This window comes from Sciurus carolinensis, chromosome 2 (genome assembly GCF_902686445.1).
Source record: "Sciurus carolinensis chromosome 2, mSciCar1.2, whole genome shotgun sequence".
NCBI classification, from domain to species: domain Eukaryota; kingdom Metazoa; phylum Chordata; class Mammalia; order Rodentia; family Sciuridae; genus Sciurus; species Sciurus carolinensis.
This window is the reverse complement of record NC_062214.1, coordinates 92,343,672-92,412,586: the sequence shown is the minus strand read 5'-3', so window position 1 is coordinate 92,412,586 and position 68,915 is coordinate 92,343,672. Positions and strand designations below refer to the sequence as shown.

At 41.3% G+C, this 68,915-nt stretch overlaps 1 protein-coding gene and 1 non-coding gene across 2 annotated transcripts; both read right to left on the bottom strand.

Moving 5' to 3' along the window:
• Positions 1-35,096: 35,096 nt before the first annotated feature.
• On the bottom strand, positions 35,097-36,572 carry LOC124977882 (C2 calcium-dependent domain-containing protein 4A-like). Its single transcript, XM_047541793.1, has 2 exons — positions 36,494-36,572; positions 35,097-36,290 (listed from the first exon to the last, which is right to left on the bottom strand). Exon 2 carries the CDS (start codon positions 36,262-36,264, stop codon positions 35,179-35,181), a length of 1,086 nt encoding a protein of 361 aa, XP_047397749.1. The 5' UTR covers positions 36,265-36,290; positions 36,494-36,572; the 3' UTR covers positions 35,097-35,178.
• Positions 36,573-48,087: 11,515 nt separating this feature from the next.
• LOC124978508 (small nucleolar RNA SNORA68) lies at positions 48,088-48,215 on the bottom strand. Its single transcript, XR_007107489.1, has one exon. It is a non-coding gene; the product is annotated as a small nucleolar RNA SNORA68 (small nucleolar RNA).
• Positions 48,216-68,915: the final 20,700 nt, after the last annotated feature.

Genomic DNA, 68,915 nt, shown 5'->3' with positions numbered 1-68,915 from the left:
AAATTTCCTCAGAATAGCAAAAGTCCAGTCTATGTCTCATATCATGTAAGTGCTTCCCAGGCTCAGTGCTAAATTTCATTTTAATGGTTCCTAATGGAGCATAAGGTGATTCACACTAAGTATTTCACCCAACAGAGTGCCTGTCTCTTAGCATCAACAGCGACCTAGACAATCCAAATTCAAAAAAGAAAGTAAAGGCCGCATGGAAATTGGGTCAGCACCTCCGAATGGTGTTGATTCAGCAGCAAATCTAGGTCAGTGGCATTTTGTCACAGTCTACCACATTGGGGTAGAGCCTTCAATTAGACATGGAGCTCAGGACAAGGTCCATTTTCTTGGCCTCTAAATAAACATATTTCTTCTTATCCCTGCCCAAGAGAGTGGAAAAACACTTACGTGTTGGTCTACCACCTTTAGCCTTAACAGGTTGGGTGACCTATTTGGCCCCAGGTTTCATTAGCCACCAGTTGCCCAAAGGCATCTGAATGGTTGGTCCACAGCCACCATGAGTTTGCTTATAACCCAGGGTTTTCAGGATAGAAGCTCTTTATCTTACTCCTTTTCCAAACAGAGAACTATAACCAGAGTGTATTTAACCCCAGAAGAATGAGGGCAAGCAAATTTGACCTTAAGGCCATGACGTCAAACAGGGTCAAGCATTAGTATGGTTCTCACAGGTGGTCACACAGGTTTGGGCCTTGCATGGTTCACCAGTGTCAGACTGGACTCCCTGACATCAGCCCTCCAGACAGAGGAGGAGAGTCTGCAAGGCCAGGAAATATATTTGTCAATTGACAAAACCATCCATTCCTGAAAATGTGATAGTGACAAGCACTGCTTTGTGCCATTGGTTTTCTAGCAGGCATGGTACTGATGGGAAAGAGGGATGGAAATCAAGCCAGATATTTTCAGTCTTAACATCAATGCTTTCAAGAGCCCTTTCAAGTTTTAAATTCTGATTTGTTAGTCATTGTTATAGCTCTTGCTATAACATGCATGTTACATATGGCCAGGAATGTATACTGTGTTTATTTAATTCTGGCACTGGGGAACGTGTGTGACAGGGGTCATCTCATTCCATCCTCATAACAATGCTAAGGGGTCCATGCTGCCATTATCCAAGTCATTCAGGTTGAGGAAACAGGATCAAAGAAGCTAGATGGCTTGCAAGTTCATGAGGCTCGAACAGTGAAGTCCAGACTCATGCCTTGCTAATTTTTCTTCAGGTGCTGTCTTCATAATTTATCCCTGGGGACCCAATGTCTCCTTTCTCAACAAAAAACTAGGCTAACATCTGCACAAGAAAACATAAGCATGTTCAGGCGACAGGAAAGTGCTTGTATTTTACTGTGGTAGACAAGGATTTGCAACCTTAAGTAACAAAGGACAGTACAAATATTGACTGTTCCTGAATCACAGATATTACAAGCAAGCTGTTTGAAATGTACACATCCCTGGAAAAATTCAGATGCCTAACCATTTTGCAGTATTATTGATGAGTTAATGAAGTTAGGATATTTTGGGTAAAATGAAACATGAAATTAATAAGCTATAAACTTCGACTGGGGCCACGATGCTAATAGGTTACTCCTTTAGATAATGTGTAACTTCTTCCATCACACATATTGGAGCCCCTTTCCTGGTGCACTCCCTGAAGTCAGTTTTTCTCTGTAATTCTTCCATCTTTGCCCATGCGTTCTGTTCCTACTCCCTCAGACCAAGAAGACTCATCATGCATTATACCCTGCCAGGCAAAACAGCAAACCTAACCCGTGAGCAACTTTTCTAGGCTTTGATCAGAAGAGTCACTTTAGTTCACATAATTCAGCATAATGATTTACCAGAAATGGCCATGTATGAGCAGTTCCCCAAATTTTATTGACCAATAGGTGGAGCATGAGACCTGTCCACAGTTCTTTTCAATGAACCTGAATTACCTAATTATGAATTAGAAAAGGGCATGTCTGCCAATACCCCAAGTAGGCTGCATATAACTCAGAGAAAGGCGCTACTTTTTGTTGTATTTTGGTCATTAATTCTCTTGCATCTTTTCTTACTATTATTACCTCTCACTCCCTTTTTCTTTTTAGTACTGGAGATTGAACCCAGGAGCACTTAACCACTGAGCCACATCCCCAGCCTTTTTTTTTGTTTTTTTTTGTTTTTGTTTTTGTTTCTCTTTGTATTTTATTTAGAGACAGGTCTTGCTGAGTTGCTTAGAGTCTCACTAAGTTCTGAGGCTGGCTTTGAACTCTTGATCCTCCTGCCTCAGCGTCCTTTTCTTTACGCTAACCAGGCTTCAGACTGTATCCTTTTTCACTTGATTCCCTCCTGCTGGTGGGGGGGGTATGGATTTAAATTAATTTTAATTATTCCTTAGATACATGAATGGATTCTCCTTTTACAACATTACAGATCATGTTAAAATCTCCTAGGTAGATGAGAATATGGATCTTGGTGGGGTGGATGTTTGGAAATAGTAGCTTGAATTATAATTGAAGTTGTGGTCATTGATCAGACGGTGGTTGTACACTGTCTCCTCTATTTTAAACTTTTTAATAATAGCTTCCGCCCCCGCAGCATGAATTGCCTTGACTCATACTCATCTTCGGAAACAAAGTCAACAAGCAGAACCAAATAACCTCTCCTTTCCCCAAATCTTCTTCTACATGCCATCCCTCTGTTCTCTCCTCTCCTCATGTTCACCCCTGTGAAGTTTTTCTCTGTAATTCTCCCATTTCTGTAGCTGCATTACAATATGCCTGACTTTTGTGTACTGTTGGGTTAGACCTTAATGACAAAGAACATACACTTCATCTGAGAGCTTAGGAAAAAAAAGAAGAAGAAGAAGTAGCAGCAGCTTGCTTTATTGCTGCTTTCCACTACCCCTTGGCCCAGAGAGCAGAGGGGCGGGAAGGCAGAGGCAGTGCACAATTACCCATTAGTTGTCTTCTCAGCTACATAGACTGAAAGCGAGAAGATAAGAATAACAACTTCCAGTTAGGGACGTAGAGCATTTGCATCCGGAGTTCCCAGCACTGACAGCACTCCATTGAGTGCTTAGCACAGCTGGACAGCAGAACACTGCTAAGTTAAGCATGTCCTTTGTCAAGAGCTTATCTGGGTGTAACTGATTATTACCACAAGTGCCCTGCAAGCTCACTTCTCTACTTCAAGCAATCAGTCCATCAATCATCCTTATGGTTCACTCTTGCATCATCATGTACCATCGTAATAAAATTGTTTATACACTTAAGCCTAAGAACCTTCTCATTTATTCTGGTGCTCCTCCAAACAGAGTCGAATTATATGAGGTATTAAGCAAATAAATCCCAATAATGAAGGCCCCAAATTTTCACTGACTGTATCATTTTATGCTTGTATACGAACGAACCAGAGATAATTTCTCTTCATAAAAGAATAGTTGGTTGTCCTGATAAAATTTAGTAAATATTATCCATCCTTCCACCAGAGATTCAAAATATCTTTGTCATAAGCTTCATTTTCAGCTATGTTGAGCTCTGTTTTTATTTTTTATTTTTTTAGGTTTTTTTGATATTTAATTCTAGTCCAATGTCAACATGTACTGTCTTACCTTTTTCTTTACATTTTGATATTTGGTAGGGTAAATGACACTTTATTGTTGCTTTCTGGCAAATTTTGGAGGGAAGACTAGTCTACACAATTTGCCTTCCATGTGAATTTTAGAATTGACTTGTTTTTCTATTAGATGGTCTTTATGAATCAGCACAGGGGCATATAAAAGCAGTGAGGATGAGCTGGACTTTATAATATTCCAGTATTGAGATAACTGAATAGCCATATAGAAAACCATTGTCTCTGTTTTTCTCACTCTTTATCAAGATACTTTTAATGTGGATAAGAGATTAATGCGTAAAAAAAAAATCACACAAGTACTCTATCCATTATAAATGTGAAGAATTTTCCTATGACTTGACATCCAGACACAGTAAGGAAAAAAAAAAGATTAATAAAGTTGACTGCATATAAAATAATTTTAATTAAAAAAATTAAAAAGACAAAGTAGAGAAATGACAACTAGGAAAAATATGCTATAACATGGACTTAAAGAGGCTGCCTTTGCTAAAAGCAGTGACTCTTTACCTAGGCCTGCAGATCCCCAGGGAGTAACTAAAAGCAGAATGAAGCTTGGTATCTCAGCCTTCCTTCTGTATCTGTCTCCTTTATTACCTTAACCTTTATGACCCCAGTCAGTTTTGCATGTAGGCCTGTTGTTAATCATTTAAGGAGTGTTCATCTAAAAACTGAGTAATATAATGTTTATTAGCCCTAAATTTACCTAACCTATCTCATCCTCCTTCAAGACAGAGGCAAGATTTGCAGAGTCTTTCGACAACTTTGATGGCACCCTGTTTCAGACTCCTGGAATGATACCTACAAGTCTCCAGTCATAGTCCTACACCTTCCCAGAAGAGCAGAGCCTTGCAGGCACCCCACCCCATGATGAGACGGCACCCCTAAGCAGGACCAGTCATCTCATGAGAACTGAGTGACCCCCTTCACAGGTATGATAGGTAAACATCCTGGGCAAAAGTGGAACCCACTTCCCCAAGTGATAAAGATTTCTCAGAGCCATCTCACAGAACCAGAACTGAGATGATAATCAACCACACCACAGTATGACCAAGACTGCTTATCTCTACAGACTTCTCATCCACTGCTCCAACTCTTCCATTTAAATCAAAATCTCCCAACAGCACCCTAAAGACAGGACTGAGATGCTAGACCTCACCTGCCTTCCCGTAATGGCTATATCAATTCAAGTTTCTTTCCTGCTTTTCACCATTATCTTTTCTGTTTGCTATTTGGGGTGAGTGATTGGATCTGATTTGTTGGAACCCCTAAAGTCAGGCCTCTGGCCTAGGGCTCTGGCAACAATACAAGTAACTTTTATCATATGTAAAGAGTTGATACCCTTAATGTACAAAGAGCTTCTAAAAATAAAGACAGCCCTATGAACAAAGGGGAAAGGAATAAAGCATAGAAATAAGATAAAACTTAAGACTTTTCTCAAATGTTTACTTCCCAAATACTTGATGATAAGACAAAGCCAAGTTGATTACTCCCATTGGTAAGGGAGATCACCACCTGAACAGAGTTTTCAACCCACAGGGAAAAAAACATAGACCATCAAATTCTGAATAAATCTGCAAGAAGATTCAACTAAAAATTTCAACAGATTGTTAACAAATTGTGGGTTAGCGTGAGAGTGTGAACCTTTGGGGTCAGGTGGGGCATCCCCATTTCTTTCAGGCTTTTCTTCTAGGAACCCCATTAGGCTTTCATGTCTTGGAGTGGGAGAGCAAGGTAGAGGTTTACAGAGAGTTGGGAGGTTGTATTAAGGTGGTTTTTCCAATGCAAGGGTTGGGGAGGGCTTGATTTAAGGATCCTTCCTTGAGGAAGGATTATGATACAGAGTTTAGGATCATGATCTATTAGTGGAAACCAGAGATGAGGGTTTTGAGATGAGAGATTCAGAAACTTAGGGCATAAACTCTCTGGTGATGCTTTCTATTGAAGAGTTGATGGGTCTTACAGGAAGTTCCCATAGGGAGCAATCAAGTTGTTGGCCAGGGCAAGTCACTCAGAGTAGTAAAGTTGTGTTAATAAAGAAGGAAATAGTGAAGTCATGTTCATGTAGACAACTCTGTGCACAGGATAAGTAGTTTCAGTCCTCAGGGTTCAAGTCGTGTGCAGGGTAGATGGTTCAATTCTTAGAATTCTGAGACCACCAATTTCAGACTAGAGATACAGAGAGCTAGATAGTGTGTTCTTCTCCTAACAACTAGGAAAAATAAAACTACAAGTTAATGACTTTTCTTGACATAGCATAAAATTAAGATGCAGGACAAACAACTAGCTCCAGAACTAGAGAATGAAAAACCCACAGGAAAAAAAAACATAGACCATCAAATTCTGAATAAATCTGCAAGAAGATTCAACTAAAAATTTCAACAGATTGTTAACAAATTGTGGGTTAGCGTGAGAGTGTGAACCTTTGGGGTCAGGTGGGGCATCCCCATTTCTTTCAGGCTTTTCTTCTAGGAACCCCATTAGGCTTTCATGAGAGAGTTGGGGAAAATCCTGAGGAAGCCCTCCTAGGGTTGGTTGGGGGAGGGGCAAAAGCAGCTATTGCAGATGCTACACCTAAGACAGGTTTCCCTACTTCTGCAAAAGAAGAACAGTCCCAGTCTATGTTAACAGATCACCAAAACCTGTGCCTGAAGGACCTAGCAGAAAGCCACTGAAGCTGGGTGTGTTTGGGTGGTGGGGGTAGAGCAAGAGTACAGTGCAGGCTTGGCCTTAGGTTTGGAGGAAGGTTAGGAATCCAGGTGAAGGTCACACCTTGGAGACCCATCTTCACAGACTGAGGCTTATTCTGAACACCAGCAAAGACCCCCACTCTGCCTGTCACCACCACACCAACAAACACCAAGTAAAAAGAACAGAAGACTATGGTGGGAGAGTCACAGAAAACAGATTCTTACTAGGGAGTAGAGTGAAGGAAAGACTCAAAGACAAGCAAAGAGGGAGAAAGAAGGTATCATGGGAGGAATTTGAAGCCTGTGGTGCACAGAGATAAGCCCAGCCCAGTTCCCTGCTAAAGTAACACAACTCCCTGCACTGACAGCCAGGCAGAAGGAAGGGTAGGCACATCTCCCAGCAGAGAAGTTATTGACTTCAGTATCTAACGTTCTAGTCAACATCTCTGGGATTTCAACAAAAATTTATGAGGCAAACAAAAAGTCCAGAAAAGAATCTGAAAGCAAAAGACAATCATCAGCATCAACTCTGATGTGACATGGGTAATTTTAGGTTAACTATGATTAATATGTTAAAAGATCTGTAGGAGGCAGACAGCATGCAAGACCACAATCAATAACGTGAAGAGAGAGCCTACAGAATGGGAGAAAAATCTTTACCACATGCATATTGGATAGAGTACTAATCTCCAGGATATATAAAGAACTCAAAAAATTTAACACAAAAAAACACAAATAACCCAGTCAATAACTGGGCTAAGGAACTGAAGAGACACTTCACAGAAGATATAAAATTGATCAACAAATTCATGAAAAAAATGTTCAACATCTCTAGTAGTTAGAGAAATGCAAATCAAAACTACTCTAATATTTCATTTCACTCCAGTCAGAATGGCAATTATCAAAAATACAAGCAACAATAAGTGTTGGTGAGGATGTGAGAAAAAGGTACACTCATACATTGCTGGTGGGAATGCAAATTGGTACAACCACTCTGGAAAGCAGGATGGAGATTCCTTAAAGTTGGAATAGAACCACCATTTTACCCAGTTATCCCACTCCTCAGTCTATTTGCAACAGACTTAAAAATCAACCACTAGAAACAAGATGTGCATGGTCAGCTATAGTGACACAGCAGCTCAATTCACAATAGCTAAACTGTGGAACAATCTAGATGCTCTTCAACAGATGAATGGATAAAGAAACTGTGGTACATATACACAATGGAATATTATTCAGCCTTCAAGAAGAATGAAATTATGACATTTGCAGGTAAATGGATGGAGTTGGAGAATATCGTACTAAGCGAGATAAGCCAATCCCATAAAACCAAAGGCCAAATGTTTTCTCTGATATGTGAATGCTGATCCATAATGGAGGTGGGCAAGGGAAGAATGGAGGAACTTTAAATTGGGCAGAAGAATGTGAAGAGAGAAGCGGGGGGAGGGGAATGGGAAATGGTGGAATGAGATGGGCATTATCACCCTATATACTTGTATGATTACATGAATGGTGTGACTCTGCATCATTTACAACCAGAGAAATGAAAAGTTGTACTCCATTTGTGTACAATGAGTTGAAATGCATTCTGCTGTCATGTATAACTAATTAGAACAACAACAACAACACAAAAGACCACATAGGTAATTTCAGTAGAGATGGAAACTATAAGAAAGAATCATCTGGAAATGCTAGAAGTCACAAATACTATAATAGAATATTCATGATGGGTTCATAAGCAGACTCAACACAACGAAGAAAAGAATCCATGAGTTTGAAAACAGGTCAAAGAAATTATGCCAACTGAGACCCAAAAAGAAAAAGGGAACAAAAAGGGCCAAGAACTCTGGGACAACATAAAATGGTTTAATGTGCACATAATTAGAATTATAGAAGAAGAAATGGTGAAGGGGGCAGAAGAAATATTTGAAAAACAATAGTTGAAACTTTTCCATATTTAGTAATAGATACCAAAATACAGATTAAAAATGCTCAAGAAAAGCAAGTTTTAAAAAAAATGCACATATGCTTCACAGCTAGGGATGTCATATACAGATTGTTGAAAATCAAAGAAAAAGAGAAGAAACAACACATCTAGAGAAAATAGACACATGACAGAAAACAAAGATAAAAATTATAGCAGACTTCTAATCAGACTACAAAACTAAGAAGAAAACAGACTCATAGGCTAAAGGAAAAGGTAGCTGTTGACCCAGACACTTTACCCAGTGAAAATAACCTTCAGAGTAAAAGAAAAACAAACTTGTTCAAACAAAAGTCAGGGGAACTCACTTCAGCAGACCTATGCCACAAGAAATATTAAAGGAAGTTTCTCAAGGGGAAGGGATGTGACACAGAAACTCTAATTTATGAAAAGAAATGAAAAGCAACAGAAATTGTAGGTAAAATAAAACCTTTCCTTTTCTTACAAACTGCTCTAAACATTTGACAATTTGAAGCAATAATAACAATGATTTTGTGTCTACAGAATATGTAAAAGTGAAATGTATGATGCGGTGGCTTGAGGGGTGAGTATGTGTGGACATGTGGGCACCAGTTCCTTACTCCACAGGGGGCTAGAGAAGGGGGGAGAAAAGTGGGATCAAAGCAAAGAGAAAATGGAACAAACAGGAAACAGCCAGAAAGATGGTGGATTTTAACCCAACCACATCAAGAATCACTTCAGATATGAGAATAGTTTAAATATGCAAGGTAAGTACAGAGATTATCAGAATATGTCAGAAAGCAAGACCCAAATATATACTGATTACAAGAGGTCTGCTTTAAACATAAAGATAAAAGTTAAAAACCAAAGGGTTGGAAATATACCTATAAATGTGAGAGAAGAGAAAGATGGAATTACTATTAATTTCAAATAAAACATATTTCAGAATAAAGAATGTTATCAAACAAGATTATGAAGCAGTCGATTCTCCAAAAAGACATGACAAGCCTAAATGTTTATGTATTTAACAACAGTTTTAAAACATATGAGACAAAAACTGAAAGATTTAAGGGTATAAGTGCACAAATCTCTCTGTTATTAAAGAACAAGGAGGCAAAAAACAGGTGAAAACTGGGCTCAGTTGTGGCCTCCAATAAACCCAGTTGAGTTGCCAACGTTTCCTTGACATAATATAGAAGAAGGAATCCAAAGCCATAGGCCAAAAGTAGTGTAAGAACAAGTTTACTATGTAGGATCTCCCGGTGGTCCCTGGTTATACCTACTGCCGCTTGCTGTGCCTCCCAGGAGGGCCCAGAGGTGCTCTCCTTCACACCTCCTAAATGGAGGTGAGGAGAGTTCCACATCCATTTAAAGTTCTATGGTGACTGACATCATGCTCCGTTGACACACTTACTAATTTCAGTGGGGATGATGGGCTCCCAGCATGGTAGACAAGAAAGGAACAGAAATTAACCACTAGAAACAAGGTGTGCATGGTCAGCAAAATGGGTAGCAAGGCCCAAGTGGAAATCAGGGTGGGTTGACCTGTAGGGTATTTGGTGGTGGTCAGTTGATCATGGTTTCTTCCCCTCTCCTATGAAAAGATGAGAAACCTACAAAGCTTGTACTTGTTCTAAATAACTTTTTAAAAAGTCTAGATCTCGTGATTAGTTACAGACCTTGGAGAATAGGAAAAAGTCACGGTTCAACTTCCAGATCTCATTCCAGAGTCAGCTCTTTCTGTCAAGGTCCAGGTAGTGAATAGTTAAGACTTTGTGAACCCACAATCTGCACAGCTACTCAATTCTGCCACCGTGGCCTGAAGGCAGCAAGGACAGTGTGTGAAGATGAGCCTGACTGCCTTCCCGCAGAACTTCATGGTCAATGAGATTTGAATCTTATATAATTTTCACTTGTCATGAACAAGTGAAAAACACCCTTCTTAGTTTACAGGCCATATGAAAGGAAGCAGGTCAGATTTGGACTGTTGGCTGTGGTTTGCCAAAACCAGCTTCAGCTGTCTCAGTCCAGAAGCCCCTGTGATACTAACCATGGCTGGAATCAATCCTGGCTTTGCCAACTCCATTTGAACGCTGTATTCTCAACCGCCAGCCACTTTCAACTATGCCCTCTTTGGTGGCCTCTCCTCTTCCACGTACCCACTGGGGTGAACATAGCCACGCTTAGAGTTATAGTAACTCCTGCACCCCAAAAGCCTCTTTCCTTGCCTCCAACAATTTCCTTCCCTGTTCTTTTCCCTATCCATATAACCCTTTTCTGGCTTCCTACTCAATTATTATGCTACAGCTATGCTCCCCAATAACCTTAAATGAGCGAGGCTTGAAGAGGGTGCAGTTGTTTTAATCTCTTGTTATGAATGATTTGCCCCGATAACCTGCAGCACCATGACTGCAGCTTAGCCAAGAGGCAGCAGGAAACCCAGAAGCAGAAATAACCATTCTGCAAAGAGATGAGAAAAAGGCCATACCATGTAACAAATGTGATTACTTAAGGCTTGGTGGACTGCTTCTCTGCACTTTGGGGTTTGACCTTCCTATACAACAGCTACGCAATCTCAGAAAAATGAGTTGGGTTCCCACTAGATTTGTCTGGATTATTCTACATGAATTTTCTAGCATATTTGCACAATCAGGATTTCTACATCCTCAAAGCCAGACACATGTGCATAGATGAGCATTAACAATCAGATTGCTCACATCTTACAGTCAGGCTTCTGCAGTTGTAATTCTAAGGTCCCTTTAGAATCTCGTACATCTCTCTTTAACTTTTCAGTTTTCTATGCTTGCATGAGGCAAAAATATGTTCTTCCTCCTCCAACTGCTCTACATCTCTGGTCTTGGTCTTGTCCATGTGTTCACCTAAGTTTCTTGACCATTTGTTCTTTTTATTTCCATTGCTACATTCTTGTTTTTAGTTCTTCACCATCCTGTATGCTGTCATGTCAGCTCCACATGGAATCACAGAGAAGTCTTCATGGTATTTCTGGGTCACAAGTAAGAAATTCAACAAGTTTAAAAGAGAGAGGGTATGCCAGGTTGAGGCAAAGGTATGGAGGCAGAAAGAGGTACCTTCAAGGTCAGAGAATGGCAGAGAAGAAGGTCATATAGCAGAGAGGGGTGAATGTGAGGTTGGTAGAAGGTTAAGCTGGGGAGCTCATAAACAGCTCTGATGTGGGACCAGAGAGCAAGTCAGTAAGGGTTGTGCGGAGTCTGTGTCTAGCAATCCACCATCCTTGGGAAGCCCTTTCCCATTCACCTCATTAGCTAATGTAGCTAGTTTATCCCAAACAAGAGAGGAATAGACCTTCACCTTTACATGCTCAGGGCACCCCCACCCCCTCTGTTTTGTCTTAGCAGAAATCGAACAGAAGTGGCAACATCTTGGCAGCATCCCTGAGACCTCCCAGGTAGGCCGGACCTGGCTGAGGTGTTTGTTCCCTCTGCAGACTTGAACAGGAGACTTGGGGGATTTTCCTCTGACTGAAAACACTTCAGTTTTGCCTAGTGCCAGCATTTGTCAGGTCTCAAAGTCTGGAGCCATCCATAAACAAAATCTGGTCAGATAACTGCTGTGAACCTCTGCCCCGCTTAAACTAACAAAAACACTCTTATCACCCAGCCAAAAAAAGAAAAAAAAAATCCCCATCATCATCCAACTGCACCAACTTCCTATTTTTCCTGGCCTGATGCCCTTTCTTCTTCATTACCTCCTTTTGGTTTCCCAGCAGCCGCTGACATCCCCTGCAACTTGAGCAGCAGAGCCAGGCTGACTCTAGCCAGGTGTGTGCAGGACATAAAGCGTGGGAGGAGACTGGCAAGGGGGCATAGCAAGGCTCCCTGGCTCTCCAAGAGCCAGAGGCATTTACAAGGCTAGTCTGGGAAGCAAGGCTGTGGCCTTCTCTACATAAACACTTACAACCTTGCAGTCACTGCAAGCTGCACGTGTTCAACGCTTCAGAGTTCACAAAGAAAGCTGCTTCCTATATGTGCTCTCTTCATCTGCCAATAACTCTATGGGGCAGGATCTTATCTTTCCTTCAAAGATAAGGAAACTGAGACTGAGAGAATTTGAATGGTTTATCTAAAATCACCAGCACACCACTGGAACTCTGGAACTGGATTCAGTGCTTCTGCCTAATACAGTTTGGCTCTGTGCTTCACATCATTGAAAGTGGCTTTAAGGAGCCCTAGGAGATGGGTTTGAGCACATGCACATGCATGCGTGTGTACGTGCGCACGTGTGCACACACAGACACACACTCTATTGTAGTGCCACTTGAAGAACTGGTGTTGAGCCAGGCACAGTGACGCATGCCTGTAATCCCAGCTACTCTGGAGGCTGACACAGGAGGATCACAAATTGGAGATCCACCTGGGTAACATAGCAAGGCTCTGTCTCAAAAACGAGGCAAAGCGATACCCCCTGCTTCACTCTTTCTACTGAGGATTGCTTTAGCTATTCTGGGTTTTTTATTCTTCCAGATGAATCTCATAATTGCATTGAATCTGTATAGCACTTTTGGTAGTATGGTAAATTTATGATTACACAAATGGTATGCCTTTACGCCATGTACAGACAGAGAAACAACATGTATCCCATTTGTTTACAATAAAAAAAAAAAGAAAAAAAAAAAAAAAAAAAAAACGAGGCAAAGCACTTAATACACAGGGGTGGGTCTACCTAAAGATCACCGTGGAGTTTTCATGCTTTGCTATTGTTGCTGTTGTTGTTGAGTGTTCAGGCTCTATTGTGTGTCATCAAAAGATATAAAGATTGAATTAATTCCTAATTAAGTTCATAGAAGAATGTGATGTTTCCAAGTCTGTACAGAAGGCCACAATACTATAAAGTTACGTAGCAAGTAATTTAGGACAGTTATGATCCAATATGCCAGAACCAACAGTCCATAGAGTCAGCAGTTTATGATGACCATGTAATGCAGGAGTGACAGATGGCCACATGTTGGCCATCATGGTCAGAAGAAAGATGTCCAACTTGTTTCAGAGGTCTCAGTCCACAGACGACCAATTCCATTGCTCTAAGCTCAAGGTGAGGTAAGACATCACGGTAGAAGAGTGTGGAGGAGGAAAGCAGCTCAGGACATGGCAAACAGGAAGCAGAGAGCCCACCATTGATTTTTATGAGTGGACCCAATATCTGCTTAGCACAATGAATGGCAATATTTGCTTATAAGAGTCAGGACAGTGATTCTTCATAATCCCTTTAAATGGTCCTTTGTATTGGAACCTGTCCTATGCCTTCATTGAAGCTGTGACAACAATCATGAGTAGACAACAAAACAATTTTTAAAATATCAATCCAGAGCTAAGTGGAATAGAAATCATTCCCACATTACCAGGATACTAGGAAACTCATTCCTTTTTTCTTGGGCTCCATTTTTTTAATGTCTCTGCTAGTTACTTGGACAAATAGGTTTTGGAAACAACTGCAATAGGCATCTCAGGTGGGATCCCAGGACCTAGCGGGGCATAACCTCTGAGAACTTCCCACTGAGCATTCAAGGGACGCATCATCTGGTGAGCAGGTGTCCTATTCATCTGGCAGAGCTCAGGCAAATGCTGGCAATGGAGGAGGACCAAAGTGTGATAGAAATTTGACTTGCTTCACATCTCCCAATTTTCAACCCAGTTCTGCACCTGGCATATGAGCCAGGATATTACAACAGAATGATTTCAATCTCAGTTTTGGCTATGACTACAGAATTATAGATACCCATCACGCCCACATTCTACATGAAATACTAGACCAACTATTCAGGATTTGAGAATGGAAGATTCAGAGAAAAAAGCATGTAGGAAAGGAAAGAAGTTTACTCTTAAAGGAGTTCAAGGGAATTGGATTTTGGAAGGAATGGCTTGCAAATAAACAAACAAACAAATACATAAAATCCATGACAGGTAGTGAAAGGGAAAATCCCTCAATATTAGCAGTTAACTAGTTTACATTAGCATGTAATTGTGGAAGAGCAGTGATTTTCTTTCCTTATAATCATGTCCTCCAAAGTCATAACATATGGTCAGATATCAGCATTGCAAAAGTCAGGGTAAACTTTTTGTTAGAATCAGATAAGAATCAAATGACAACCCCCACACCAATGGTAGAGAAAGAGATTACAGAGGCTGGAAACCTAGATTTATTGGAAAAGCTCAAGGTTTCATTTTAAATAAATGAAAGTGAACACAGTGAGCTTACTATTTTTGGTTTATCTGCCAGTGCCACTTGGTTTAGTTTTGTCTTCCTCCCTGCTTGGGAGAAAATCATTATGCGGGTTGTTTACAAGGGCAGCAGAGTAAAGGGTCAGTTTTGTTTCCATCTGAGGTAGCCCGAAAACTTATTACCACTGGCAAATCAAAAAAGAGTTCAAGTTGGACAGTTAGAAAGAACTTAAACTGGAACATCTCTTCTGAAAACTGCCAGTGCACTGTAAATCCCAGACTCACCCCTTGGGAGGTATTGGCTGTGTGTGGAAGGGGAAGGTTCTTTCTCCTCAAACCCAATGAGGGTCATGAAGGGACTAAGGAGACTGGTGACTGCAGTATGAAAGCAATTTAGGATACAGAGCCAAGATTGAACTCTGAGTTCTGGTCTAAGCAGTTTTCATCAATTCTTCCTTGAGTGCTCCACATGAGTAACTATTAGCTGTTTGAATTGGAGAATATCATGCTAAGTGAAATATACCAATCCCAAAAAACCAAAGGCCAAATGTTTTCCCTGATAAGTGGATGATGATATATAATGAGGGTGGGGGTACGGGGTGAGAGAAGAATGGAGGAACTTTAGACTACATAGAGGGAAATGGGGGGCTATGAAAAATGGTGGAATGAGACAGACATCTTCACCCTATGTACATGTATGATTACAGGAATGATATGAATCTACATCATGCACAACCATAGAAACGAAATGATGTACCCCATTTGTGTACAAAGGATCAAAATGCTGTCTGTAAAAATAAATAAATAATTTTTTTTTTAAAAAGTAAGAAAGCTGAGGCCATGACTTTACAGAGATGACTCCTAGGACAGAACATGAAAATCAGTTTTCAACAGATTAAGAGACATGGTTGGAAGGTAAGAGTTCCTAGGAGTAAGAAAAATCTGCCAAAGTATTGCTAAAAAGAACACAAAAACTATAGTAGAATTTTCACATTTCCTAACTGGAGGAATATGGTCAATTCTTGCTGTAATCAATGAGCCTGTGTAACTTCTAAGGGACAATCAGCATCCCCTATGTATTTTTCTGAGTCTTGCTTTTTTTTCTTTTACTCTTGTCAATATATAACAATCATTCTATTTAAATTAAAAAGCTAAGGGAGACTTCTCTTTAAGATGAATATGTTTGTGGGACAAGGAGAAGACGATAGTGAAGAAAGCAAGAAAACCAAATTTGTGCATTAAAAACATTGGTTATGGAGACTTCAGCAATGTGGAAATGTATAATGTTGTATGAAGTGTACAGGTATAACTACAAAAAGTAGTTTAACAGATGTAGGGGAAGAAATAATAACCCCCATAGGTTGTCAATTGGAAGGAAGCCCAGTTACAAAAGACAGATTTTCAAAAAATAGAAATAAATAGAAGTTTATTTACATCCATACAGTCACATACCACTTAACACATTTCAGTTAATGATGGACATATATGCATTGGTCCCATAACATTCTGAGGGAGTTGGGAAACTTACTGCCTAGCAATGCTGTGGCCATTTAACATCATGGCTTAAAGTTGCTGGTGCAAACAAACCTACTGCTCTGTTAGTCTTATTAAAGTACAGTACATACAATTATCTGTAGTACATAATACTTGATAATGATAGCAAATGTTATTGGTTTACTTATTTACTATACTTTTAAAAAATTTTGTAGTTATAGACAGCATGCCTTTATTTTATTTATTTATTTTCATGTGGTGCTAAGGATTGAACCCAGTGCCTCACACATCCTAGGCAAACGCTCTGCCACCGAGCCACAGCCCCGGCCCCATACATATGTACTTCATCTTTATTGTTATTTTACTATACTACAGTTTTATCATTATTTTAGAGTGTACTCCTTCTATTTTTATTTTAAAGAAGAAAGTTCACTGTGAAATAGCCTCAGCCAGATCCTTCAGGAGGGACACACTGTCACTGTTACCACAGGAGGTGACAGCTCCACATTTGTCACTTCTCCTCGAGAACTTCCAGGGGGACAAGATGTGAAGGTGGAAGACAGCAATACGGATGATCCTGACCCCCTGTGGGCCTAGACTAATATGCATATTCATGTCTTTATTTTTTAACAAAAACAGTGAAAGAAAAATTTTAAATATGAAAAAGCAAATAGAATAAAGATATAAAGATAGGAAATATTTGTGTACAGCTGTACAATGTGTGTTTTAAGCTGAGTGTTTCAAAATGTCGAAAAAAATTAAAAAGGTTATAGTAATCCAGGTTAATTTATTAATAACAAAAAATATTTGAATGTGAATGGAGTGTAACCTAAGTGTGTCGTGTTCATAACATCTGCAACAGTGCACAGAAATGTTGTAGGCCTTCACTTCCCCTCTCCACTCCCTCACTGATTCACCTGGAGCAACTACTAGTTTGGGAAACTCCTTCCATGCTGAATACTCCATACAGGTGTACCATTTTTTATTGTGTGTTTCTTATTTTTACTGTATCTTTTCTGTTAAATATGAATACATAAATACCATTACATTACAATTGCCTACAGTGTTCCATACAGTAACCAGCTGTATAGGTCTGAAGCCTGGGATGGATGGACTATGCTGCACAGCTCAGGGTATAGTGGGCTATGGCATCCAGTGTACAAGGACACACTCTGATGTTCACACATCGGGTGAAATTGCCCGATGTCACAATTCCCAGAACATGTTCCCTTCACCAAGGGACAAGTTACTCTATTTGATGTGTAGGCAAAAGACACCCAGAGAATGAGTGAAAGTGATCCAGACAAAGGAAAAGAACTTTGAGTCTTTGTAGGCAACAACTTGGAAGAAGGCAAATTACTGGCTGAGAAAGACAAGTGTGTAAAGCACATCAATGGAAAGTCCTCTGGCGTCATCCCAGGGCTGTGAAGGGTCTACAGCCATCTTCAGTGGCTGACCTTTATTCCCCCGGTAGAAGGGCAGAAGGGCAGAGGCTATTTGCCTCTGTAAATTCATGGCCTGGTTTTAGGCAACTAGGGGGAGGACAGAGCTCTTCCACATCAGCTGCTGCTTCTTCATAGTCTTCAGCTCAGTAAGCTTTCTATTTTAGAGCAGTGTAATTTGGTCTCCCATGTAGACAAAGATGGAGAAAATAAGAAAAGCTTTTAATAATTATGGTCAGGTGTTAGTATTGTGGCTGTTTTGTCCTTTTGGTTTTCAAGCCTTTTTTTTTTTTTTTTTTTTTTTTTTTTGGTACCAGGAATTGAACCCAGCCCCATGTAACCACTGAGTCACATCCCCAACCCTTTTGCATTTTTTATTTTGAGACAGTCTCACTAAGCTGCTTAGGGCCTCGCTAAGTTGCTGAGACTGGCTTTGAACTCACAATCCTCCTGCCTCAGCCTCCTGAGCTGCTGGGATTACAGGTGTGCATCACCATGCCCAGCTAGTTTTCAAACTTTCTGAAATGTTAGCATAATCTTCTTATTGAAGTATGCTATTTCTAATAAAATGATACAGATATAGGTATATTGTTTACATGCGGAGACACAAATACTTCTGATCTCAAGTCTCTCTCTTCTGCTCGGCACCATTCTTGTAACGTTTTACTAGATTCCTGAAGCTTTCATCAGCTCACTCCACAGGGTCACCTATAATTTTTTTTTTTATTCAGTCTAACCCACTCTTTAGGAACTATTTTATTTTACTTATTAGACACATCCTTTCATCCTGTTTAGCGCTTTGACAACTTATGATCAAGCCACTGAATCACCTACTGAATCACAAATCCCTATTTGGAAACAGGGACCCCCTGCCAAAACTGTTGTGTGCAGCTATGTCATCAGGATTCTTTGAACACCGGTAGTTCAAAATTTCCCATAAAGATACTATTTGCAAAATACTAAAAGGAGGTGGAATTGTGATAAGATTGTCAAGGTAGCATAAAAAAATCAATAGCAACCAAGAGCAACAGAAACCCTATTTTCTCTGGGCAGATGGAAATATGGTTCCAGTAACCTGTTATCAAGACTTGGTAAGCCTTTTTTTTCTGTTAGAACATGTGTTCCTTAATAACCAGTCTTACATTAGTATTTATTCTTAGTGTCAATAGTAAGTGGAAATGTAAATATCTTACCAGGAGACTAGTTCTGCCTCACAGTCTATCAAACATTTCATTGATGTCTTTCGTTAGTTTTTAAAACTTGGCCTCAGAGGCCCCTAATATTATTTGGCACAAAAGTGAAAAACTAAAAAACATGTGAAACACATATAAAACATCACTGTTTTGTATATAATCTCAGTGCATAACAGCTCTTCCTATAGTTAGGGAATTAGTAATTATAATTCTTTCTTTTAAATGATTTTGTCCCTTGCCCTTCTTTAAAAATACCTTTAAATATATTACCTCATTCATTTCTCACAAGCACATTTAGAGTGTTGTTACTGTTTTGCTTTACAGATAAGGAGACTGAGGCTCAGGGAGGTAAGTGACTTTTTGTGAAGAGTCCAGGCCCCTTGAATCCTAGCTAGGACTCCTTGGAAGTTGCCACATGGGTATAGATAGATATTATTACTGTGATTATAGGGAGACTGCAAATAGTGAAAGGACTATACAGGTCTGACTCAGAGCTATTGTTTAGAGTCTCTGCTGGGACTTTCATATAGGCTCTTCCTCTTTCAAAGGACATAACTACTTCAAAAGTGAACCTCAATCCTCCCAGAGTTTTGGTATCTCTCTGGACCTAAAGCATTTGATTGAGCCAATTCCACCCTCCTTTCTGACCCTCACCCTGATTTTGGTCTGACTTACACCCAGTTTCTGATTTCTTTTGCCTCTAACATTTGGATGCCCATCAACTCCTCTGAAGCTTCTCTCCCTGTTCTGGAGCTCCTGACTCTGGCCTCTACAAAACTTCAGAGGGGAGGCCAGCACCAACTCCTTTGGTCTTCCTGGGTGCAAATGAAAGATCTCTACTTCTTTCCCATTATCTCTGAATCATGCCAAGCCAAAGTCTCAACCACCACTGGCCCCCTAACAGTAACCATGGAGAACCAAGAAAGAGAACAGAGTCATGTCCTGGTGGAACTCAGGAGTTGATAAGGTGGACTCAGGTGAAGGGGAGGTGTACTGAGTGTGGGGTTCCTGGGAACAGGGGAGAGGAATCAGTGAGCAAAACCTAAAATGAAAGGTAGGTGTGCATGACAGTAAATGGTGGTGACCGGAGAAGTAGTACAGAGCCTAGAGTATAGCCCTGCCTTTAGGTTCATCCTCTAGAGGAATCCAGACCCTTATAGTCTGTGGCAGGGAAGAGCAAAAGCATCTCTAAAGTGTTCCTCATGTCCCCTGACTTGGCCACAACCTTCATCCTAGACACTTCCTCTCCCCAGAGAGACCCCTAGGCCCTGCTTCCCAATCCCTGATTAGTCTCTTGTAATTTTCCATGCAGGAAACCAGGAAAGTTACTCCTTTTCATATAGCCAGCTACCTATAAAGTAATTTAAAAATCATTTTTATAAATTAAGAGAACTAAGACCCATCAATGCATGGCATACATTTACTGAGCATCAACCAAAAGATCAGAGTATGTGCTTGATGGAAAGAAGCATGCAACATGGTTCCTGCCCTCTGGTCTTGTTGGGGTGATGGGACACAGAGGCATGTGGAACTCTTATCACATTTTTACATTGCAACTGAAGTCAACAGATTCTGATACAGACTGTTGGACCCAACCTGCTTCCCAGTCAAGGCTGCAGGACCTACTCCAGCAGGGTTACCCTGGCACTCAGTTCTAAGGCTTCATCTTGTTTGGATGCAAAATAGCATTCCAGACCAGTCATGCATTGTGTGCTTCAAATCAAGTCTGCTTTGCAAATAGTTCAGCCTCAGATCTGATAACTGAAGCCCCAATCTTTACTGAGCATCTCATTCCTTTCTCATGTCTCATTTCTTGCATTTTGCCTATTCTACTCTGAGACCTGGAAGTTTCCTTCTTCCCCAGTCCCTTATTCAAACCACCCACTTATTCTCCTGAATTTCTCAGTGTCCCTCAACACTGATTACCAGTTGACATGATTTGCCTGCTACTGAACCATGCATTTTAAAGAGCTCTTGGAAAACTAAGAGCAACCAGAATAATAAGATTCAGCAGCCATTGAGACTCAAAGGTCTCCCAGTGTCACCTGCATGGACATTATAGACCTCCTTGAAGTTGTACCTGCAGCAGCTGCATGTTATTGCCCTCAAAGTCATAACACCCCATTAAAAACAGACCCAGACACTGGCTGATGTAACCCAATCCCAGGTTTTCCCTTCAGCCACCTGCTTCTCTATAAACTGCCAACTTAGACCAAGGTTCAACTTGGCTGTAACTCCAACAAGCAGCTGCATTTCCTCTAAATAATTGGTTATCAAATTAACTGTGACCTTGGCACCTATTAGATCAAATTGGTGCATAAGGATTTTAGAGAGCAGATGTTTTAAAATTTTGTTTTAAAATTTAAAAAATGCTATTTTTTGAAATCACATGATTTTAAATGCTTGATTTTGGATATCATAATGATTTTGGTCTGGTAGGCTCCATGGGCAAAGTGAGTATATATGTTTGGGGTCTAAGGTAACTCAGCCATCCCATATTTAAATATAAAGAATTTGGAATTAAAACTCAATCAGTTCAAGATTTTCCGTGCCTCTTTCCCAGAGGGATGAGCCATTGCCAAGGGTGATTGGCCTTGCTAAGCAATGGTTCAGTGGTCCTCATCTGATCCCCATTCTTATAAACTCTTCATAATGTTGATGGTTATGTCACGGCCTCTGCTGAGTGCCCTCCTCTGCTCCTTCCTGATTCTCATGCCAGGACTTGATGGGTGGCCAACTCAGACTCAGCCACTTCTCAGGGTGCCATAAGGAATTCTATGACGCTTTCTCATGCCTCCCAGAGTGCACCTCACCCAGCAGGCTTCCCCCAAGCCCACAAGCTGGCATTACTGCTTTCAATCATTATCATTAATGCCCTCCCATAAAGGGCCCAAGATGGGGCATTCATTTATTTATATTTAGTGTGATTACCAATGTAGTCCAAAATCCAGAAAGAAAAGAAAACTCTATTCATAATACCCAAGAAGTAGAATCAACCTGTGTCCATCAGTTAATGAATGGATAAAGAAGATATGGTACATATATACAACGGAATACTATTCAGCTGTAAAAATGAGAGAAATCCTGGAAGTAGAGATTGTTATGTTAAGTGAAATAAACCAGGCATAGAAAGTCAAGTACTGCGTGATCTTGCTCATGTGATATCTAAAAATGTTGATCTTATAGAATTGAGAATTGTGATCATCAGAGGCTAGGGAGAGGAAAGATGAGGACAGTTTGATGGATGGGTACTAAGTTATAATTAGATAGGATAAGGAGTTCTGGTGGGCTATTACACAGTAGACTCACTACAGATATAAATAATGCTTTGTACATTTTTAAAAATTAGAAGAAATTCTGAGTATTTTTACCACAAAGAAATGATGATGTTAGAGTAGATATGATTACACTGATTTAAGCATTGCACAATGTTTTGATACATATAGTATCAAAATATCACATGGTGCTCTAGCAACATGTACAATTTTTATGTTTTTGTGTATCAGTTAAAAATAAACACAGATTTTAAAAAGCAAGGATATGTGGATACCTAGATCTAGACACGTTTCCTTGATTTGTTTATCAGTTAACTGGAAATAATCTGTCTATACATTTATCAGGAAATGTTTATTCCGTGCATAATCTGTGCCAAATGCTATTCTAGGTGGGAATACAGTAATAAGCAAGAAAAGGCATGGAAATTTGAGTCTAATGCATCAAGGCAGGCAAGAAACAGGATTGCATTTCACAATGAAAACTGAGCTTATTTTTACTCTTATATTCAAACAACCCATGAAATATTACACTTTTCCCCAAACAGGACATACCTGAAAGCCACGTAAGTTTTGAGCAAGTTCTCACGGTTTAAGAGTTACAAATGGCAGGATTATGCTCTGTATTGCTTTCCAGGGCATTTAAAAGGATAGAATTACCTCTATTAAACAACTATAAGAAGTTGTCCATTACTGATAGCTTATTGTGTGCCAGCGCTATGCCAGTACCTTTGCATATATTATCTCTAATTCTTAGTGTTGCCCTAAGTAAGGCATTGTCATTAGTAGCCCCACTTTACAAATGAGAAAACTGAAGCTGATAAAACAAGTAAATTACTAAAGTCACACAGGTTTTAATTGGTTGAATCTAAATGAAACCCAGATGGTCTTACTCCCTACAAATAACAGGAAAGCCATAAAAACAAAGCAAAGTTAGGAATTATTGATGTAGGATGAAGTTCTTTAAACAAAACCTTCCCCCTTTACACTTAAAAGTATACATGTATAAGTTGAGGACTTAGGAAGAATTGGTTGGGAAGGAGAGGATGAAATAGACAAAATTAATTAAAGGTTAAGTTTGCAAACACTGATGATAAAGCATATCAGGAAGCATAATGGAGGAAGGTGTATAAATAGAATCCATTTTGCAAATGTTAGGTTCCCATATGAGCTCCTGGGAACAGGTTCTGGCAGGAATGGGGAGATTGGGAAGCAAGCCCAGAGCTACCATTCTGTGGGCATCCACCCAATTCCAGGCCTTATCCCCAAACTCCTCCCATTGCACCCTCTTCCCTGGCTCCAAATGAATGTGTCCCCAAACTGAATGTGCCCTCTCCAGCCTCCAGTAAACCAGCCTTCCTACAATATTACAACTTCTTTTCTTGCACCCTCAGCTTTTGTCTTGACCTCCAAGGCACATGCAGGTTTCCCAAGACCCCTGCATCAGTCCAGGTGTCCCACATGCCCACTGGTTTACTGTGATAAAAATCAAATTCTCCACCTGTACCATCTTATTTCATGGTGTCCTCAGAGTGTGCCAAAGGAAAGCACCCTGTGAACTGAGTTAAACTTCACCAGGGTAGGCCCCAAAGCAAGGAGGGAGCATGCAGATGGGAAGGCAACAGGACCCTCTGTGCCCAAGGGGCCCTTGAACATCAAATACAATCAGACTTCATCTTTGCATGGACTCTGTGGATATCTTTTGGTTTTTTTTTTCTGTACCTCTGAACATGCTTCTCCCATGAGATTATAAGTTCCTTGAACAATAGCCTCAACAACAACAACAAAAAAAACCTAGGAATAAAACTTACCAAGGAGGTGAACGACCTCTATAACGAGAACTATAGAACACTGAAGAAGGAAATTGCAAAAGACCTCAGAAGATGGAAAGACCTCTTTCATAGTCATGGATAGGCAAAATTTTTTAAATGGCCATACTATCAAAATGATTCAATGCAATTCTCATCAAAATATCAGTGACATTTTTCACAGAACTAGAAAAAACAGTCCTAAAATTCATTTGGAAGAATAAAAGACCCAGAATAGCCAAAGCAATTCTAAGGAAAAGCAACACTGAAGGCATCACAATTCCTGTCTCAAATTATACCAAGGAGCTGTAGTAACAGAAACTGCATGATGCCAGCATAAAAACAGACCCTTAGACCAATGGAACAGAACAGAAGACACAGAGACAAACCCACCCATCTGTAGTCATCTGATCCCTGACAAAGGTGCCAAAAATGTACACTGTAGAAAAGACATCCTTTTTTTAAAAGTTGTGCTGAGAAACTGGTTATCCATGTGTAGAAGAATGAGACTAGACCCTTATCTCTCATTCTGCACACAAATCAACTCAAAATAAATCAAAGACCTAGGGATTAGACTAGAAACTCTGCAACTCCTAGAAGAAAATGTAGGGTCAACACTTCAGCATACAGACACAGGCAACCACTTTCTCAATAGGACCCCTAGAGCTCAGGAAATAATGCCAAGAGGTAATAAATGGGATGGCATCAAATTAAAATCTTCTGCAAAAGAAACAATTAAAAATGTGAAGAATGAACTTACAGAATGGGAGAAAACCTTTGCTAGCTACTCCTCTGACAAAGGATTAATATTTAAAATATATAAAGAGCTCAAAAACTTTACACCAAAAAAAAAAAAATGAACAGCCCAATTAATAAATGGGCAAATGAATTAAACGGACACTTTTCAAAATAAGAAATACAAGTGGCCAACAAATATATGAAAAAATGTTCAACATTGTTATCAATTACAGAAATGCGAATCAAAACTACACTGAGATTTCATCTCACACCAGTCAGAATGGCAATCATCAAGAATATAAATAATAATAAATGCTGGAGAGGATGTGGAGGAAAAAACCCACTTTTACACTGTTGGTGGGATTGAAAATTAGTACAACTGCTATGGAAATCAGTATGGAGATTCCTCAAAAGACTAGGCATGAGACCACCCTATGACCTAGCTATACCACTCCTCAGTATTTATCCTAAAGAATTAAGATCAGCATACTAAGGTGACACATGCATACCCATGTTTACAGCCTCACAATTCTCAATAGCCAAAGTATAGAACCAGCCTAAGTGTCCATCAGTGGATGAATGGATAAAGAAAATGTGGTATATATACACAATGGAGTTTTATTCAGCCATAAACAAAAATAAAGTTCTATCATTTGCAGGAAAATGAATAAAACTAGAGGTCAGTATTTAAGAAAATAAGTCAAACTCAGAAGATGAAGGATCATATGTTTTCTCTTATATGTGAAAGCTAGAGAGGAAAACGAAAAAGAAAGGTGGAGAGCAGAGCTCATGAAAATCAAAGGGAGATTAGTAGAGGAAAGGGACCAGGGGGAGGGAGTAGGGAAGGAGTGGGGAAGTGCTGGGGAGTGATAGTGGCCAAAATATATTGTTATATTGTGTGCATGTATGAATATGTAACAACAAATCCCATCATACAACTATAATGCATCAATAAAATATGTGTGTGGAGGGGGAAGAGTTGAGACCCACACACACACAAAGTTGCTTGAAGGCAGCAGAGTCAGTCACAAGGCCTCTCTGAGGTCCAAAACATCCTTTCCTCCTTTGAAGAGGAGGAAGCTGGTTGCAATCCATTGTAAAAGGAAAGCTCAGCCCAAACAGCACAGCCAGGACTCTGAGGAGACCTCCCTCCTCTCCTCCGCCACGGTCTCCTCTTTTTCTCACCTAGTCCTTCCTCCTTCTGGATTTCTGTTCATTAGAACCAAAACTACATTGTGACCCTGACCACAAGGTGAATGGAAACACAAAGAACAGAACTGATTAAGCTGTTTGGGATTTCCTGTCACATGATCTACACTGAAGCAAGCCACATCAGATGTTCCATTCACAGCTCTTAAAGTTATCCTCTGCTTTTGTCTCAAGTGAGTTGTTTCACCAATAATTTTTATTTGTTCCCTTTCTAAGTATGCCTATATTTATTTTACCTTTTAAAAATAGTGCCTGGCACTATAATATCCATCTTTGGAAAAAATTTCTGGCTTGTGGGCATATATATTAGATTTCTGGTATAGTTCTAGCACTCATCCTCAGGTATACAGCATTGGAACTTACTTTCCAAGCTTTGTTCAGTATTTACAATTTCAGGCCAGGGTCTGGAAAACAAGTTGTGAGATGGATGATATGTGTTTTGAATATCCTCCCTCCTCTGCCATTCCACTATTCCACAACTCCACTCCTCCATCTGTCCCTTCCTGCAGCGGGTACCCCAGCCCTCATGTTGGGAGTCTTCTGCAGAGAGGTAGTAGTGTTAGGAACTTGATCCCTGAAGCCAAACTGCCTGGATTCAAATCCAAGCCCTACACCTCAGTAATTGCTGACCTTGGTCAGTGCTGGATCTTTCTGTTGCTCAACTTATTCATCTGCAAAGCGTGATAGCCATAGGTCACCATGAAGACGAAATGTCTTAATGGATGTAAAGCACTTAGGACAGTGCCCTGCACTCAGACTGCACTGATTAATAACCGCACTTTGCTGTTCTCATCCCTCTGTCAGTTATACTGTCTGATCTTCATCCTGAAGGTCCCCCTCGTTCACATCCCTGACCACCTTCAGGAACACTCCCTTGCCAGTGTCCCTGGCCCCCTTGCCACCTCACCTTTCTTTGCTGCCATGCAGCTCTGGGTAGGGGCTCACCCACCAGCTGCAACTTGACTTCCCCTGCCCTGTTTACTAGGGTACCTATATGCTATCCCCAAAAAGTGCCCACCACAGAAGGCTTAAAGTCCCAGGGGGATTTGACGAGACCTCAGTACAGGCTTCTTATCTGGCAGAGAGGAGTAAAATAAGGTGTAAGCCTGATGCACCAAAGCCATGGTTAGTTCTGCTCTGGAGTCTGAGAGATACCCATGTGTTGCCCTTTTTTTTCTTTCCCCAAGGTCCTCAACTCCAGAGGCAAAAGCTTTGGCCTTAACTGGATGGTTCCTTCTCCTTGATTCTTCTCTCTGTGCTCTGAGGAGGGGCACAGCCCAGGACACTCCTAAAAGGTATGTGGTCCTTATCTCTTGGCCATATCCTCATACTCAAGAATCTGCCCCTCCCCTGGCTCAGAGCTCCCCTTTAGCAGCAAGTCCTCTCTTCCAGCCCTGATCCTTCCTCCTCCTCCCCCAGCTCCCAGCTGCATGAGGTGCTAATGCCAGTGTCTTGGGGAACACAGAGGCCTCTCCTCACACTATTCTCCCAAATGCAAAAACACTCACTCTGGTAGTTGATACTTGGAGTCCCTGCTCAGTTGGGGGCTCTGGGGCAGGATATTGATAGGATAGGCAAATTAGTCTGAGCATCTCCACAATAGACTGGGATCAGGCAAAGCGACCCAGGTTTCCTGAACCTGAGGATGGAGGAAATTTGGGACAAGCTGCAGAGGTCAGAGCAGAATCCAGGCTTCTAGACTTCCAGTCAAGAACGAAGCCCCACACTGATTCTGAGCTCTTCGACTCTCCCTCAGCTCAGTGTTGATGGAACGGGAACAACTTGATCAGAAGTCCGATAGATGGTTTTAAGGCTGGGAATAGGTCAGCACTTCACATGTTAATTCTTTAATATTCACGAAAGCTCCACAGTAGATAATATTGCATCTCTATTTCAAAACAAGGAAATGGAGGTAGAGAAGGAAAAAAAAAAAAAGCGCAAAACTTCCAGTTTAGTAAGGCAAACTAGCAACGGCAACAGATGCTTGTTACATGAAGGGTAAGGGTTGCCACCTGGTAGAGCTGGGATTTTTCTGGGGAGGTTGCTGTTTGAGCTGGCACCTCCACGGTGCACAGGAGTTTGGAGGCAGGTGGACAGCAGGCTGGTGCTCCAGGAGGAAGCCATGCCTGAGAAGCAAGTGCAAGCACATTGGTTTTGCCAGAGCTGAAAGTTCCGGGGAGGCGGCTGTACATGCAGGTGGGGTCCAGACCAGGAATGGGTCCTGAGTGTCTTCCTGAGTATTATGAGGGTCACCGAAGGATCCACGATGACAGCGATGAGGCAGAGCTGTGGTAGGTGGGTTGTGGAGCTGAGGGAGCAGGGACTGGACTTGGCCAGATGGGAGGCAGGAAGATGGGCGGGGGATACCCAAGAAGACGAAGTAACTTAGGCCTTGAGCCCTGGTGGACAAGGGCACTGGTCTCCCTGCCAGGGAAGAGATAAAGTTCCACAGGGTGAAGGTCAAGATCATTGAAAATCTAGAGCGATTTGCCTTCAATTTTGCGTTCTCTAGCATGATGAATAATTCAAAACCCTGTGCCTAAGCATCAATCAGCATTTGTGTAGCATTGTTTTTAGTCCTTTGGAAAAATTTAACTAATGGCCATCACCCATGTACTGCCCCAACCCTCACCCTTGATGGCAAGGGCTCTTCCAGGTACTAAGTAAGTTGCCCTTCTCATCTCGAAAGTGAATACTTTAAACTGCTTTTCTCAAGAAATGCACTTTGGGTTTTGTTCAAGATTCCCCACAACATAGAGATGACTTTTTCTGTTCCAAGGTTACCTCAGCGCAGTCCTCAACTAGCTTCCAGATTTTCCAAGTTCATCAGCTTTCCATTCCCACAGCCTTGAGGCAAGAGGTTCTCCCCTCCCCTCATCCACACCCCTTTCCATCCCCATTCCTCCCTGGTCTCTGAAAATACCCAGTCTTCTCTGCTGGGGTAAGGGAAAGAGGTCTTAGAGAGGGCAGAGAAAAGAGCCAGGGGGCTCAAGTAGTGTAGTAATTCACTTGTATTATACCAGGAGGCTGTTCGCCTTTATGGTACAAGGGCGGAAGAGTATGCCCTGCAGATCCTGAGTCCTGAAGCAATTGAAGCAGATCAGAATGGGAAGCCTGCCTGCCTTTGCCCTTCCCTCCCTCTCCTCCACCTTCTTTTCCCCTTTCTTCATCCCTTCTTTCCTTCCTTCTCTCCTATCCTAACCCCCACCCCCAGCTTGGAGGAGCCAGAAACAGAAAATCTGGAGGCCTGAGGGGAGGGAACAGCCCCCATGACACCCCTAGGACTTGACGTGGACAAATGCAAATGGGTGACTGGAAGCAAACATCAAGGTGTGGTACATTATTGTCCCACTTTCCCAAGTGCCAGTTGTGCCCCACCAAATACAAAGGCTTTAGCCAAGGCACCATGACTTCACAGCTCCAGGTTGTCCTGGTGTCCTAACCCTCCTCCAGTCTGGAGAAATCTTAGATGATTGCCTCCACTTCCTGCCTGTCTACTCTCTGTATTACCTTTTTAAATTTTTATTAATTTTTTATTTTTACAGACTGCATTTTAATTCATTGTACACAAATGGGGCACAACTTTTCATTTCTATGGTTGTACACAATGTAGACTCACACCATTCATGCAATCATAAATATACATAAGGTAATGATGACTGTCTCATTCTACTGTCTTCCCTTCCCCCCACCTTTCCCCGTCATTTCTCTCTACACAATCCAATATTCTTCCCTTACCCCCTCCCCACCCCCATTATGTACCATTATCCACTTATCAGAGAGAACATTCAGTCTTTGATTTTTGGGGATAGGCTTATTTCACTTAGCATGATATTCTCCAACCCCATCCATTTACCTGCAAATGTCATAATTTTGTTCTTCTTTGGGGCTGAATAATATTCCATTTTATATATATACCAGTTTCTTTATCCATTCATCTATTGAAGGGCATCTAGGTTGATTCCACAATTTAGCTATTATGTATTGAGCTGATGTGGCTGTCACTGTACTACACTGATTTTAAGTCTTTGAGTATAAACTGAGGAGTGGGATAACTGGGTCAAATGGTGGGTCCATTCCAAGTTTTCTAAGGAATCTCCATACTGCTTTCCAGAGTGGCTGCACCAATTTACAACCCACCAGCAATGTATGAGTGTGCCTTTTTCCATACAATCACGCCAACACTTATTATTTCTTGTGTTCTTGATAATGGCCATTCTAATTGGATGATATGAAATCTTAGGGTGGTTTTGATTTGCATTTCTCTAGTTACTAGAGATGATGAACACGTTTTCATATATTTGTTGATTGCCCGTGTATCTTCTTCCATGAAGTGTCTGCCCAATTCCTTAGCCCATTTATTGATTGGGTTATTTGAATTTTTGGCATAAAGTTTTTTAAGTTCTTTATAAATTTTGTAGATTAGTGCTCTATCTGAAGTGTGTGTGTGGAAAAGATTTTCTCCCACTCCATAGGCTCTTTTCACATTATTGATTGCTTCCTTTTCTGAGAAAAGACTTTTTAGTTTGAATCCATCCCATTTATTGCTTCTTGCTTTCATACCTTTTTACATCAAATATATACATTCATGGATTTCCCGTTTCCTTTAGCACTTCTACAAATTCCTTGTATTGTGTGTATTTATGTTTTTAACAGTGTTTAATTTATGCTCATGTTGAGAAATTCATATAGCCCAGGTGTGTTTGGGGTTCAGTAAACAGATGATTGGTGACTCAGTGAATGGGTCCTCCCCAAGTGGGCAAAGAATACTGTAATGGAATGCAGGAGGATAAAGGTGGGGCAGCTGGGCTGCAGAGAAACCACAGTGAATCTTAGATATCAATATCAAAAGCTCTGGGTGATGAGTAGATGTGGAAAGATCTGGCTTAGATGAAGGCAAAGTATTAGGAAATTAATCTAATGATGGTTTAAGTTCATTTTTAAAAAATTATAGATATACAATGATAATGACAAAAGGAAATATGATAAAATATTAACAGTTGGAAAGTCTGGGTGAAGGGCATATGAGTGCTTGTAATGTTAGCAACTATTCTGTAAACCAGAATTATTTTAAAATAATAACCAAAAGAGGCAATTGTGGTGAAGAATGTGGTCTGAGCTGGTGAGAGAAGGGTGTGGAACCCTGGCCTAGCAACTAGGAGAGGAAGACAGAGTTTCAGAGCACTGTGCAGGTGGTTCTAACAAAGGAGGCACTATCTCCTGACAGAAGCAGGAGACACTGGTTCTTTTTAAAATCAAGAACTCTTTCATATCTGCAAAATAAATCCTATTCTTTTTGCCCAAATAAAATGTGGATTTGGGCTGGGGAGATAGCTCAGTCAGTAGAGTGCTTGCCTTGCAAGCACAAGGCCCTGGGTTCGATCCCCAGCACAGAAAAAAAAAAAAAAAAATGTGGATTTCCCCTGTTAGGATACATAGTAGTGTCTGGTCACATGAGGATATGGTATCAAGGCTTTGATATTCACAAATGATGAAAAACTCCTCAAGCTGATGGTTGGATTTTGAAAGCACGAATTCACCAAGCTGTTGTTCCACTCTGGAACATGGCAGATGGAGTCTGAAGTGCACAACTAGTGGAATGGAAAGATGTCATTTTTTGTGTTCATGTCATTTAGTGCAGTCATCCAGACATGTTCCCAGTAGACTGCCCTTTGTACAGACAAGATTATAATAACAGATGTGCATAAATTTAGCCATTCTGCAAAATCATGCTTATGTGCATGCAAATTATATTTGAAGGCAAAAAACTACCTATCCCTGTTACTAGGAATCTTGTTATGACTAAGGGTAATTATCTCCTTTAGCCCTTCCTATCTTCATGCTCAGTATTTAAAAAAGACAAAACTAAGGTTCAAGGAAATTAAGCATTACCCCAAGAGCCTATATTAGAAGCCAGGCATTTCTGATAGTCTACCTCATCCACTCTTGCTCATTTCCTAACAGGAAGAAGCATCTGCCTCAGCAGAAGTTGACCTCACACTGCGCTAAGTAATAGGCCCCCAAAGTCCTTCCTCAATCTTATGGGAGTGCTTTTAGAAGTAAGTCCTGGTCATGCTCCAGCCTGGACCTGATGAGAAATCTTGGAGTAGTCCTCATGGTGAAAGGCCAACCCTCTAGGATTCCAAGTGTGACCTGCCTCCAGATGGAACGATGCTGTGCATGGCAGAACATGGCACGTGAGTTCTGGACAACTGCCGCTCCCTATGTATGTTCTAGATCCTCTCGTGCTTTCTTTTGAAAGATTGCTTCTACACATCTTCTTGGACCTTTCTTTGGTGTATCATATTCCAAACATGCTTTGATTCTTTCATATTAAACCCAAACAAACCATATTCTCTCCCAGTTACAGCCCCTTTTCTCTCTTCCCCTTTTCAGAACTTTCTGTCTGTACTTTCTCTTCTTCCATTCACATTTTAGCTCATTCTTGTCTGCTTCCTGACATCCATACTCTAACAGAACTGTTATTGTCCAAGTCACTACTAACCTTCATCTGGCCAAGGTCAATGAGCATGTTCTCATTTCTCCTGATCTCCCTGTCAGACTTAAATTGTTTTAGCTTTCCTTTCTTCTTGGAACACTTTCTATCTTGACTTCCATGCTGCCACATCACTTGGTCTTTCCCCTACCTTGCTGGTTGATGCTTTTCTGTCTCCCACACATTATCCTCTCCCCCTCTATGAATTTCTAAATGTTGGACTGCCTGAAAGCTTGATCCCAGGCCTTCTACTCTTCTTGGTTTATTCCTTCTCTTTCTATCTTCATTCAGTTTGCGCATTATTTATTGAGTGACTAATAGAAAGCTGATACTGTTTTAGGCATTGGAGATTGAACAAGGATAAGTGGACAAAGTCTCGGGGAAGAGAAAATGAGCAAACAGCAACAACAGAGTAACTGTATAATATGATGTTGGGTAGTGACAGCACAATGACGGAAAGCAAAGACAGGTAGATGGATAATGAGGATGGTGCTGTTTTAAAAGTGGTCAGGGGAGGACTTTGTGAAGAAGTGACACTTACATCTGAGTACAGTGGAATGTGAGAGGAGTGAAGAACCTCACCAAGTGTGATTCCACTTCACTTGAGTGACAGAAAGAATAACAGTACCATTTGGTACCATTCATGAAAATAAGTAAGATGAGAGAAGATGCAGGAGGGGAACATCAAGCATTCTAGTTTGGATCTATAAATAAATATGACTTATTAGAGGGTTATATGGATGCATTAAGGGGTTATTTAGATATATTGAGTTCCTCTTGCAAATGATTCTTTTTCCAAGTCTCAGAAACCTTCCCTGATCACTCTGTTTCTGAGAGCATCTGCCGCTGCCATTTCTCCATCCAGCTAGACTCTGTCACATCCCTTAATAGTTTATTGTTTTCATAATAGTTACTACAATCTGTAAGAATAAACCTTGACTAATTTGGGGGCATCTACTTGTTTATGGCTGCATCCTCCAGGCCTAGAACAATGCATCTCACAGAGAAGTGACTGAAATCACTAGTTGTCAAGAGAACAAAGGATGGGTCCATTGTGGAAATCAGAACAACTTGGTTCTCGTCTGAGTTATGTGTACTAGCTGCATGACTTTGGACAAATTATCTCTGTGATGTTTTCTCAATTTTGAAAGTTCCTAGATGATTTTGAAGGGCTAATTTGTCTACCTTGAAATTATATTTAAAATCCAGGATTTTTATTTCATCTGTCCAAATTTGTCCCAGAATCTGATTTTGGTAACAACTATGCTAAAGGACTTTCTGATGTAGAATGAGTGCAAATCATTGCATGTGGGGAAATTTACCATAAGAATCCTGAAGTTCTCTGTATTGCCACTTCTGGCCCCTCTAAGTCCTCTTTGAGATCCTCCATCTGTTCTGCCAGTTCCACTCCAGAACCAGGGAGAAACAATTGGAAAGAAATAAGAGAAGGTATTTGTTTTGTGGGATATTTTTGAGTACCTATTTAGCACTACAATTCCAGCCTTTCCAACTAGATTTATTTCTCCTGCATTCAAGGGGCATTTAGTGACTAAAGCATCTCTTCACAGACTCTGTGAGGCAGAGATCACCCCCATGTCACTGAAGAAAATGAGGTTCAGGGAGATGACCTGATTTTCCCTGGTTCAGACCAGCAGTTAAGAGGCAGAAAAAAGACCAAACTGTATCTAGGTCCTAATCATTGTACCTTCCACTATGACCTGGATGGTAGTAGTCAAAAGGTAAACCCTCCTGGTTTTAACTAGTTTCCAATAGAGACCAATAGAGTAGAGGACAGGGACAGAGAGGGATGCAGGTAGGGAAGGCATGTAGAAGTACTGGGGATCAAAATCTACCAAATATGCTATGCCTGTGTATACCACAATGAATTCCATGTATATAAAATTATAGTACAATAATTAAAATAATAATAATAGGAGATCAGCATAGCAAGTGGCTCAGGGGATAGAAATGGGGAGGGAAAGGGAGGTACTGAAGAATTAGATTTATGGAATTATGTTAAGTGCATGTACAAATGTCATAATGAATCCCACAATTATGTATAATTATAATTCACCATTTTTTTTTTTAAAAAAGAAGCCCTGCCTTAGAAACTAGTATTGAAGAAACTAAGAATTTACATTTCAATGCATCTGGAAAATCCTATTGCAGAGCTAATTACTATGTAACTTAGATACATAGGTAGGTGGAAATATGCCACAAAAAAATAATTGGTTTGCAGAGGCAGAAAAGATTTCCCAGGGTGCCTTCCAAAGAAGGAAGAGAGATGCCAGGAGTATCCTCACATGACCATCAGTTGGAAGATCCTTCACTTCTTTGGTTTTCTTATTCCTTAGTAATTTTTTTTTTTTTTTTTTTTTTTTTTTTTTTTTTTTTACTGAGCTGAAGGGCACTTAACCACTGAGCTACATCCCCAGCCCTTTTTATTTTGTCTTAGTTGCTTAGAACCACTAAGCTGCTGAGGCAGGCTTTGAACTTGAGATCCTCCTACCTCCGCTTCCCAAATTGCTGGAATTAAAGGCAATTCACTTTCAAAAGAATCACGTTTTTTGTTTTTTGTTTTTTCTCAGCGAGGAATTTTCCTCCCAACAAGGTGTCCTTATAATAAAAGGGTATCTCACTCTGATGGATTTGCAGGTGTATCACCTAAAGCTGTATATGAAGCTATATATGAATCTCAGCGTTGGGCATGATTCTGAATAAACAATTGGTTTGTTTGAAACGGATAAACCGTTTAGCTTTCTCATAAAGCAGAAAGGAAGACAAACAAAGCAGATAGGTGTACTTCCTTTCTCTTTCTCATTCAGTCCTAAGTCATCCCTGTGTTACTCTGAATGTAAAAAATGATCTGGTAGGGATTCAGTACTGTAAATAGAGGAGAGAGTCACTTCTTTCCTTCTCTACCAACAACCAAGGAACTAAAACATCAAGGCAAGATCATAAATAGAAAAATATATAAATAGCATTTATTAAGTACAAAGTAGCTGTTAGTGTCCAAGAGCCAAGCGGCTGTCAGAGTCCTCAGCTGGCCAAAGGCGCCCAAGGGAGGGGCCCGGAGCCCTCAGAGGAGAAGGAGGGAGCCCAACAGCAGCTCGCCCTGGCCCAGCAAGCGACCCCGCTCCAGGCCGCGGCCCTTGTTCTCCGCCTTGACGCGCACAGTCAGGTGGCGCACCTGGTCTACCGTGAGCCCGTCGAAGCAGAAGTCCTGGTCGAAAGCGTCCTTGAGACTCCGCCGGAGCACTGAGCTGCGCTGCTTGCTCGTGGAGCCTGGCAGCTGCAGGACCAAACTGATGCGGCAGCCGAGGGCCAGGGCCAGGGTACCTCCGGCCAGGCCCTCGGCACGCAGCAGCCGGATGCGGAGGCGCCCGCTGCCGGGACAGTAGTCTGCGGCCAGGCGCAAGGCACAGCCAGGGCGGCCCAGTGCCACCATGCCCTCGGCTTCCACGAGTTTCGTCCGTGGGTCCAGGGATGAGGGCAGGCATGGGGGCGCCGGGGTTTGGGGCTGAGAGGCGGAGCCGCGCTCCTCGTCGTCGTCCTGGTTGGAGACTGAGCGGGCGCGAGCCAAGCCGCGACTCCTCCGAGCCCGCAGCGCGCGGCTCAGCAGCCCGTTAGGGGCTCGTAGAAGGCGGCGGCCGCAGGGCCTCGGGGAGAGCGCGTCCCGGGGCGGACAGGGACAGTCGGGTGCCGTGGCAGGAGCTGCGTCCGAGGTTCGCAGGGGCAGGCGGGGAACGTCTCGACCTCCGTTGCCACCATAGGTGTGCACCCGCGGTCTGGCGGCGGGAGGTTGCAGGAGCGCGGCGGCGCGGGGATCCCCGAGAAAGAGCGACTCCTTGCGGCGCGTGTGCGGGCTCTCGAGCAGCGTGCAGAAGCCGTAGGCGGTGAGCGTGCGGGGTAGGTGAGGCAGCGAGAGCGCCGCCTGTGAGCGTGGGTCCCAGTCGGTGAGGCCCGCGCCCTCATCGCCCGCGCGGGGCCACAAGTCTGGTTCTGCCGCGCACCGCCGAGGCAGAGCGGCGGCCGGGGGAGATTCTGGCGGGCACGGTAGGGACAGCCGCGGCGGGATGCAGAACTCGGGGATGCGGCCTGGCGTGAGCACGTTGGAGAAGGCGGGCTCTGGAGCTGAGGAGCGGAGTTTTCCGAGGAGCCGCATGCTCAAAGGCTGGAAGGAGCAAGATCCTGTGGGAGAGAGAAACCGCTGAGTTTGGGCGCCTGGAGCTGCTGGAACCACGCGGGACAGGCTGGATCCTTTTCCCGCAGCCTCGAAAAGTACCTACATGTTTACCTAGGACCCTGGGTCAGCCCGAATCTCTCGCACGCCCTCATACCCACCCTGCCTGTCAGTCACTGAAACTAAATACACGAACAAATAGAAATCAGACCTTTTCCTCTTCTTCAGGCTCTCGGGGTCTGATTACAGGCTCAGAGCCGGTGATTCCCCGGTCGCGGCTGGGGCGCCAGGTCCAACACTGCACCTGGGACAGTGGCGCTCCTCTCTTATACTGTAGCTGGAGTCCCGCCCAGTTGCCTGGAGCCCAACCCCTGAACACTGGACAGCCCGCCTTCCCAGTCACCCCTTCCTACGATGCCTGGAGACCTTCACTGGGTGCTTCCGTGACGCTGTCTCGGGAGTACTCACCTTCTGGTTAGCCCTGGGACCCACATTCGCGCGGAACCTGCAGCAAGTGGTATAGAGAGGGGGCGGGGGTCGGTTGGGGGAGCTGCAGGTGAAGAGAGGATGCTCTGTCGTTCTGCGGAAGAATTGGCTGCTGGAAATGTTTGCTGCATCTTGGGGAACGTGAAGAAAGATGAAGAAACAAGAAGTTTCTAGGCTAGGAGATAAATCCAGTCACCCACTCTGCGTCTGACCTATAAATCCTAGAGGCTTCTATTTTTCTGCCTCCTCGCCCTCGCCCCGTACAAATGAGTACCCATTTCCAAATGCAGATGCTCTTCGACTTAGAATAGGGTTACACCAGGATAAACTCATAAGAAACTGAGAATTTTATTAAGCTAAAATTGCATTAGCCTAGCCTCCTTACACATGTTCCGAATGCTTACTTACATCAGCCTCGGATTGGGCAAAATCATCTGAGGCAAAGCCTATTTTGTAGTAAGATGTGAAGTAGTTCATTGACTACTTATTGAACGTGGAAAACAATGGTCGTATGGGCATGCACTTGCAACATCATAAAGTCAAACATTAATGTCCAGAGTTTAAGTCGGAACTGTCCCTCACCCTTATCTAGCATCTGACTCCCTCTGCTGGACTGTGATCTCCTTAATAGCTTAGGGCCTGGCTCAGTGGATGGCTCAGTGAAGTAGAACATATATCTGTAAAAATTTCTCAATGACTTCAGGTGCTGCCTGTCATCTTCATTGTCACAAAAATTGGGGCTTCTGTCTCCTGCCCTAGAAACGACACTTGATATTTTCAAAGCAACTCTTTTTCCTTCTGCTCTGGCATAGACATATTCAGTTAGGAAAGCAATTTACAGAAAATCTAAGTTTCCTCTTTCTACCCTCTAACTTCATTTTCTGAGATGAGAAAACTCAGATCCCAGAGGCACTTGGGGAAATTTTGTGAGGGTTAAAGAAAGCTCCTGAATGTCAGAACCCATAATTAGCAATTTCCTATTTGACCTTGCATGTCATATTTTTTGCTATTTAAAATGCCCTTTCTCTGATTTTTCTTTCTATAGGAATTCCTGTTTATTACCCATAATTCAGTCCACACATCCTCCCCTTCAGGAACTTTTTCCTAACTCTCCTGCTGCAGTTCATCAGCCCTTCTTGATTCGCTCCATACGCATAATATGTACCACTATTGTTTCATTCCACATGCTGCTTTGGAATTTGGGGTTTATAGGTTTCTATCCCCTAATCAACTAAGTTACCCGTGAGCCAGGACTGGGTCAGTGCAACCAGAGTGGAGTGTAGGGAACCTGTTATGAGTGTATGTAAAATAAATAAAAATCCTAAGATATGGAATCTGGTCTGACTCCAATCCAGTTGCCCTATCCAAGGGTCAAGGCTGCCTCTTATTTCGCTCTTATCCAATTCCAGCACCAGGGATATGATCCCAGGCAAACAGTTAAGGGTCAGTAAATATTTGTTGAATTATATTGTGTTGATTTGATGCCAATCTATAATCCAGGTCTTATGATTGTCAGGTGCTTTCAGCCACATATCTTTGTAACTACATTATTTGAGTTCTTTCTTACAACAAATCAGTGAGGCAGACATTGTATCTCTTTTCCACATGAGAAACTGAGTCTCAGTTTAAGAGATTTGTCTGGGATCATTCAAGTGATGATTCATAGTCCACATATCCTAAGTCCTAATTTTTTTTTCTAATTTCTACCCTCTGTCCTGCCTGCCTTTTTCTTACCTTCCCCTCTATTCACTCTGTTCCATATAACCACTGAGTCTATGGTATGTTAAGCACTCCGTGACGTGTATAGCACTTGATATTCAGAATTTTTATTCTTAAACCACCCCAGTCTATCATTAAGTATTTGCTTTGGGATAAGCCCCAATATTTCTAAATCTTTCAAGTTAAGGATAGTGAATGCTTTCTCTGTGTTAATAATAAATATTTATTTCTTAATTGACCATTGTTCCCCTTTGGGGTATGCTTTTTTGAGGGGCAAGTACCAATTGATATTTAGCCACTGGGGCAGGGAGCAGCCGTCCTCCTAAAGCAAATGTTCAGGCAGAGGCATCTCTGAGGACTCTAATAGGAAGATTTCTCTTTGGCTTATCAGGACAATCTGCAGATTGGTGGATGAGGGGTCTTCTCTAAGGCACAGGATGTCTCTATGTCCCAGGGTATATCCAACTCATTTCAAACTAAAGCTCTGTGAAATTGACTTTTCCTCTCCTGGGAGCCGTTATGACAGAAACAGGCATGCCATCATGGGGAATGCCACTGAAAGCAGGACATGAGATGTGAGGCAATGTGATGCCAGCATGTCCGCATCTATAGAGCAACACAAGCAGGACTGAATAAACAATCTCTGTCAAAAGGGTTCCCCAGAAACAAGTTTCCCATGGATTGAGATCCTGTAGAAGAGAAAGTCTGGTAAAGGGAGATTAAATTACTTACCAGGAACTCACTCTAGTTGGTCATTCCTTTGTACTCATGACTGCAGATTGAATCAGGAGTTATCCTTCAACATTCTTAAATCACATTTGGACAAAGTGAAAAAGCACCCATCAGTGGAGACTCCCATCTCTCCAGTTGCTTTGTTTTGTGCCTAATCACTACCCAAAGTCTGCTATTATCTTGTATTCAAAGCTTTGAAATTATTTCAAAGAAACTATCTCAATCTTAATGTTTACTGGCTACTCTATGTATTGGGTAGAACCATGTTAAATGTTTAATATATTTTATCTAAACAACTCTATGCAGAAGATAGGGATAAGGAAAAATGAGACTTGTAAAGGAAAAAATAATTTGTCCAAAGTGTCCATATCTAGTAAGAGCAGAGTTGGGACTTAAACCTAGATCCATCTGGCTCTTTGTCATCTGGCACTTTCCTAGAGTGCTCCCATCAAAGCAATTAAAAAACATCAAAAAACATCTTTTGTCTAGGTGGCTAGGCAAAAGAGACCCACTGGATCTGAGGTCTTGAGTTGAAACTTTATTAATTAAATAAAAACCTAATATTGTGAAGCATGAAATTATCATAACAGGAAATCATGCGCTAGTTGTACATAGTAGTTCTGTGCCATTTGTAAACAGAATCCTTGTTCTCCCAAGAAGTGCATTCATCCTCTTTATTTATACTATACTTAGTTTCAAAAAAGGATTCAGGGTGACTTACATAACAAAGACCCAGGAAATTTATCAGCCACTAGAGCCTGACGTGATGAAAATGGAAGAAATGTGTTATTGACTGAATAAACAACCTTTTATGAGATCACCGATTGCTTATGTCAACACCTATGACCTGGAATGGGAAGGATAAGATAGGGAGACAGTTTAAGAGTCTCCCTGGGAAAGGTCTGGATGGTGAGAAGTCCCACAGAAGATTCACAGTCTACTAACCTCTGAAAGCCATGGGAGAACCTGTGTTTGCCCATGTGGGAATGGCCTTGTCCCTTTACAGTATAAAATACAATCTCAAAAATCATCAAGATGACAGAAAATCAGAAACATATTTCTGATGTAGCCTTCAAAGAAACTAGCAAAAACCAAAAACTATGTGACTCAATATCATAATTAGACACTGATGTGATTTCCTAAGGCCCAGTCTTGGAAAGGAATAAACAGCATCGAAGTGGTGTGTGAGGGAGGTGACTGATTTTTCTCATCTGTTATTTCCTTTTTGCAGCTATTGAAATTTTTATCAATTTACATTCTAGTTCATTGAAAGTTTGAGCAAGCCTACAAAAATATGTACACAGATAAAAATAAAAATAAGTAGACAAAGTCATTGGGATGGAAGAAAAATAAAAGTAGGGAAGATATGATAAAATTGGAAATGAGGTTAGAATGGGAGATGTGGGGTGAGGCTTTGTAACTGCCAGAGTACTGCAGGAGGAACACAGGGTCTGGCATCCAAGGCGTTGACTTTGAGTTCTAGTTCAGCAATTTGCTCTTTCTGTGTCTTTGATCAAGTCACTGAACCACTAATATACCTCGTTTTCATCTGTAAGATGGGGAAAATGTGCCTAAGATAAAATAATTTTGTGTGGAAGAACTTGGTAAGCCTTCACATGCTGTTGATCCTCTTCTGTTCCCTCATTTCCATGCTTCAGTATATGTCCCTCCACCCTTACCTGCCTTCAACACTCCTGCTCCTCCTCCTGGGACTGTGCTCAAAAGTCACTTCCTCTTGAAAGCCCTCTGTAACTGGCCAGGCTTGGTCCTGTACCACCCTTTTCCAGCCTTCCTTCAGAGTGAACACAGAGATATGCAGTAGATTTTGGAGTTCCTCAACCTTTGGTTCACAAGTCTGGATCTCCCAGTTTCTGTATGTGTAACCTTGGCCAACTTTGTTAGAGCCTCTGAGCTCCCATCCTATCTGTCAAACGAGAGTAATAGTCTGTGTTAGCTGCATTTTGTAAGAATCAGAGAACGGGTATAGAAAATACAAGTTATGGGCAAAGTGGTGTGTGTCTGTAACTCCAGCTCCTCAGGAGACCGAGGCAAGGGATCGCTTGAGTCCAGGAGTTCAAGACTAACCTGGACAACATAGCAAGATCCCCCCCCATCCCAAAAAATAAATAAAAAGGTACAAGGTACATAATAGGACTCACCATATTTTGGTAATCATACTAAAATAATTTGTTTGGGTTATGTTTTCCACATTAAACTTCCAAATTTCTTGCTAAAACACATCGTTTATATTTGAAAGGACAGTTTTTGGAAACAGCTTATGAAACACATTTGAAATGACCTCTTATGCATACTAGTTCTTCACATTGAAAAAGCTTCAAAGAATTGCACAGTATTTAATAGTATAATAACTAAATGTGTAACAAGTTAACAAATGAAGATTGAGGTGGATCAAATCAATATCCATTTTTTCCTGAAGACTATGAAGATTTTTCCTATTATTTGTTAATTTTTTCAGATAATATCTAGACCAATCCATGGTTACCTTTTAAAATTCTCCAACTCATTAGATGTTCTTCTTTGATGTCAGAGGTTTGTCTCTTTCATGTTGGTTCAGTGTACACAGAAGTCCTAATCACTTTACAAACATTGTATTTTTTAATCCTCATGACAATCATGGCAACCTAATACTTTATAGCTAAAGAAATTGGAACTTGGTGTTGTCGTTCAACATATACTTGGCTGAGCCTTTATTCAAACGCTGGTCTTGGCTGTCAGTATTATGTTCTTTTCCCCAAACAGTCCTTTCGGTTGGTTATGATCCAGAGTGTTTATAAAATATACTGGAACATTTGTTTCTCAGCCAGAGCAGCTTGTACTCAAATTGTCATCAGAGATGAGAAGTAACTTGAAGTTGTAGGCAAACATGCATGTATCACTGCCTTCTTTTATCCACCTTGAAAACTCTGCTTCAGACTTTGTCCACTTTCTCTAGGTGACATATTCCCTCTCCACAGGTTCAATTTAGGTGTCTAGTGGTTGCTTCTGGGAGCCACTGTCATCAGCCTCCCTGCTCCATCTCCCATCTCCTCTTCACTCCTCCCAGGAACTGAACCACTGACCTGATTTTCTCTGGACTCCCACAGTGTCACACTCTACTGCTGCTGAATTTTGCATACTCCGTGCCAGTTGCTTATTTGTTTTATTGGAATCCTTGGGGAGGGGAAATTCGATTTTCATCTCCATCAGAGAACCCTGTGCATACAGTAAGTGATCAAATGTCTTACTTTGCCCTGCTTTTCCATGCATAGGTTTATGTATCAAGTCTTTTAAATCAGCATTTGGGTAAACTGAGGCCAAAGACCATCAGTCATCCCCACTCAGATGAGTGCAATGAGCATAAAAACATTTAATAGTTTACCCATTTAAATATACTTTCCTTTGATAATACAAATTTTCCCTATTGCTGCTTAAAAGATACAACTATAAGTTTTGTAAGTAAACTAGTATAAGTTCTTAAACTTAGTGCAAATTTTTAAGTTGCTCAATCTATGTAAGTGAATAGATTTTTTTCCTATGTGATATCTCTTAACTATTATTCCCTTAATTCATTACAGGTGCTCTGGTCACTGTTGCTTAAATCTCAAGTCAAAGAAATTGTTAATATTTCAAACTTATGGACACATTTATCTTATAAAAGATTATGTTGCTTCTATCTTAATCCAAGTAATAGATGTAACTTTTATTCAATGCGATGAATATGTAAGCCTAAAGTAAAATTACTTATATATTTATCATGTTGCTGTTTAATCGTAAATTGTTTTGTTTGATCCCCAATCAACTTCTTGATCCTTGTTGGCCAATTATGTGTTTTAATATTTCATTCTAGGACTGAGAACAGCACCCAACTTATTAGTATTCTATCTTCCTACTCCTCAATGTTACCAAAATGTTGATATATGTGCTAAACCGATAGCAAGACTCTTTTTGAAGTCAGGCTTTTGTATTTTATGCATGCAGTTGTATGCAAGCAATATAAGAAATATTAAACTCATTCACCCACCAGCCATTTAAAAAGAGTATATCTTGTGCAGTTGCAGATACATATATTATGCTCCTCTCTCACATTCCCCTGCTTCATTTCACCCTTCCAGAGTTAACTACATTCTGAGTTTGGGACTTTTAATTCTCTTGCTTATATTTAAGTCCAAACTGTGTGTGTATTCCTACATAATACGTTATTTGGTCTTGTATGCTTTTATCCTTCACATAATTAATAGATTGCGTATCTTGTTTTGCAACTTCCTTTTTTAATAAGTCTAATGCTGGGAGCGGTGATTTGAATCACGGGCTCTGACTGTCCGTTGACAGGAGTGCTCCTGTGCTGGGAACTCCCATGTGCAAAAGTGAGAGTTGAGACTGCCCAGTTGCTATGGTGATGCCCTGCTCAAAGGAGGTTCTGTGCATGGTGGGGCACTATCATTCTTGACCCTGAGTTCAGACACCAGCTGCCAGGGGTAAAGACTTATGACTGTAAGCTGATAATTACAATTGGGCTGCCCAGAACTTCATCCTTCATCCTGAATACTTTGAAGAAACTTCCTCACAAAAAACCCTTTTGGTGTTAAAAGCTGTATAATAAACGTGCTGAGCTAGCTCTGTGGCATTACTCCCATCAGAAAGTAATGTCTCACCTGGTCTCTGTTTTCCATCTCTAGGAATCTGTCTTTTCTAAATCCCCATTAATTTTCTGAATTAACTGCCATTCAGCTCACAGCATCTATGTGTATGAGAGAGTCATTTATTTATGGGAGTGGGTGTAAACCTACTTTGTTCACTTTCATTCTTGTAGAAAATTTCATATATCACAAGAGTGAATAACACAGAATAGTAGTTGGCTACTACTAATGGGGGCTACTCCCCTTGGTGAAATACGCAGTTAAAATAAACACTTCAAAAATGTAAGAACTTAACTACAGAGGAAATGTTTTCAGTTAAGAAGATCTGGTTTTCTCTTAAGGAAAATCTTTAAGGTTGCAAATATTTCCATCCATATTTTAGGATCACCGTGATTCAAGATAATTAACATCAGGTAACATACACAGACTTTCAGAGAATGCTAACTAAATCTTATTTCATCTTAGCAATCAGTGGGGTGTTACTGTCAATTAACAATACAGTGAGACTAATTCCAAAGTGCTTGTCAGTAATAACTTTTTGTTAGATACAACTAATAAGGTGATTGCTGCCTGGAAACCAACCTCTAAATTACCTCCTTGTCTCCCAGGTTTCAGAAATTCCTCCTAGAGCACAGTGTTACTAAGAGAGTTCTCACATTGAGCTATAATCGGTTATTAACTACTTAGTACCATGCTTCTCAAACTATATTCTCTGGGACTATAAAATCATGTAAAATTTCCAGAAGTTTTATGGGAAAATGAATTGTGTGTGGTCCAACATACGGGTATACAGGTACTGGGTATGGGTGCCATACAGAGAGCAGTGGCAAAAACAAAACAAAACAAAACACAAGATTATGAAACTTGCTCCTTGAGGAGGGGAGCTATCTTCTCTGTGTTTCATAAAACTTCTCAGTGCATCACTTCCAAGTTACACCAAAGCTGTAAGTTTGAATTCCTTTGAAATTATATTCTCTGTCCCAGTCCATCCGTATGGTCTCACAACAGATAAGCATTACAACTTTGATTCACAGAAATTGTAACAGAGGTACTAAATGTTAAGCTATTCCCCAGATGCTTCCAGTTTTATCATTTTATGTCTTTTATTATACAAAATGGAAGTTTAATAATAACTGTGTTTCTGGGGAAATAATGCAAGCTCTCATGAGATGCCTCATTTTTATCATTTGCAATAACCGGGATGGGAATACATAAAACCAGAATCCTCACAAGTATTAAATGAATAAAAATATATATTTATAATATTGCCTGGGGTACAGAAAGTGTTCCATAAATAGGAGCAAATGTTATATGGCGGGAAAACACTGGACATAGTAACATATGTGACAGGGTTACTTGCACCTTTAACTGAGGTACTTTGGCAAAAGAGACATTGAAAATCTCCCTTTCTTTATAGAAGAGCAATCAAACATTTGTCTTGAGTCATGTTTTTCTTGCTCCTATTTGAAAGTTGACACTACTTGTTCAAATTGGTGGGAAAAACTAGCTTGAAGAACCCTTTTATTCTCTACTACCTTCAACTGGATGACAAGAACCCAACAAGTCACTAAGGATGAACTCAAATGAAAAAAGGTGGACTCTGATAGCTGGGACTTTTAGGTCTGACAGTAGTTAACACTGTTACTCTACTCACATTCAGCATTCCTGAGGTAAAAACCCTGAAAGGGAGAAGCATCCTGGTCCCATGAGGAGGATGTGTGTTAGGATCAGAACTACTGAGAATAACAGTGAAGTACGTTAACTAGATGGAACCACAGGGGAGTTACCTGTATTTGAAACCATGGGGCCTAGACAGGAGTCTCTTCAAAGCAACATCATGGACTGAAGACCAAATTATCTACATTCCAACCCTATCCTCTTTCCCAGAATAAAGGTCCAGGGCCCTGGTACAGTTGAAGTAGTCAAGTATGCTCCCCTGATTAGTACAGAACACTTCTATTCTTCATATGTGGGGGCTCCTAATCATATGACATTTTTGTACTCCAAGTAGTATGAAACTATCCTTATCTATTACATATAGAACAAAATATTATTAAATTTGTATTGTCTTTGGAAGATGTTTCACAAATATAAATGTATTTTGGGATCTTATATCATCAAAAGTACAGCTGCACTGTACTGTCACTTTGAAATGAATACATAATGAGATGGCAGACAGCTCAAAAAGTTCTAATGTAGCATTTACGCACTGCAGCACTAGGCATACACAATGGTGCCATTTGTTCCATAAGTGGTTATCCACAATTTCAAAGAAGCTTCCACATAACAATCCACCTATCCCACCCCATACTGGTTCACAGAAGCATCGCTGCTCTCCTGCATCAAAAGACATCAAATATCACATTGCTGGGCTCTTGTTCTCTGTGTCTCTAGTTGATGTCTGCTCATCTTCTACTTGAAAATCCTCCTGGAATGAGACCTGTGGGAAGCGGCAGATTTGTTAAATAAGTTAAGGCTATATTTATAGTACAGATGTTTTAAAATGATGTTGTAAAAGAGTATAAGCTTAGAAAAAAATTAAAAAGAAAGTATTATATTAAGAAACCCAATTTCTGAAAAAAAAATTATGAATGGGCAAACACCATTAGGGGTTTTCACTAAAATGAGACCAGTAAGTTAACCCTGGATTATTGAGTTGGAAATGATTCTAATATTTATTCGCTTACCTGAATTTTCTGGATTTACCAAAATAAAGATGCATTACTTCTATAGTGGAACTCCCTCACTCTTAAGAAGTAGATACTTCTGGTGAGAGAGAACTAAAGCTACTTTAAGTAGACAATAAATTTGAATAACCAACAGTCTAAGACATCAGAATAACCAACAGTCTAAGACATTTTAAATAGGTTAGTATATTTTAAGTTGCCACTTCAGAACCTGGGTCCAGTTTGGGGATGTGGCTTAATGGAACAGCATTTGACTAGCATGTACAAGGCCCTGGGTTTAATCTCCAGCAACACAAACACGCAAATAATAAATAAATAAATAAATACCCAACAGAACCTACACACTTGGGAAAGGACAAATCTAGGGAATGATTTTAGATGCTTAGGAGAGCACATGATTTCCTTAAAAGCCCAAGACAAATAACAGGACTTGAACCTGATAACACTGTGGTTTTCCCTGATGCCCTTATACTACTCTGGGATATTCTTACAGCCTTACAACCTACAACTAGGAGCTTGATAAGAAAACACTGCATTTATTTAGAGAGGGGGAAAACAAGAACCATGAGCCTCTGGAACAAGCAAATCTGGCCCGGCCCAGTTCAGTGAATAAGAACTAGTCACAGGAATGACTCAGTGGTATGAATCTCTATGGAACTGAACATTGGACAGTTCCCTGGAGATGTGCACATCAGGAGGAATGGATGCAAGGAGGTAGTTTACACTGAATGACATGTCATTTTAAGTTTGGTTATTTTTGTTTCCTGACCTTTAAAAGTACTTAGGGTCATAATTAATATGCAGTCAATGGATACCCCAGAGAGATTCATTTGGAAAAAAAATGGTAAAGTTGATCCAAATGAAGCTAACTTGGAGAAAGCGCTTTGGTTACCTCCAAATGTCAAATTCTATATTCAGGTCAGAGGAGGAAAGGTGGACACCTTCCTCTTTAGTTTCTTTACATTCATACTTCTTGTCTCATTCTCTAAAATATTCTGCCCTCCTCATTCACAAGATTTTGAGATCTTTGAGCCATTACTTAGGTGGAGATTGATAAAACATTATTTTGTGCCACAAATTAAAACTTAACAGTGCTTAAAAATTGCTGTACTTCTTATTCTTCTTCTAGCATTCCCAAGGAGTTCATTTGGACAGACCCAGTTCTCCGGGAGTGTTGGGTCTCTTGTGGTAGAGCTTGGCTTATGCTGGCAGCACAGGACTCTGGAGGGTAGCAGGAACTTGATATTGAATTGTAGAACTGCTTGACCTCTGGCCAGCAGCACTTACTGGTGTAGTCTTCTTCACCTTCCTGCTCTGGATAGAATGGGCCTGGTGCCATGCTGGGTACTCATGTCTCAGTCTGTGGAAAGGAAGAGGGGCAGTATGACTGCCTTTGCAGGGATGAGATCACTGGGGAAAGCGCCTATCAAGTTCCTACTCAATGTAGCTGACACATTCTCTCAGGCACAGCAGTTGCCTAGGCTCCCCAAATTGGGATGACTGGGACATTGGGTGGTCACAGTTCCTTGGCCCAGCATATTCTTGGGTGTAGAACACCCAGATTCACTTTGAAAGGCAGAGCTATAACCCCCAAAGGCTACAAGCTTCTCTTGTTGTTTGCACCTTTGTTTAAACTGATGCTATAAGAAAGCTGTAAATCTTGTAGCTCACTTAAAGAGGGTATCAAATGGGAGTTCTCACCTCTTTCAGTGTTTATGGAAGAAGACCAGTAGGTAAAGAGAAAAAGCTGAGAAAGAAGAACTCCATCTAATGAGAAACAGCAAGGTATAGACAGTCAAGAGCCAGATTCTGGCCCCATAACTGTATGAACTTATTATCTAAGTTAACCACATATAATTCCCTCAGCAGTCCTATGAGGACAGTATTACTAATGTCATTCTCATCCCCATTTTATAGGAAAGGAGACCAGTCCAGAGCATAAAATCTTTAGAATAATGCATGGAATATAGTTGTTGCTATATGCATATCAGTTAAATGAAATTAAAGAGGGGACTTAAAGACACAACAGCTAGCCATCAAGACTATACCATGTCTATTTCCAAAGAGCCAAATCTCAGCTGGTGCATCTTCCAAACCAAGAAGCCAAGTCTTCCATCTGAAAAATCAAGCAGAGTCACCACAATTAATTTCCAGACTAATAATTGAGATCTTCAGTTGCTTATTCACACCACATACCTTTAATGATCAATCACACTCTTTTAAAAAATTTCCAGGTTGGGGCCTAGTACTGCAGATGAGAAGATACCACATATTATTTTATTTAGCTTAATTTAAGCTGGTACATAGATAGTATATGAAACTGTAATATTCCTTTCAAAGTATTTTGTCACAATATTCTAGAACAGGGAGTCAGCAAACTTTTTTTGGAAAGGGCCGGGTAGCAAATATTTTAGAATTTGCCAGCCATAGCAAATTCTGCTGCTCCTGTTTTTTATAACCATTTTTTATAACCATAAAGTCAACTACAGTAACAAACCCGATTGGTAGTTTATGTGGCCAGACCAAAATTTTTGAATGTAAGCTAAGCATAGTTTTTTATCTTTTATTTTAAAATTATGTCCAAAAGTAAAACAAAGGACAAGTGACAGACACTGTATGTGACCTGCAAAATCCAAAATATTTGCTGTCAGAAATATTTACTACAGAAAAAGTTTTATGACTTCCATTCTGGAGAATTACAGAATAAGAATATTATTCTTAAAAAACTAACCTCTGTTACATTTTCTTTAGTCCACAGAAGTAGTTTTTTTTTTTTCAAACAATAACAATCATCTCCAAGGATGCAGAAAAAGTATTCATCATCTGACAAAATCCAACATACATTCCAGATTAAAAACTCAGCAAACTAATAAAAGGGACTGTAATTGTGACTCTGTGGTAGAGTGCTTGCCTGAAGCACTAGGTTCGATTCTCAGAACCACATATAAATAAATAAAATAAAGGTTCATTGACAAGTAAAAATAATATTTAAAAAAAACTAATAAAAGAACTTCCTTAACCTGATAAAGGACATCTTCAAAGAACCTATAGGTAGCATCATATTAAATTATTAAAAACAGAATTATTTTCTCTCAAGAAAGAAGAAAAATATGTTTACTGTATGTTAAGTTTTCCAATGCTGTGATAGATGTTCTAGCCAGTGCAATAAAGCAAGAAAAAGCATCCAGACTGGAAAGGAAATAAGACTATATTGATAAAAATCAGTTTTCTCTGTGTAGAAAACCTGATGGAGCCTTCAGAAAAGTGACTAATATTAATGAATATGGCAAGTTTGTAAAATACAAGACCAATACACAAGAATGTCTTTGCCAATAGTAACAAAGTCAGAAAGTGAACTTTAAAAAACAACTATCATTTACAATAGCATTAAACATATAAACTACTTAATATCCTAAAACAAAAGCTGTTTAGTATCTGACCAAAGAAGGGTAAGACCTGTAACTGAAAACTACAATACTACTAAGAGATATGAAGCAAAACCCCACTAACTGTAGAGCTACAGTTCTTAGATCACAGTTCAGAAGACTCAGTAGTGTGAAGACAGCAAATCTCCTGAAACTAAGCTGTAGATTTTAATCAGTCCAAACCAAAATCCCAGCAAGCATTTTTAGAGAAATTGAGAAGCTTATTATAAAATTCTTATGAAAATGTAAAGGAACCAGACTAGCCAAAATAAGTTTAAAAAAGAAATCAAAGATGAATAAATGCCACCTTATTTAACAGTTTATTTTAAGACTACAGTAATCGACGCTGCATGAAAGTGGAATAAAGATCAATAAAGAAACCACTGGAATACATTAGATAGTCCAGAGAAAGAACCACTCATATATGGACAAATGATCTTTGGCAAAGATGCAAGGGCAATTCAATAGAGAAACAATAGTTCTTCTCAACAATTGGTATTGGAAGAACTGGATATACATATTTTTTAAAAAACAAACTTTGAAGATTCAAACTAAATAGCTTTCTCTCAGCAAAGGAAACTATCAGCAATGCAAAGAGAGAGCCTACGGAGTAGGAGAAAATCTTTGCCACCCACACTTCAAATAGAGCACTAATTTCCAGAATATATAAAGAACTCAAAAAACTCTACACCAAGAATACAAATAACCCAATCAACAAATGGGCTAAGGATATGAACAGACGCTTCACAGAAGATGATCTTGGAACATATGATTTGGAACATATGAAAAAATGTTCACCATCTTTAGTAATAAGAGAAATGCAAATCAAAACTTCCCTAAGATTCCATCTCACCCCAATGGCGATTATCAAGAATACAAACAACAATAGGTGTTGGCGGGGATGTGGGGAAAAAGGTACACTCATACATTGCTGGTGGGGCTGCAAATTAGTGCAGTCACTCTGGAAAGCAGTGTGGAGATTCCTTAGAAAACTTGGAATGGAACCACCATTTGACCCAGCTATCCCACCCCTTGGCCTATACCCAAAGGACTTAAAATCAGCATACTACAGAGATACAGCCAGATCAATGTTCATAGCTGCTCAATTCACAATAGCCAGATTGTGGAACCAACCTAGATGTCCTTCAATTGATGAATGGATAAAGAAACTGTGGTATATGTATATACATATATACATATGTGGTATATATATATGTATATATACATACACAATGGAATATTACTCAGCCATAAAGAATAATTAAATTATGGCATTTGCAGGCAAATGGATGAAATTGGAGAATATCATGCTAGGTGAGATAAGCCAATCTCAAAAAACCAAAGGAAGAATGATCTCGCTGATAAGTGGATGATGATGATGCATAATGGGGGTTTGGGGGAGCAAGAATGGAGGAAGAAAGGACTGTATAGAGGGAAAAGAGGGGTGGGAGGGGTGGGGGGAAGGAAAAAATAACAGAATGAATCAAACATCATTACCCCATGTAAATGTATGATTACGCAAATGATATGCTGTTACTCCATGTACAAACAGAAACAACATGTATCCCATTTGTTTATAATAAAAATAAATTTAAAAAAATAAAATTAAATTAAAAAATAAACTTTGAGGCCTGGGGATATAGTTCAGTTGGTAGAGTGCTTTCCTTGCAAACACAAGGCCCTGGATTCAATCCCCAACAATACAAAAAAAAAAAAAAAAAAAAAAAAAAAAAACCAAAAAACTTTGAGCACCCTAAAATACCACATACAAATTTTGTGCCATTTACAAAAATTAACTCAAAATGGAATACAGAACTAACTGTAAAATGGAAAACTTAAAACTTCTAGAAGACCTTTGCAGTCTTGGAGTAGGCAAAGATTTTTTTAAAATACTATGCTAAAACCACAATCCATGAAAGAAGGTGCTGAGGAGTGACAGAGGATGCTGAGAAGGTGCTGAGATAGAAGGATTCCAAGTTCAAGGTCAACCTGGCAGCTTAGTGAGACCTGTTTCAAAATAAAAAACAATAAAAGGGCTGGGGATATAGTTTAGAGGTAGAACACCCTGGGGTTCAATCCCCAGTACCAAGAAAAAAAAAAAAAAAGAATTGATAAATTGGATCTTAAAAGATTTTTTTTAAAAAGTCTGTTGTTTAATAAATACTATTAAATAAGTTACACACTGGGAGAAAATATTTACATATGTTTGGTAACAGACTTTATATTCAGAATATTAAGAATTCTTGAAACCCCAAAAGAAGGGGAAGGAATAGATTTGATGGGATCCTTCACCAAAGAAAATGTATGAATGACAAATACACCCAAGATTTTCAACATCACTATTCATTAGAGAACTATGAACTTTAGTTAAAAATGTATCAATAATGGTTTTTTAAAAAAATAAGGGGTCAGGGAATGCAGAGCACTTTGCTTAGCATGTATGAAGCCCTAGGTCTGATCCCCAGCTCCCTAGCACTGAAAAAATAAAAGAACATAAAAGTTTCTTGGTGGGTGTGGAGATTTTAATACCCCTCCAAACAGCTTCTTTTCCAGGACTTACTTGAGCCTTGAGGCGTTTGTAGGGCCGTGTTTTCCTGATGTTGCCAAACTTCCTGATTAGTGGTAGTCTCAAAAGCATTTGCTCCTGTGAGAGTTGAAGCTGAGTACAGCAGGATGATGTGTCCACTCACTGAGAGACAAATTTGTTTTCGGGTGTGTCAGTCACAGGGTGGAACGTGAGCTTAAGTCTTTGGTCTTAAGAATTGGCCCCCAGCTCTCTTCCTGCACTGATTCAAGGTTCTTCTTCCCCGTAACAGGCCGGTGTATTCCCATCCTTATCCAGCTCCAAGCTCCTTGGAAGCTCTGCCCTCCTCCTCATGCCGATGCTCCCTCATTTGTGCCACAGGAGGGATCCTTAACAGACTTCACGATGTAAGATGACTTTCTCAAGGCTGTATAGCTGATAATTTTCTTTATGCCCATTTATGCTCTGAAGGCAACTGGATCTAATGACCATGTTCAAGATTTTCAGTCCCAATCTTAAATGTTTTGCATAGTTGTCAGGAACATTAATAGCCCTTTTCTAAAAAACATTGTAACTACAGTCATTGCTAAGAAGAACCTTCTGGAAGCGATCACCTTATTCTGAATCCAGTTTTTCGACTCTGAAGCACTGGTTCTAAAATGTTTGGGTGAAGAACCCCCTTTAGGAGGCAGATGAAAGCTATGAACCCTTTCCACACATAAATATTTACATAAAAATGTAAAACTTTGCTCCAGTGATTTGCCATGCAATATATGGTAATGAAAACCCTTCGTGCAATGATAGAATTGCTAGCCTATCTGCCACGCTGCCAAGGCATGTTTGCCACTGACCTTTAAGTCAGTTTTAAATAACTTATACAACATGACAGATTGCAGAGCATGTTTAATCCTCACAACAACCCCATGAGGTAGGCATTAATATCTCAATTTTACCCATGAGGAAACCAAAACCCAAAGAAATCTGGAGATTTGCCAAAGTTCACCTGGCTAATAGGCAGTGCCAGGACAAGAACACAGGCTCTTTGTTTTCTGTTCAAAACACCTTCAAATAGAACATTTTCTGTTTAGGAATCTGAGTCCTTGGTGGCTACACAGGGGAAACCCAATGTCAAGCCCTTTCAGCAAAGTGAGAGGCCTGGTGGATGCTGCAGGCTGAAGCCCAGCAGGCTATTTATGGGTACACTTTCCAAGAATCATTGCCAGCAGGAATACCAGAAGGTATGCCATTGGTATTGCTGGCTTTTGGGTCCAGAATCTAAACACCATTTAAAGGAAAACAGAACCAAACCTGATGTCCTCAGTGGCAGAACAGGTTTGTCTTTTGTGCTTTGTTTTCACCATCACTGAATTATTTAGTCCTTTCCCAAAGAACTACAGAAAGTGAGTTGGAAGGAGAGCCAAAAACACCTAAGGAAAAGGCAGAACATCTATCTACCACAGGGAAAATATGAGAGCTAGGAGACAAACCTCCAAATCTTACAAAGGACTGAGATCCTGGGAAATTTGTAAAAATGGTCGTAAACCACTCCAGCAGGGGAAGACAGGGCAAAAACCACTTTGCGAGCCATATGCCAGAGATTTTAGAATTTCCAGCAAGTTTCAGGCTGCATTCTTTATGACCCAGAATGCTTCCTTTGCAATCTGCTCCACGAAGCAAAGTTGGGGAAGCTTTGTGACTTTATGCCACTGTTTCTGAGGCGGTAGAGCTGGACTAGATTGGCAGAAATTAAATGCTGCCCAAGAATATCATAATTATATGAAAGTTTTCAATGACCTCTGGCAAATGAGAAAAATTATGGTTATGCCGTTGTGGTTTCTATCCATCTTGAAGCACTGTCCTTCAATCAGAGAACCACAAACACTGGACATCTTTCCAAATGTCTGATAAAATGAAAGTAGCAGAGTCAATGGCCTTTACCTACTTTGTTTTCATGGGCTAGAGTGTATCCAGGCCATTGCCTTAGTTCCAGTTTCTTTCAGTCTCTGGCCAGGCAACCCCAAGCCCCTCCCAGTTACCATCAAGAGCAAATATCTTTGACCAGTGTGGGAAAGGGTTCCCAGACCCAATCCTAAACACCAACCTTGCTCCCCCTAGACTGGAAACTCACAGCTGTTCTTCAGTGCCTGCTTCACAGTCCCAAACCTACATATATAACAAACCTTGACTCTCAGATGGCCCACATTCTGGGGGTTCTCTAGACCCTGCATGAAGTTTTTAAAAAACCTACACAATCACATCTCCCCTAAAAAGGCTCTCCACCAAGGGTCAAAACTAAGGAGTTTTTGTACTGTGTCATTTTCAAGCTCAGCAAAGACCCTTATAAACATGAATCTCTTCCACAGGAGCAGTATCTGTTCTGAGGCCCTCAGTCTTCCTGGACTTCGGTGACTCATAAATCAGATACCAGCATCTTTTTCTTCAGTTTCTTCTTTGTCATTTGGGGAGAAGAGTGTTTCTTCTTTTTTCTACACATTTTCAAAGATTCTCACAATTTCTTTTTTCTCCCTTTTCCAAACAGCCTGATGGCCAAGAGAGAGTGTGAGGTGTTGCTGCTGGACCACCCTCAGCAGCATAGAGGGCACTTCAGGAAAGGGGAAGAGGTGTCATTATCCCTCCCCACTGAGGACACAGAAGTCTCTAGTTCCTGATTCACTTCAGACTCCTGTCCAGTGTTTGTAACACCAATCAGCTACCTCCTGAAGAGAAATTACGAGAAGGGTCTGAATCCTTAGCCTACCCGAGTTAACTGAGCAATTGAAAAGGTGACCTCAGAACCTGTTCTGGGGAGCTCCAAAGGTCTCAGTCCTCTTTTTATCTATGCACAGAAAAGGCAGTCCTTGGAAACCCATTTCTCATCCTCATGCCCCAGAGTCAGCCATGACATCTCCCAACAATATATGCAGCCTTCCAGAGCAGGAAAGGAGTCTTGTTCATCTTTTACCCTCAGTACCTAGCTAGTACTTGTCATGTAGAAGACACTCAAGAGTTTGTAGGAAGAAAAAAAAGTACAGGAAGAATGAAGTAAATTTTGTCCTTCCCGTTTTTGTTTTTCTCGAAAGTTTCTGCCACTACCTTCTCTCTCTTTATCCCTTCCTCATTCATGTTCATTCGTCTTTACTTTTTTTGAAGCCTTATAATCTCTATCTAAATCATTTTATTGCCTCCCTACCCTACTTCTGTTGCTGTAGCCTAATTTGTGTGTCATTTTTTTTCTGTTTATAATCTCAACTGGATTTCTGCTTTGCTTACTCTCCTTTTTTATCCTTTTCTGCCTCATCTAATTTTTTTCTTTATGGCAAGAATCAGACAGACCTACGGTTATGTGAAAGGGGAAGCAATAGCTCAGAAGAGTATTCTCTATCCACTGGCAAAGCCAAAGCCCACTGGTCCAGTAAATACAAGCAATTCATGCCCTTTTCCCCTTGCCTTGTTCCAAAGGATGAGAAACTTCCACTCATGTGTTTTCTAACCCATTCTCTGACTTTTCCAGAGTTGTCCCAAAAGTTCTTCCAGTTACCATCAACCTAGAAATGGACACTTTCAAGGGTCTGTAGCCCCACCCAACATGGGGAATGACCAGTGCTTTGCATTCCAGCACATTGTTCCAAAAAGGCAGCCCCAGGTCCTGTTTTGAGTGACAGTAAAGGCCTCCACCTAGCACCCCAAGGCTGGAAAAGTGTCCTTTCTTACCACTGCTACATCCCTTGTGTCTATTATTTTCTGATCATAATCCAACTTCCCACAGGACTGGATACCACTAAGAGTTCCCTCTTCCCAGCTCTAACCTGGATTTGAACGTTTTTGATCTCATATTTTTTCACATTTGAACAAAACCTAGGCTACTTATGAATTCAAACCCAGATTCCCACTAGAAGGCCGTACTCTGTACCACTTGGTCTAGTAGCACAGAGGACGGGGTTCCAGAGAGTGGGGACAAATAGCAATATTTCAGGTGTTTGGGTGATTGAAAAATGGAGGAAGAGCTAAGAGATAACAGAAGCAAATCACCAAAGATGACTTTCCCACTTCAGAATGTGGATGTCGAATTGACATCATGCAGCTACTGCCTGACATTAGGAAGAGACTCTAAGCAGACCATGGAGAACCCACTGCCTAACAATGAGTATCATCTCGAGCCATGACTCCTGCTGCTCCAACACCCCTTGCTAGACCACATCCCCTGAAGTGAATTGGATCTCAAATTCTTAACAGCCCTTACATCTGAACTGCTATTTAATTATTTATCTCTGCAATATTCTATCTTCCAGAATCACTTATAGTGACAAGGAACAGATTTAGAAGAAAAGATGTTTTCTTCTAATTCCGGGTTGGTTCCTATAGGTCAGATATATCTATCCAGTGATGTCTCACCCTCTTTTCTGTTTCCCAGCAACTGTGATAAGTCTCTAACTGCTACCACTGTTCATGTGTATATTCACATATAGGTTTAACTTGTTTAAATGGGCTTTAGAAATGCCTCTCACAATGTACACTAAAGGTAGCTCTTCTTACCACCCCCTGCTCATATTTACCAAGAACCTATCTCCTTTTCACGGTTGTAACCTCAGGAATAATATCTCCCTCCTCATCCCATAATGCCCAGCAACTCTGGTGAGCTTAAACCCAGATTCAATCTAGTATTTCAAGGTTCTGGTTAGGACTACCACAAATGTTTGCCTCATTAACAAACTTCAGAGCTTTGTGCAGCCCCCACACCCCTTAAGCCTACATGCCAGAATGCCTATGCTAAAGAGCAAAGGGGAATTTCCCCCCAGGGAAGGAAATGATTGCGGACAATATTCTTTTGTTTAATCCCTTGAACTTAACAATACACTTAACCCTTAAATGACTTCTCCAGCGACATAAAAGTTATTTAAAAGTTATTTTGGTAATTATTTTTCCTCCTTTCTAGAAAGTAGAATGTGAGAAATACCTGGTTGTATCATAACACAGAATGAGAGGAATTTGATAGGGAAAAGGAGCAGAAGGAAAATAGGTGTGCACTCATGGTGGAAACTAGGCTTGTGCCGCTTGACAGGGAACTGTGAATTGGGTACAAGGTCCGGGTCTGGGTCTTGGTTTGTGGAACCATAATTAATTCCAGGTTTCACTAAACTGACAGGTAGCATCCCAAGGAGATCGTGCCAATGGTGGGAAGCATGTCAGCTCTCTCGTCGTCATAAAAGCCTGGCTAAAAGTTCTCAGCCTTGTGCTGAACAGATGTGATCTGCCAGGGTGGCAGCTGAAGCTCGGTATTTATGGGCTGTGAGTACAGATTCCACCAGTTTAATATCCATTGTATGCTTCCTTGCCATGACAGGCTTTGAAACTTTCCAGAGGAATCTCCAAAGACCACCACAACATTCAGTTACAAAATTTAACAAGGCTTGCTTATCTCCGACCTAATCCCATCCCAGAGACAATTTTCTTTTCCTAAGGCCACTGTCACCACGAGAATATATGGCTCTGCTACACTTCAAGGAGTTCCAACCCCACAGAGCTTCCCGGTGGGCCTTCCGAGCCGCCCTCCTCCCTCCAGGACCACCTAACTGAAGGACCCCGCCGGACCAACGCCTTCCAACGGCCCGGGGGTCTCCCGCGCCCGGGGACAGTGGGGTTTCCAGGGCCTCCTGCAGGGGCTGGACCAAGGTCCTGGCTTCCGTCCAGCCGCCAGCGCCGCTCCGCTGCAGCCCCGCGCAGACGCACTCGCGCTGGGTCGGTGGAGTTGGGCACTAAGCGCGTGCTCCGCCGCCGGCTCGGTCTCTGCCCGGGGTTGTCCCGGGAAGCCCTATGGAAGGTGGGCGGTGGCCGCCCGGGACCCTACCCTGCTTGAAGGTTTCCCACACAAACCCAGGGGCCCCAGTGGCAGGATTTTGAGAGGCCATAAGCACTGGGCACATGGGGATCCGGGAGATGAGCGCCAGACCTGCACGGGGGAGGAAGACTGCTCCTGGCCCCTTTCCCCCATTTCCAGCCTCCGTGTCTTTAAATGAATTGACTGGCAGTCACACTCCTCTGGATCTTGGCGGTGGGACAGGTGCGCATTTTTCAACTCAGCGCCGCGTGGAAATAAGGCGGTCTCTCCCTTATCTGAGCTCTATTGAGAGGCCCTCTTACCATCCAGCTCCTGCCCTCATCTGGCCATGAGCAGGTCTATCCTGCCGCAGCCCTGTGGGGGCCAGGGGTCCCTTCTGAGGCAGCTGGGGCCTTTGTTTCCTTGTTTCTGGCCCCTCTTAGGTCTTTCTGGCATGCTCTGTGGTGACTTTTCATCGCCCTCTCCCAGGCCTCATTTACCACAGACTTTTTATGTTGAGAATTCCTTCAGGTCCAGAGACTTTAGTTCAGGGAGAATAATACTCGCCGGATTTGTGGTGTTTTGTGCTCAGTTATTAAGTTCATACATTTAATAAGCCCATCTTTATAAACGTTTACTCATTAATTATAGATTTAGTTAATAAAATATCCCCTAGATTATGTAGATTACAAAGTTAGTATGGTTGAGTCCTTCAAGCACTTTAGTGGCTTAAACCACAGGTACAACATATATACTGCAAAAACATGAAAAGCTTTATACTCCTAAGCCCAACAATTAAGCTTCATTTCTTTCACTTACGCTTTCCCAGGGTAGGAGAGGGGAGAGAGATGCTCAGATAGTGACAGTTTATAACTGACGTCTTTCAGTTCCCTTTTTATTATCTGTATTTTTGACTATGTAAATGGATTTATAAAGACATTTTCATTTCAAGAGGGTCAGAGACCCAAAGAGACTGTGGGAACAGGGAAGACTAGACAGAGCCCTTTGACAATTTGTGTCTGCTCCTCTGGGGAACCTCCCCTCATACTCTCAGGCTTTCCCCACACATTATGTCCTAACAACCAGGGGAAGAGGCTTAGGCAAGCTCAGGAGAGGGCAAGTGGGGACTGGTATGGAAGAGTTAATAGGAGTTCTGACCCCTGTTTGAGAGGCAGAGAAACCTAAGTGATTCATTGTACTGTGCTTCCCCAACTGAGGGACCCCCCCCAAACCACCTTGCACACTTGTGTATGTGTAAGAAAAACAGGTATAGGAGTGAATTGGGAGCAGATTACTCTGTCAGTAAGGGTTTCCACATTTATTCATTGTCTGTTCTGTTCACATTCATTGGTAAATGTAAGACCAGATTCCAAATTAAGGCTATCAGAGTTTTCAAAATAATCTGGGAGAGTCTAGATATTGGGACTAAGGCTTAAAATCAGAAAGGACCAGCTTTCATTGAAGTTCTCCCACCTATTAAGTATGTAACTCTGGGAAAGTTATCTAAACTTTGAGAGTCTGATTTTCTATCTCTAAGCCAGTGACAACACTGTCATTGTAAAGGTTAGGAGCCATCACAGCACCTATGAGAGTCAAGGCTCCCCTAACAAGAGTCAGTAGCCTGTTCTTGCTCTCCTGCCCTTTTCTAACTCAGGCACCTCTGGCTTCCTTTAGCCTGGGTGCAGCTAAAATGTTTTCCTTTACAAAGGGTCTTTTGCAGACTCTGAAGAAGGGCATCTCACAAACTTCATGACTAGGATCCCGGGTTCTGGTCTCTGCAGCAGCCTGAGCAGAACTGGAGTCTGACTTCCCCAGGGGGCATGGAAAGTTTCACTCAGGCTTTGACTCAGCCCCCTCAATGTGGATTCCCAGTCCAAGCTAACTTAACTGCCTCCATGCCCTCTGCATTCCCTAAGCGGGAACACCTCAGTCACAGGGTCTGATATCCTTCTACCAGTTAAGATCCCACCTCCTCCAGAGCAAGAAGTGTCTGGGACCTCTGCCCGAAGTCCTGCCTCCCCAGCAGGGCCCCATAATCCACTCTCCATGCCCACCCTACCAACTTCCCCTATGACCTCAAGGGAGGGCTCTTACCCTGTATTTTGCCTTTACACTATGGATACTTGAACATGTTCACGCTTTAGCATGAACAAGGAAGGGGGGAACTCACATATCTGCTGAAAGATTCCTTTACCAGGAAGGGGGACCCTCAGTCAAATATCATCCCCCCAACTTCCTTTGGGTCCATCCCCCTATTGTTATACCCTCTCCCTGTGCACTGGGAGCAGCCTGTTTATCACCTTACTACAATCTGTCCCCATCTGTCCTTTTCTAAGGGGTCTGATGACAGGTACATCAAATCTGAAGGAAGTATCTCCAGTGTGGTTTGAGCATTCAGCACCTGAGAACCATCAGATCTGGTCTGTCAAGGAGTAAGTGTCTTCCATGCAGCTCCTGACTCAGGTCTGAGCCTGCTTGGCTTGTTGGCCCCAACCAGCAGTGCCTCAATAGCTGGACACCATCACAAGTCCGTGTAGGATTTGGGGAGGTGGCTATGAAGGAATAGTTTAGCCCTTTTATTTACTAGTAAAGAAACATGCTTTGATCATGAGACAATGTGATTGGATTTCTTCTTAATATGTTGATAACAATTGATGTGATTAAAACAAAATACTTCTACAATGTTTAAAAATAAAGATATGGACAAATGCAAATAAACACATGTATACAAGAAGGCAGAAATAATGGTGGTATTATCAGGCTAGGATGAATAAATTTATGTCAAAAACTCATACACATCAAATAATTGAGAAGTTATATGTATTAAAAACTGCCAGACATGTAAGAAGAACTTGACTTTAAACATATAATTTAGTAAGAGATTAAAACCTTCTCTCCAATATTTTTGTTTGTTGTTTCTAAATTAGGAGAGACAACCTTAGCATTCATGTGGGAAAATAAACGTCTAACATAGCTAAGAATTTAATGGAAAGCAAGACACTGTGAGGTCTTACCAGATGTTGCTGAAGTTCCTCAAGAATGCTAGGAATACACGGGCAGACAACAAAGAACTTTCCTGGGGACAGTTCAGCCAGGGCACTGTTGTAGGCAGGACAGAGGGTAATTTCAAGTTCTCAGTCACCAGAAGGTAGATTGGCTGGTATTGAATCATCTGCAGGAAGCTGCTTGGACCAGCAGAGTGGGGCCCACCAGAAGCTCTAGGTGGTGGTGAAGGCAGCAGTAGGACATGTATAGGTCTCAAATTTCTAGGCCTGGAGACAACAGAGAAACAAGAGATTGTGAATTGACTGGATCCTGTTTAAATACCTCTTCGATGTACAGTACAACTAGTAGGGTATCACTCCTGCCAGGTAATGTTGCCAGGATTTTTTGGAATACAGTTATAGAGGAGAAGCTGTCTTTTAGGAGACTATGTAGACTTCATGGCTCAAATTTTAAGGTGCTTAGAATTAATTAGTTCTCTGGAGAACTCAGCCCCTGGCCCAAACTCACTGTTGTTCAGATGTGGCCAGGGATTTCACCAGGTGAAGGTATTACCTGTCATCCAAGACACACTTGCCAACTCCCAAGGCCAGAGAGCCCTGGGTGGTCTATTCAGTCGAGGGAATGGTACCCATGAAGGGAAGAACATATTTAAGGGGAAAATGAAGTTCTCGTGGAGGCAATACTGTGTTAGATGGCAAGAGCAGTGAGATTGGAAGCTGGAGACAGATGCAAAGGACTTTAAACCATGTTACAAAGAGTGGATTTTACCCTGGCACAGTCAGTATTTACTCCCCTTTGGCCTTGCAGAAGGAAAAAAAAAAAAAAAAAAAAAAAAGATAGGGCATGTGACTCAGTAGTAGAGTGCTCACCAGCATGCATAAGGTGGTAGGTTCAAGCCCAAGTAAGGCAAAAACCAGACACATGCAATTCAGCAAGAGACATACCGAAATAGTAAACTGAGAAAAAATATTAAGCATGTAGTGGAAAAAAGATAAGGCAGAAAAGAGAGAATAGATATATCAGCAAAAGGTGGGAATGGATAGTGAGCAGGGATGGGGGTGGAGAGAAAAACAGACAAGAGAACAGAAAGAAGAGAAGCAAGCAATAAAAGACAAAGTGATCAAAAGGGACCAGCATCACAGAGCCTCAGGAAGCGGGATCAATACGGGCAGATTCAGACATTAGGCTCAGGGCCCCACTGACCAACTGGGGTTCTCTGACCTTGGGGTGGGCTGTCTGACCACACCAGTCCTCCCGTTAAATCTCAGCTCCCAGGGAATTGGAGAAAGATTTACAAGGCTTCATATTTGGGAAGGGGGGGGGGGGGCGGGAATAAGAGTAAAGGCCAACCTAGAAGGATTTGACTGAATAGGCCAGGGATGGAAAGGCGAGAGAAAATTTTGTTCCAAGAGTGGCTGTGTAAAATTGGGCAAGTTACTTGAAATCTTCGTTGCTCAGTTTCTTTAACTGTAAAATGAGAATGAAGTAATAGCACCTACTTCCTAGGAATGTTGGGCAGGTAAAATGACTTCCATGTGTGTAGACCACTGAGAACAGGTAACTGTGCCCTCGCTATCAGTGTTAGCTGATATTATTGTTCCTCTATCCAGACACAGCCTCTTGAAGCCACAGATCTGGTACCCATCATGTTGTCACATACTTTAAAGACCCCATCAGGGCTTTTCTGACTTATTGGAGGAGTAGGGATGCATAAGAAGGAAAAGGGGGATCTCTATGGGTTTTGAGGGTGTCTGTATGGATGTTTAGAGAGGGGAGATGGCCTATTGTCCCTGTGGAACCCTGCTGTGCCAGTTAAGCCCAGGTCCCACTTCTTAGAGTGTTTCCCCTAATTGTAGGTGTCACATCTAGAACTTGTTTGCTTATTCTTTTCAGAGCTGCCTGTGGGCCAGCTGTACAAAAGGAAAGCCCATGTGGTGTTTTCATGCCCCTTCCACCTCTCTCTTTCTCTCAGGTAGCCAGTACAGTCTACTTTTTCTCTTCCAAATGTTAGAACCTACTCTTCCCTCTTTTTTCCCAAAGGAATTCGTTGACTCACTGTGGAGATGTGAGAAAGTCTGAGACAGGAGTCTTCTGGGGATTTTCGCTTTAATAGGGGCCAGTCCCTTGAATAAAGCCATGAAGCTGGCTGGAGTTTCAGTTATGTGGAAGAGAATCTTTCCTGGCTGAGGAAGATCCTTCAAGATAGAAGGAACTCGGCTGCAAGCCAGCCCACTCAGGATACTCGTCTTCCTCTTTAGTTGTGGCTTGTGGAATCTATTCTCAGAAATAAATTCAAAAGTATATTGAAATGTGTGTCTACTAGTCAAGGAAGTGGGGCTGAGTGGGGCTGATGTTTGGGCTAAAAGGCCTTTGCAGATGCATACTCTTTGAAGATCATGTTCATTGCCTCAGAGTGCTGCCAAGCAAGTGCCTGAGGACCAAGAATTACTGTTGGTGAAGTGACACATTGGTTTTCTTAGTGCTACTTCACAGGAGGTTTTAGTAAATTTTGGAAAGAACTTCTGTCAGGAAGTATTGAGTAGCTACTCTCCAGTCACAGAATGCAAGATTAACCCAAGGAGTCAAGGATGTATTGACAAAGGGAATTGTAGAAGATAAAGACAAGATAGATGATGGTAGCTCCCCTAGAGTCCTATGAACAGCTACACTATGTCTTGAGTCTGACCCAGTACCTAGAACATAGCTGACACTCTTAAATGTTTGCTGAATGAATGAATGAAAGGAGGTAGCTGAGAAGGCACCTCTAGAAGCCTCTTGACTAAGAAGAACCAGCTGCTTCATGAATCCCTGGAGAAGGCCTGCTATGAAATACTGCCTGAAACTTGTATAAAGTCTCATAATAGATCTATGACTTCTACCAGGAAGTCCTATAAACCCCATTGGAAGCTTTGGAAACCTTAACAACTCTTTTAGTTCCTATAAGAAACTCCTTGAAATCCTAACAGGAAATCCTAAACCTTCCATAAGGAAGTCTCAGCACCTCTCTGAAGTTCTTGGAAACCCCCCCCACCCCCACCCCAGAGACCTTGGTGCCTCATCCAGAAGCCCTGGGAACATTGCCAAGAGTGACAAACTTCTCCAGCCGAGAAAGGAGCATGCCTGATGTCTGCAGCTGAGAAAGGAGCATGCCTAATGCCTGCCTTTGTAACCACCATAACTGTTGCAGTTGGGAGGATGGAAAGAAGATCGTCATTTCTATCATCGCCCACCGCCCGCGGAGGCAATGATCACACGTACACCGTTCTTGGTCACAGGAACAAAAGACTCTTTATTGAGGAAGTGTCTAGATTATATAGAGAATGTAAGCCTATCAGAGAGCAGTCTACCAGAAATGTCAGCCTACCTAGGAACAGTCTCCAGGCAGTTATAAGAATCGCCTCATATACAGCAGCCAATCAGAGTTACTTCCTGAAACTTGTTTATGAGTACGGCTTATTCTGGCAAGCTGCCAGGCGCCATCTTAGAGATCAGGCCAGGGTGCAGCTCTGGGGCCCTCAGAGCCCGCCCCTGACATCTCCCCCTCATTCTTTAAATAAAGAAAAGATGACTTGGGACCATGCCTGTCTTAGGTTGTCCATGGCAAATTACATCCTTACCCGTCATTGGAATTCTGACCTCCAGGCATCAGAATCCTGTCTTAGGTTGGTATGCATTTCCACGGATCTTACCCATCTTTGACTACTGGTCCAGCATCCTTAGCCATACTTGGGGGGATGTGCCTGTCTCAATGGCTGTCAAAGCCTGTACTATAGACCATCGATGACGTCAGGCATCTTGGCGAGCTCTGATTTGGCTGCGTATAACATAGGCTATCCCTAAGCAGATAATAATCAGAACTGCTACTGTTCCAGCTCACTGTTTTGTCAATCCCAGGGCTTTAGATAACAAAGAGAACATCTCGGATACCAATGCAACTTGAACCCTGGTGGCATTGACTCTGAGTATTTCAGCTCGTAGCTGACTGGTTAAATTATCAAACGTAGATGACCAATTGCCAGTAAGGTAGACAGAGAGATTTTTAGATAACATAGCCACAGAGCTAAGGTGGTTATAAGCAATAGGGGTGACACACACTGCTCTTAAAGGATAAACACATCCCAGTCCCAAAAGTTCTTGCAAGATATCCACTTGTTCTTGTAGTAAGTCCACTCTTCGATTTAAGGAGTATGCCTGCCTTTAAATGGTTGTTTAGAGCTTCTTGGGTCTGTAAGGCTGTAGCTGTATTTTCGGCCAAGTTATTGACTGCTGTTGCTGTAGGTATGGCAGTTGCTAGTGCTGCTGTTGCAGAAACCACTATTGCAGTGACCACAGCCGCTGTAATGCCAAAATCTCTCTTGTCTCTAGATAGTAGTACTGGCAGTTCTATATCTGTAACAGAGACTGGAACAGGTAGGAAGGTAGGAATACACATTAAGACCACCAGGTCAAATGCAGAAGTATTCCAGCATTGAGAGAAAGAGCAATTGCTTGAGGTGCAATTGAGAAGAGAAGAAGTTGAATTTGGTTTATTAGCTAACAAAAACATAAAAAGGGGGGGACACACAAACTGGGGTAGGTGGAAAGGTAATATTTCTGGTACACATAGATTGTGAGGCAGCACCAGTGAACCTAGAACTGTTTGTCCATGTAGAGGAGTTCCAAGTACATAGCCGAAATGCCCCTCCTAAGAGACTAAAAAAAGATTGTAAGTTAGTATATCCTGAAGTCGCAGTGAAAAGCATCCAATTGTCAAAGGGGTTGACACATTTCATGCCTAATTGAACATCATTATTAGTGAAGTTATTATTGACACTATAAGAAGTGAAGTTGGGGGAGAAGAAAAACCCATACTGAACAGGAACAGCAGATCCCGCATATTGACAGCCAGTTCATATAGGAGGTATAGCATATTTAGGGTTACAAGGAGGGAAAATTCTAGGAGTCCGGAAACCATTGTTGGTAGCATTATATCTGCGAGGCATCCACCCTGAAACTAAAATAGCATCTCCCGTTAAAGTTTTTATGAATTCTTCAATTACAGTATCATTTTCTGTATGTTGTAAACTAAGCATTGCCCTGCCTAGAACTTTTGGGGATTCTATAGCATTATAAAACAGGCCCTGGCCTTGATGTTGAAGAACAATGCAAGAAGACTCTGTAGATTGGTTACTTATTTCGTTACTTATCTGAAAGCACAGTGTCCCTGACAGATCGAAGCTGGAAGCATTAAATGATTCAACTCGTGGATCAAACTGTACAGTGGGTATTCCTGTAGCATTGGTGCTAAAAATGGGAGGAAGTACATTTGAGGTGTTAGTTAATGGTAAAGGATATGGCCAAGCTTTAACTGTTGCCCACAATTCTCGGGCTGTGTTCAGTGGGTGGAAGGCTATGAGCATCAGGGTTATCAGGAGCATCTTTGGCATTGCCATGTTGTTGATCTGAGTTACTTGTTGGCAGCGTTGACACTGGTCGAATCAGTCATTTAGGAACCCAGATAGGTGATGTTTTGTCCTGTGGAAACACACAAACTGAGCCTCAGCTCCAATAAAGTACTGGATCCGGGCCTTTCCATTGTCCAGTAAGAACATTCTTCCATTTTACAGTTGCTCCATCATGTTGTTTGTGATTACCATGTCTCTCAGCTGCAGAGTGACCTTTATTGTCCAGAGTTAAAAAATTTTAAATAAAGAGAGAAAGAGAAAGTTTGTCTTTAGGGGACCTGAAGGTCTCCCCTATTCCCCCTTTTTTGTTTATAAAGAGTATTTTTGAGGGTGAGATGTGCATGTTCAACAATGCCTTGCCCTTGTGGGTTATAAGGTATACCTGTGGTTAAAGTAATATTGAATTTAGTGAGAAATTGGTTAAAAGAGGTTGAAGTATAAGCACGGCCATTGTCAGTTTTAAGTTGTTTAGGAAGTCCCCAGGCGGCAAAAGCCTAGAGACAGTGGGAAATAACATCTTTGACTTTTTCTCCACTGTGTAGCGATGCAAAAATGATTCCTGAACATGTATCTACAGATACATGTATGTATTTGAGGTTACCAAATTCAGGAATGTGGGTAACATCCATTTGCCATAGATGAGTAGGTAACAGCCCTTTAGGATTAACTCCTATGGAAGGTGGATGATGGAGGACTGTACAATGGCCACAAGATTTGACAGTAGCACGTGCAGCTTCTTTAGTAATGGGAAATTTTAGTTTTAAAGTTGTAGAATTGACATGGAATTGTTGATGATATTTTTGAGCCGCCTCTAGTGCAGAGAAGATGTGTAAGTCTCTTGTTGCTATGTCTGCTAGACTATTTCCTTTAGTTAAAGGTCCAGGTAAATTAGTATGGGCTCTGATATGTCCAATAAAGAAAGGGTCATTACGATCCCAAATTATTTGTTGTAAAGTTTGTAAAGGATGAGAAATGGCAGGGTTTGGGGCAATAAGTCCTGTACATTCTAAATTATTGAGAGCTTGAACTACATACAAGCTATCTGAGTAGCCATTGAATGGAATATTAGGGAACATCTTTTTTTTTTTTTTTTTTTTTTGTGGTGCTGGGGATCGAACCCAGGGCCTTGTGCATGCAAGGCAAGCACTCTACCGACTGAGCTATCTCCCCAGCCCGGGAACATCTTAAAAACTTGAAGAACAACTAATATTTCAGCTTGTTGAGCAGAAGAGCCAAGGAAAAGAAACGTTTGAATTTTATCTTGATAACAAATAGCTCCAGTTCCTGTTTTAGATCCATCAGTGAATATTACAGGAACCATAGGAAGAGGCTGTTGCCTGGTGACCCTTGGGAAAATCACAGGATTGTTGAAACAAAACTGAACATAGGGATGTTTAGGATAGTGAGTGTCAAAATCAGCGTGAGTAGAGCATTTAACAATAGTCCAAGAATTTATGGAATTACATAACCATGAGAGTTGGGACTTATCGTAGGGAACAATAATAGTAGCTGAAAAACCAAAGGGCGAATGATATCACTAATAAGTGGATGATGACACATAATGGGGGGTGGGAGGGGTTAGTGTTAGGGTTAGAGTTAGGGTTAGGGAGGGGGGCAAGAATGGAGGAAGGAAGGACTGTATAGAGGGAAAAGAGGGGTGGGAGGGGTGGGGGGAAGGGAAAAAATAACAGAATGAATCAAACAACATTACCCTATGTAAATTTATGATTACACAAATGGTATGCCTTTACGCCATGTACAAACAGAGAAACAACATGTATCCCATTTGTTTACAATAAAAAAAAAGATGTTAATTCAAAAAAAAAATAGTAGCTGGATGAATTCCAAATACTATAATAGATGATTTAAGTGCCTTTAAGATAAGTTGAGCTACTGCTTCAGGGTAAGGTAAGAGGGTTTTATTTGGTGAACAAGCCAGATGGACCCAAAACAATGGTCCATCCTGCCAAAAGATTCTAGTAGGTAATTTTTTGTTAGGAATAACAATGAATTGTAATGGCTTAGAGAGATCAATTCGATCTACTTGGGCCTCATCTAATCTTTTTTGTACTATATTTAATACCTGACGTGCCTCAGGAGTGAGCTCTCTGGTAGATGTTGGATGGGGGTCTCCTTGTAAGATGTTAAGGAGAGGAAG

Coding starts and splice junctions, on each gene's coding strand:
- LOC124977882 (XM_047541793.1), bottom strand. CDS start 36,264: ATGCGGCTCCTCGGAAAACTCCGCTCCTCAGCTCCAGAGCCCGCCTTC.